Genomic DNA, 61744 nt, shown 5'->3' with positions numbered 1-61744 from the left:
TGCTTGCTTTGCTAGTGCCTAGAGCCACCCCTGGGTGGTACTGCATGTAAGGCACCTGCTCTGGCAGTGGCTACACACCCTCAAAGTCTAAGTGGCAGAAGCTTTCTCTCCAGCATCTGCCCTCCCATCAGATTCATGCCCCCCCCTTCTGAGTCCAGCCTATAAGGCCCTCTTGTCTGGTGATGTGCTGATCCTTGTGCCCATGGCCCCTCCTTGCTCTCCCCCGGCATCCACTATCCTGGCTCTGACCCCCCCAGCTCCCCGCTGTAGCTCAGCCCTGGCTCCCTGCTGGTGCAGCTGGTCTTTGCCGACCCAGCTCCCGGTTCTGGTCTGCTCCAGCTGCAGGTCCCCAGCTCTGCCTCAGCACCGCTGCTCTGCCTCCAGCCCAGCCCTGGGTCCTCTGGCTCAGTGCTGCTTCTCTGGCTCCGGCCCAGCTCTGCCTCCTGGGCTGCTTCTCTGGCCCTTGTGTTTCTGGCTGCTGCCGCGCTGACTCCAGCTCAGCTTGAGGTGCTGCTCAGGTTTGCCAGATTTCTACTGCATTAAGAGACCCAAATCACTTAAAAACTAACCTAAGAGTAGCCCCATCTATTTCCTGAAACAAAGGTTTTTTTTTGTTAACACATTGGTCTATACATCAAGTAACAAATGAAAGCTTTTGTTAGACACCTCATACAGATTTGGGTTTTTTTTAAAGCTACAAGCCCAGGTAGGAGTTTGTCCACATTAGCAGCAAAGCAGTGAGATGACAATCAAATTCAAAATCAAAACCCCAGTACTGGTACTTGTATCTCGATGGAGGGTTGGCAGGTCTTTCAAACAAAAACCAGTGAATGATGGTGTTAAAAGGAGCCCAAAACGTACGTAGTGTAAAAACCATAATAACATGACAATATTATTTATTTCTAATTGCATTCAATGATGGTAGACAACATTCACATTTTATTACTGTTAATCTCTAAAAGGCAACATTTCATCCTCGCTGTCTTCCTTAGAAGTAGAATGCCTCTGCTGCTGGTCATGCATATCAGCACTGACCAGTACAATCATTTCTCTCATTGGTGCAAACTCTTCACAAAAGATTTGGTATCATTGTATATATGCCTTTACATCTTATTGCACAGTTTTGTTTTTATCAAGTTCATCTGAAAAAAAAACAGTCTTTAAGAACATAAGAACGGCCGTACTGGGTCAGACCAAAGGTCCATCTAGCCCAGTATCCTGTCTACCGACAGTGGCCAATGCCAGGTGCCCCAGAGGGAGTGAACTTAACAGGCAATGATCAAGTGATCTCTCTCCTGCCATCCATCTCCATCCTCTGACGAAAGGTAAAAGGTAGCAACAGCAGTGAAAGAGCAAACAAGCCAAGTTCACTAAAATCTTTGTCCCCAGTGGCATCCATGTGTTCGATTCCTTCAACCCAAAATTGCTCTGCTTGGTTGTTCTGAGTACGAGGCTGGTGAACCAAAGGCAAACCTCTCTACTGCTGCTCCAATTCTCCAAGGTCTCCACAAAACAATGGCAAAAATGAGATGACAGCCAGTCTAGATCGTTGAGGGATTTGTACATTTGGTGGCAATCTCTGTTTCATCTGTTTCACAAACTCTTAAGATTAAATCTCCACACCTACTTTTGACATCTTGGACAATTGGAACAGTTAGTGTGTATTTTGAAAGTTCCAACTGAAAGCAACTCTAAAATCAACTGTGAAAAGTGGTAAGTTATTTGATTCCAACTCGATGTCGTAGTTTAACACAGCAGTCTGTTACCCGGGTTTTTTCAGAACCCCCAGGAGGGGCAACCTAACTATTTCACTCCAGGCGGTATCAGGAAGAAATAAATGGGAACACAGAAATTCTGTCTGATGAAAGATTAGATGCAAGTAAGCATGCTTTTTTCTAACCCTGCAGTTTATTAGATTTAAGCATACACAGACATAAGCAATAGGTTTAGAACATCCCAGATATTTACCTAACATCTGGAATGGCATTGAGTAATTAACAGCAGGTTGTCAGTTTCTCACCTGTCAGGGAGTCAGAGTGTCAGGAAAAACTTTTCACAAGATGGCTTCAGAGAACTGCTCCAAAGTACAATGTCTTAGGTAATCTTTTATAACTTCTACAAAACACATAGGTAATAATGAACCCTACTGGATCATCACTTCTTGTAACTTTGAATAAATTTCTACTGTCACAGGCATCTACACTCAAGGTTTTCATCCACTTATCTTCTTTCATTCTCCATTATTTACTTGTCTGTCCACTCCTCCCATTCTGATTAGCAGAAACTGCCAGCGAGATTTTGACCTTGCATCTAAAAGCCTGCTTTCCAGTTAACCCTAAACTATGTGATATTGGACTAGAGGGTTGGACTATATGACCTCCTCTTCCAACCCTAATCTTCTATGATTCTATGATTCTATGTTCTCTTTTATTAATTCATAGTGGCTGAGTGCACTTCATATGTTTGCAATTGGCTTGATCACATTCTGGGGTACACAGCCTTCAATACCAGGGTAACACAGTCCAGTTCTTAAAAACACAAAGTTTCACAACTCTCACCAATAAGCTCTAGTAGAATGGCCTCAATTCCTGCAGCAGCTTTCCTGTATTAGCACTTTCCAATGGAAACATTTGGTTTATACTCCAGACTTCCTGAAGGAAAAAAAATCAGGTAAATTTTATTCACTGGATCACTGTACATATGATAAATAAGTTCAGCATTGTAGTTGCTTTCTTTGTCTTTGTCTTTCAGAAAGTGTAGCTTTAGTTCATCGAACTGATCAAGAACCCCGTTCATACAGGGACTAATGGAAAGCCACTTTACATCTGAAAGCTGCCGTATATTCTAGTAGTCTAGGAGTTATGGAAAAGCTGAGTGAGAGGCTGTGTGGCGTTGGGGGCTGATGGGTGACAATGAAAGGAGATGGTGAGAGAGGGGGAACTCAGCAATGAAGAGAGCAGTGCTTGGAGATGGAGTGATAACTGTTTAGGTGTGAGGAACTTCTCAGACGGTGAACTTCCACAATGCTGAGCTCAGCCAAACTGGGACAGAGCACCCTTGATTAATGAGGAGATGTACTTTCTCCCTCTTGTCACACAGGTTTAAAATCAGTGGCCCCAGGTGATCACATTCTGCACATGTATTTGCCCACTTTGTCACGAAGTTCTTTGGTATAAACCCCATAAACGATTGGGTTGAGCATGGGGGGAGTGACGAAATAGAGGTTGGCCATGATGATGTGAATGTGGGGAGCGATGCCCTGACTGAACCGGTGTGTCAGAATGGAGAAGAGGCCGGGAGGATAAGACATCAGTATCACAAAGATGTGGGCTGTGCAGGTGCTGAAGGCTTTCTGGTGGGCTCTCTTGGAGGAGATTCTGAGGAGGGCCCTGATGATCAAACCATAGGACAGGGCAATGAGCGTCAAGTCTGACCCAATGACTACGAATGCCAACACCAAGCCGTACATCCTGTTTACTGTGATGTCCCCACATGACATCTTTGCCACAGCCATGTGGTCGCAGTACGTATGGGGAATAACGCGGTTGGAACAGAATGGCTGCCTGCTCAGGAGCAGGGGTGGGGGCAGCATGAAAATAATAGCTCTTATCAAACCCACTAGCCCTAGCTTAGCTATCCGTGCATTGGTGAGGATGGTGGCATATCTCAGAGGGTTACATATTGCAACATAGCGATCGAAGGCCATTGTGACAAGGATACCTGAGTGCATAATAGAAATTGCTTGAAAAAAGAACATTTGGGTGAGGCAGCCATCCACTATAATATCTTTCATATTGAACCAAAATATCAACAGTGTCTTCGGCATGACACAAGTAGACATGCCAATGTCTGTGAGTGCCAGCATGCAGAGCATCAGGTACATTGGCTTGTGCAGGGTCTTCTCATTCCCTACAACATACAGAACCATGAAATTTCCCAACAGGCCGATAATGTAGAACATAGCGAAAGGGATGGAAATCCAGACGTGAGCAGCTTCTAGGTCGGGAATGCCCATTAGGATAAATGTTGAAGGGCCAGAGGCGGTGAGGTTCAAAGCTGCCATGAGGTGGTCGATGTGTCCATCAGGCTCAGAAATTCTCAAGGTGCCTGTGAAGGGCGAGAAGCACAGCAGGGGCGGGTGGGGTTTACACACTTTATAACAAATAGTATGATAAGTATTTTATACTTATTAATAATCAAGAAAGGGGTTGAGCAGTGAGGTGGCAACATTTACACATGGCACCAGATTATGTAGGTCATAGTCAAGTCCAGAGAAGTCCTCAGATGGAGCTAACCAAGCCAGGTGAATGGGCAGCATGATGGCAGATGAACTTAGATGTCAATAACTTCAGTGTGTATGCCCATTGGAGGGAAAAGCTTGAACTCCTGAAACACATAACAAGGTTCAAATTAACTTATGAACTCAGGACAGGGACCTCGGCATCATGGTACACAGCTCTGGGAAACCCTGCACACAGTGCAAGCACGGACAGGAACTAAGCAAAACATTGGTTTCCAGGAGGAATGGGATGAGGGAATCATATAAAAATACAATGCCATGAGATCAGTCAGTCAATGTTTCACCCTCCTCTGGACTCCTCCATGTAGTACTGGGCACCCTTCCCACACAGGATATTGCAGAACTACAGTGGTTCAGGCAAGTGCAACGAGAATGATCCAGGGACCGGTGAAACTCTCACACAGAGAGAGGTTTAAAAGACTGGGATTCTTACCTTTCAAAAGAAATGAATTAGAGGGGACATGAGAAAAAGTCTATAAAATACTGAGTGGTAGAGAGTAGATGGAGAATGTGTTCTCTCATAACACAAAATGAAGAAGACATTGAATTAAACTGAAATACGGCAAATTCAAAACAGATAAAAAATAATGCTTTCTTCAGTCAATACCTAATTAGACTGAGGAACTCATTGTCACAAGAGGTTGTTGAGGCCATGACCTAAGCAAAGATCAGGAATGTTTTGGGCATTTACATGGAAGGTAAGACTATCCATTTACAATAGTTACAGCTAAATAAAGATTATGGTTTGCCTATACACCCACGTGTTTCAGGGCACAAGCCAATTTCTAGGTGTTAGGCATTAGGGTGAAACCCTCAGGATGGTTAGGTCATTCCACCTTTTCACCTACTGGTGAGTTTCTTACACCTTCTTCTGCAGCACCTGGGCTGTCACTGTCACAGAGAGTGGACTAGATGGACCGTAGGTTTGATCCACGATGCAATAGCTATGTTGGAAAGGAGCCAAGTTTTCCCAATGGAAACAGACATTATCAAGCTGAGTTATGACTTTGTGCTCAACAGAATGGGCATGAAGGGCACAATGGTCTTGGTATTTAGGGCTACAGCCTTACCCCTCTTTTACTTCCCTTGTTTTTTTGGTGAGACACTTTCTTTCAGGCAGCCAGTTTTGCCTGAGACATAAATTACAGGTGTTAACTGACAAATGTAAGCAGAAATATGTGTCAGCAACTCAGCTGCTAACCCATTTCATGCCTGAATATCGATGAAGTTTGCAACTGACACGAAAATTGGGGGATCGTAAATAATGAAGAGGACAGGTCACTGATTTAGAGCAATCTGGATTGGTTGATAAACTGGGTTGAAGCAAACAATGTGTGTTCTACTATAGCCATGTAGATATCTACATCTAGGAACAAAGAATGCAGGCAATGCTTACAGGATGGAGGACTCTTGTGGGAAGTGCAATGACTCTGGACATGATTTTGGGGGTGTGAAGGGGAATTTCAGGAGAGGTAGATAAGTTATTTTACCTCTGTCTTTGGCACTGGTATGACTGCTCTGTGTCCAGTTCTGGTGTCCGTAATTAAAGTTGGATGTTGATACGTTCAAGAGGGCTCAGAGAAGAGTCACAAGAATTAGTAAAAGATTAGAAAACTTGCCTTATAGTGATAGACTCAAAAAGCTTATTCTCTTTATTTTAACAAAGCTGGTTAAGGGGTGACTTGATAACAGTCTGTAAGTAACTACATGGGGAACCAATATTTAATAACAGGCTTTTCGGCCTATCATACAGAGGTGTAACACAATCCAATAACTGGAAGATGAAGTTAAAGAAATTCTGACTGTAAATAAAGCGTACATTTTTTTTAATGGTGAGAGTATCCATTGGGACAATTTACCAAGGGTCTTGGTGGATTCTCCATCTCTGAGAAAGGTGGGATGTTTCTCTAAACGATCTGCTCTAGGACTAATTTTTGGGGAAATCTCTATCCCTTGCTCTACAAGAAGTCAGACCAGAGGATCACAATGGTCCCTTCTGGCCTGGGAATCTACAAACATGTCCCCAGGACTCAGCTGGAGCCATTTTGCCTGCAAGCTCATGCCTGAGATTACTAAAGGCATTTTTTTTCTATTCATGACTATGCTGAATTTAACCTTAAGGGTAGAAATTCTTATGTAACTGTGGAACCTTGAAAGCATTATTCTAGGTGTGTATTTCACAAGGCTGAGGGATCCCATGAGGTACTGCATGGATGAACATTTTAAGTGAGAAAAATAATGGTTTTACCCCTCGAAATCTCCACAATGAGGAATGAGTGTACAACCCTCACTATTAATGACTAAAAGAGCCGGGTAACAAATGGTCCCAGAACATCCTCGATTTAATGTCTGTGTCCTAGTGGCCCACTGTTCCAGGCAGTTGCCAGTGGATCCTGCACATGGTAGCTGTTTTTATCTAGGCCCTCACATGTCCCAGAGTTGCCTGCTGTCATTATATAATGTGGATATTTCTCAGCTTGCAAGTTGTTCCTGTGTAGCAATCTTTAAAGTACCACGTGGTTTGTATGGGAAGAACAAGAGACACCGCACAAGTGCCTACCTTGGCATTTGTCACTTGTGTGTGAGATTTCTCACTGGTGAGTCACAGTCATTGATTACCCCCAGCCAAGGGAGGAGGTGTGATGGGAGGCACTTCACCCCATGCAGAGGAAGAGTTGTCAGCTCGGAGGTTGTAGGAGTCAGGGATGCCCGGGAAGCATGGAGAAGACACTGGTGCCCAGCGTGCTGTTGGAATTGGGACAGCCTGGGATGGGGAAGGACAGTACGGACAGGGGGTCAGACTGTTTTGGTCAATTTAAGCAGCTGAAGAGCAAATTGTGATGGGTTCCCCCCTCAGTGATACCTGAAATTGCGGTTCCACTGAGTCCTATGACTCACTAGTCTGGGCTCCCTCTCTCAATGTGCTGCTGTGACATGCTGCAGACCAGCTCCGGGTCCTACACCTCCACCATCATTCACACAGGGACGGACACTCCCACCTGCAGTTACATGCAGGCTCTCTGACCAGCCACTGCATGATCCAACAATAGAGAGTCTAGAGCCAAAATAACCACCATCTCCCTAGTGCAAGACCCCAGGTCTGTACCGTTCTGCCCTGGTCCAAACTCCAACCAATATAAATTTGTTACCCGGTTCTCCCCTCCTTCAATGAGTGGAGCACAATTCACACTTGCGGTAGCCAACCTGAGATTTCCCCCCCAGACACTTCAGTTAAAGGCATACTGGATTTGGGTGAAAACATAAAACAAGTTTATTGACTAAAAAAGATGGATTTATCTAGGGCTGTCAATTAATCACAGTTAACTCATGCGATTAGCTCAAAAAAGTAATCATGATTAAAAAGATAATCGTGGTTAATCGCAGTTTTAAACACACTACTAAACAGTAGAATACCAATTGAAATGTATTAAATATTTTGGATGTTTTTCTACACGTTCATATATATTGTATTTGGTGTTGTAATTGAAATCAAAGTGTATATTTTTTATTACAAATATTTGCACTGTAAAAATGATAAACAAACGTAATAGTATAACTGCATTCAGAAACAAAACAATGTAAAATTTCAGAGCCTGCAAGTCCTACTTCTTGTTCGGCCAATTGCTAAGACAAACAGATTTGTTTACATTTACAGGAGAGAATGCTGCCATCTTCTTCTTTACAATATCACCTGAAAGTGAGAACAAGCATTTGCATGGCACTTTTGTAGCCAGCATCACAAGGTATTTACGTGCCAGATAGGCTAAATATTTGTATGTCCCATCATGCTTCAGCCACCATTTCAGAGGATATCTTCCATGCTGATGTCGCTCATTAGAAAAAATGTTGTCATAACTATAAAGGGAAGGGTAACAGCCCTCCTGTGTACAATACTATAAAATCCCTCCTGGCCAGAGACTCCAAAATCCTTTTACCTGTAAAGGGTTAAGAAGCTCAGGTAACCTGGCTGACACCTGACCCAAAGGACCAATAAAGGGACAAGATACTTTCAAATCTTGGTGGGGGGAAGGCTTTTGTTTGTGCTGTTTGTTTTGGGGGAGTTCGCTCTTGGGACTAAGAGGGACCAAACATCAATCCAGGCTCTCCAAATCTTTCTGAACAAGTCTCTCATATTTCAAACTTGTAAGTAAACAGCCAGGCAAGGCGTGTTAGTTTTATCTTTGTTTTCTCAACTTGTAAATGTACCTTTTACTAGGGTGTTTACCTCTGTTTGCTGTAACTTTGAACCTAAGGCTAGAGGGGGGTCCTCTGGGCTCTTTAAGTTTGATTACCCTGTAAAGTTATTTCTCATCCTGATTTTACAGAGATGATTTTTACCTTTTTCTTTAATTAAAAGCCTTCTTTTTAAGAACCTGATTGATTTTTCCTTGTTTTTAGATACAAGGGGGTTGGATCTTGATCCACCAGGAGTTGGTGGGAGAAAGGAGGGGGGACGGTTAATTTCTCCTTGTTTTAAGATCCAAGGGGTTTGGGTCTGTATTCACCAGGGAATTGGTGAAGAGTCTCTCAAGGCTACCCAAGGAAGGGCATTAGCACATTGGGAGTGGTGGCAGCGGACCAGATCTAAGCTGGTAGTTAAGCTTAGACGTTTTCATGCAGGCCCCCACATTTGTACCCTAAAGTTCAGAGTGGGGAAGCAGCCTTGACAAATGTGTTAATTAAATTTGTGACTGAACTCTTTGGGGGAGAATTGTATGTCCCCTTCTCTGTTTTACCAGCATTCTGGCACATATTACATGTTATAGCAGTCTCGGATGATGACCTAGCACATATTGTTCATTTTAAGAATGCTTTCACTGCAGATTTGAGAAAACGCAAAGAAGGCACCAATGTGAGATTTCTTAAGATAGCTACAGCACTCAACCCAAAGTTCAAGAATATGAAGTGCCTTCCAAAATCTGAGAGGGACGAGGTGTGGAGCATATTTTCAAAACTCTGAAAAGATCAACACTCTGATGCGGAAGCATGAAGGGACAAATGAATCTTTAGCGCATCTGGCACTTAAATATCTTGCGATGCCGGCTACAACAGTGCCATGAGAACACCTGTTCTCACTTTCAGGTAACATTGTAAACAAGAAGTGGGCAGCACTATGTCCTGCAAATATAAACAAACTTCTTTGTCTGAGCGATTGGCTGAACAAGAAATAGGACTGAATGGACTTGTAGGTGCTAAAGTTTTACATTGTTTTATTTTTTGAAGGCTGTTTTTTGTACATAATTCTACATTTGTAAATTCCAATTTCATGATAAAGAGATTGCAGTACAGTACCTCTACTAGGTGAATTGAAAAATACTATTTCTTTGGGTTTCTTTACAGTGCAAATAAGTGTAATCAAAAATAAATACAAAGTAAGCACTGTACACTTCATATTCTGTGTTATAATAGAAATCAATATATTTTAAAATCTAGAAAACATCCAAAATATTTAAATAAATGGCATTCTATTATTGTTTAACAGTGCAATTAATCTCAATAATTTTTTTAAATCGTGCGATTAATTACTATTTTTTTAATCACTTGACAGCCCTGTTTTTAAGTAATTATAAGAGATAGCAAACAGGTCAAAGTAGATTACCTAGCAAATAAAAAACAATGCAAACTAAGCTTAACACACTAGTTAGATTGACTATGAATTAGCAAAAGCAGCAAGGAGTCTAGTGGCACCTTAAAGACTTACAGATTTATTTGGGCATAAGCTTTCGTTAGTAAGGGTACGTCCAGACTACCTACCGTATTGGCGGGTAGCAATCGATTTATCGGGGATCGATATATCGCGTCTCGTTAAGACGCGATATATCAATCCCCGAATGCACTCCCCATCGACTCCGGAACTCCACCGGAGCGAGCGGCGGTAGCGGAGTCGACGGGGGAGCTGCGGCTGTCAATCCCGCACCGTGAGGACCCAAGGTAAATCGATCTAAGACACTTCGACTTCAGCTATGCTATTCACGTAGCTGAAGTTGCGTATCTTAGATCGATCCCCCCCCAGTGTAGACCAGCCCTAAAAAACCTACTTCCTCAGATGCCGCTGGACTCCTCGCTGTTTTTGTGGATACAGACTAACATGGCTACCCCTCTGATACTATGAATTAGCAGTTTCTCACCCTGATTGATGATATATGCAGTGTGGAAGAATCCCAAGGCACAAGCTCCATGTGCTTTGCAGCTTGGGTTTCTCAGGTTTCCATACACAGGCTAGCTTTAGCATATGGCGGGAACCCTTTGTTTCAAAACTTGGTTCCAAGACCAGTTTGTTAGAAAAGTACACACTCCCCAAGATGGAGTCCAGAGTTATGTGGCCTGGTCACTTGCCCTTGTAGAGTCACAACATCCATTACTTATAAGCAATGCTGCCAGTCTGTCACAGATTTCACAGAATTCGCAGATTCCGTGATTTTCCGGGATGTCCGTGAATTCTGATGCCAACAGGTGTGACTGACCCCAGGGCCACCCGAGCAGCTCAGGTGGCACCGGGGCCAACTGCATCGTCCTGTCCCCCTGGCAAGAGTGGCCATCCTGGGCCAGCACCCACCAGCAGCAGTGAGGAGGTCCCAGACTGCCCCCTGCCAGGAGTGGCTGCTGTGGTCCGGGCCACACCACCCTCCGAGCACCAGCGGGTGCCCCAGCGGGCCCCCCCCAGCACCGGCTTGTGCCTCGGAGGCCCCCCTCCAGAGCAGCAGCTATGCCCCTGGAGCCCCCCAGAATACCAAAGATTTAGTCAGGGATATCTAGTACAAGCCATGGACAGGTCACGGGGCTGTGGATTTTGGATTATTGCTCGTGACCTGTCCATGACTTTTACTAAAAAAGCCCATGACTATATCTTAGCCTTACGTATAGGCTGTCTGGAGCGTTCTCAGGAAGCCTCACCAGGTGGGAGATTAGTTTCTCCCACAGCCTTCTGTTATCCCTAATGGCTCATTGCCTTGAATAGGCCCTTCACAACCAGCTATCTGGACTGACAGCAACTTGCCTATTGGGTGTTACCCAGGTGTAACTACAGATACGTAGTTGTAGTGGTCCAGCGGTGGGGTTCCTCCCCCTCCGAGTCCATGGAAGGCCAAGCCGCCTCACTATGTCTCTGGGCATCACCCGTTGTGGGGAATTAGCAGCACAGCAAGAGTTTCTAGCTCAGGCCTGCAGTCAGGGGGCCATCAGCAAACACTGTTAAATAGCCCAGGCCCTCAGGCAGGGCGAGGCCACCGGAGTCAAGGGGTCGGGCCTGAGGTCAGGGCTGAGCTGCAAAGGCAGTTAGGTAACCCAGGCCCTCAGGCAGGATGGGGCAATGAGTCTACAGCTCGGGCCTGTGTGTCCAGGGCAGTGGGGATTTGCCACTGGGTCAGCGGGGATCCTGACTGCAACACACTGATGTAAAGTCACTAGGGTCAGCTGCCCCTGCACCACTTCATAACTCCCCCCCCCCCGGGGTGTGCCTGGTGCTGTAGGGGGTTGTCCAGCTCATCAGGGTACAAGGCCTGTGGTAGCCCTGGCAACTCCTCTGTGGTCGGGTCAGAGTACGGCTCCGGTGGCTCTGGCGAGTCCTCAGCTCCTCAGTGTCCCAGCTCGGGAGCTTCCAGCCCCGCCTTTTATACTTTCTGTTCCACCCTCTGACTTCCGGCAGGAGGGGTGAGCATGGCCTGTCTCTGCCCGCCTTGGCTCAGTGAGGGGCTGCTCCCCTCCGGGTCCATGGGAGGCCAGGTGTAGAAATGGGATAATCATGTTCAGAAAATCATAACTTTTCCAATGACGTCTTACATGATCCATCTTGCATAAAATGTATCATAATTATGCTATAATCATATCATAATAATATTATTGTGAAGAATACGGGTGCAGTGTCACACAAAGATCAATGGTTCTTTCCACTGGTGAAATGCCTGAAGTTACATGACAACAACAACAACAACAAAACAATTGGAAACTAAACTGAGTAAAGGTTGTGACACCCAGGCTGCAGCTCTGTGCCTTGCCAGGGCAAAGGGACCATGAGACCAGCCCAAACACACTTGGGGCCAGGAAAGATCCCAGCGCTGGCCTTGGACCAATAATCACAAAGAAAAATTTAATTTTAGCAGCACTGCCTGCCTGACCATGTCCATTCTGCTCCCTGCCCCACAGCCCCCAGTGCTGGCCACTTGTCCATGTAGGTCCCCCACCCCCAGAACTTCTAACCCTGCCACACAATTATACCCCTCACCCAGGAGCAAAACCATGCGCCAGACCCCACAGCGACAGCTCACAGAAATATTTCCTCAGACTAGGCTAAACTCAGTGTCTCCCTGCACTGGGGAAAAGGGGGAGATCAGACTGAACAGGCTTTCTGGGGAGGAAGGGAACTCCGGCAGCAACAGCTCAGCCTGTGCAGGGAAGGAGTAACTCTTCCTCAAAATGAGCACAAAATCATAACCCAGCATGATAATGTCTGTTTCCATGAGTAACTCTTCCTCAAAATGATACAAAGCTTTAACATATTGCAGCCCATTAGAAACCCAGACACCCCTTCCTGAGGCTGCTTTTCCGTGTTGGCGATTGCTGACATTGCCATGAGGTTGTGGTGGGGTTGCTCACCAGAGAAGGGATGGTCCGGGTGGGGGAAGGTGTCAGAGACAGTCTGCTACAGTATGATCCACCTCCCACCCCAGGAGGCCTTGTTACACCTCTTTGGTCTGTGCATTAGGCAGGATGTCCATTCCCCATTTTGCCCAGTTTCAGAACTCTATGCCACTGTGATCTGGATACTGCATGTCCCGTCCCCCCGCACACACACACACTGTGCATTCCTGGTTCTCCTTTTATTTTTTCTGCCTTTTGGTAGGTCTCGTCCTCTCCAGAATCAGAATCCAGAATCCCTCCCTGAAAAAAAATGTTATCCTAACTGTTTTAAAGCTATAAGCCTGTGAGTTTCAGATTTCAGCAACTCTACGGTGTGACGTTCCCCTCTGAACATGATGAACATGGGGGTGTAGGGTGTCCCCCCGAGGTACAGAGCGTCACATACGGTCAGTTCTTTTTGGTCCAAATTAGCTCACCTGTCCTCACTAGAGGCTCATGGCCAGTGTGAATCAAGCCATTTATTTAAGTCCCCACATGTGGATTTAAGGTGAACTCCTGGTCATGTTCAGAGTTTTGCCATTGATCTCAGTGGGACAAAGATTGAATTCACCTTTAGTGTTTAACTTTTGGCTCCGAGCTGTGAAAATCAGGGCTTCGGGTCCTGCTACAGAGAGCGCTATTCTGTTAGGGTGCTGAAAGAGTCTGAAGGAAACCCCCATTTGTGTGTTGTTCTGAGACTGGTCATGAAAGATGGGGATTTCAAAACACAGGGGCCCTGATTTTGCTCTCAGGGAGACCAGTGTCAATCTGGAGTGACCCACTGAAGCAGAATGTGAGAGGAAAATCTGGCCAATGTGTTTCCCATTCTTGTTGTGAACCCTCTGGTAACACAGACACCAGCAGCAGAGGCTTTGGCTGAACTTTGTAAAAGGGCAATGAAGTTGCTGAATTGGAAAAATTGAGTGAACCAGAGGAAAAATCACACAGCCCCCCCCAAAAGGAAGCTACTGAGACAGATAGAAGGACACAGTAAGAGACAAAGAACTGACCTTAAAAACATTTTTTTTGTCTAAATTATTTCCAATACATTTGTAGTTCCAATTTTATCAGGTAAATATCTTAGTGTTACTGACAACACTAAACAGTTCAAGTCTCTGTCCTGGTGAATTCCTGCCCAGATGGTTCTTGACTTGAATCCTGGAACCCTTTCTAAGCCCTTACCACTAACTTTAATGCAGAAAGAGGCAACTCACCGAAATCTCACTCAGCCCAGAGAAGAAATCTCCTTGCTGCGACAGGAAGGCAGAGCCCAGAGAATCAGCATATGAACCTCAGATGTCTGACACTCAGCATGCCGGACAGCAACGTTTATGATTCCCCTGAACAGTCCCTGTGGACTCTCAGGTTGGTCAGGACTCCCGGACAATTCCCTTGGCTTTGTGAGCAGCAGGAAGAGCAGAAAATAGATCCTGCAGAACTACAGCTTGAGAGCCTCCCATGGGAATCAAATGATTTGCCAAATTATTTGCTCAAATTCTCAGGGGAAACTTAGTCTTGCAGACTGTTCAGCCTAACACCAGGGGATCAGATTGTCAGGGCAAACTGAGTCTTACAATCTGTTCAGACTAGCAATTCATGATGACTTTTTTTTTCTGTGCGTAATGTACTGCCATCTGCTCTATGTTTGGGAATGCTGCCACAAGATACGGGGCCAAAAACTATTTTCAATTGATCATAGCAGCGTATCACTGCATACCCAGTAAAGTGCTCTTCAATTGTCACTTTGCCCTCCAAAGTGTCAAGGAAACTAACAGTGAAAGACATCTTTTCAGAAAGGCTCACATCTGAAGTGCAGTCCAATATCACAGAGTAGTACTTTGCACTCCTTAAGCTTTTAATAATATCTTGCAGGACTTTCTTCACCAATAATTCAATTATCTCATTCTTGATTCTTTTTTCACAGTACTGATCCGAGAACTCCCCGGAGGAAAGTATGCATTGCAAATGTCCCTTCGTTACTCCGTTGTACTTTCCTAGAAACTCCACCAAACCCAAGAAGTTCCCGTTGTTCACCGAGAAGAGCCTGTCAGAAGAGCCTCGGAAAGCCATGTTACTTTTAGAAAGATCAAGTGTTATTGTACTGAGCCTCTTTATAACGTTCTCCCACTGTTTTGTCTCTTGTTTCATCACACGTTGAAGCTCCACATCGATGGAATTATCCTGTTTTATCCTTTGCTCTGCTTCAACCCATGTTTGGAAGGATTTGAAATGACTATGCGACTTTTCATGACACACGAGAATCTGAGACATGTGCTCCCAATCATTTGACCATTCAAATGCTAGTGATGACTTTGGATTGAAGCAGAAGAGCTTGCAGCAGAAACAGAAAACCTTGTCAGTGGAATCTGAGTAAAGCAGCCAGCGCCACGTAAGAACTTCATCATTTTCAAGCTTTCTGTATAAAAACATCATAGACAAATGGTGATTCTGCTTATCCAGAGGAAAACCCATGTCCTTTACTTTTGGTGGCCTGTCACTAGCAGATCTTGAATTTTGGGCATTAGATTAGGCCATAATGCAGGATCAGAAATAGCATCACCAAGGCCTATAATGCGAATAATTTCATCTCTATCACTACTGGAATCTGAATTATTCTGGTCTAAATAAAGAATTTCTGTTTTGTTTGGATCTCTCTGATTCACTTGCAATGATTTTTGAATTTTCAGTTGAGGATCACCTATGCATTTCTCCTCTGATGTATCCATTGTGACTACTGCATAGGTGGCCATTGACAGATTTCAAGAATTTTTTCATTGCGTCTGCACCTTTCTTCACTGCACTCATTACCTCAGCTTTTTGTTTCCTGCTCTGCACACTAGGCATCTTCTGGCGACATTTTGTTTCCTTCCAAGTTTCCTGAAATACCAAAAAAACCCAAAGAACCACTAAGTTGCAAGATATTTGTCACACTATGCCACATATTTGTGTTTTAACAGCATTAAAGCCTGAACTCCTTGAATCTCAACTTCTACTGTAATTAAAAAATTATCTTATCTCCCTTGATAATTTCCTACAACTGTGAAAATTAAAAATTATAAAGATACAAAAAAGGCTTAAAAATAAATTGTTGATATTACCCATCAGTTGAAAGTCAGTGGCCTCTGGCGATCACCTTCTGCAGGTGTATTTGCCCACTTTATCACGCAGCTCTTGGGTTTTGACCACATAAATGATGGGGTTGAGCATAGGAGGAATGAGGAGATAGAGGTCGGCCAAGATGATGTGAACATGGGGACCAATGCCCTCACTGAACCGGCGTGTCAGGCTAATGAAGAAGATGGGAGTATAAGAAATCAGCATCACACAGATGTGGGCTGTGCAGGTGTTGAGGGCTTTCTGGTGGGCTCCCTTCGAGGAGATTCTGAGGACGGCCCTAATGATGAGACCATAGGACAGGGCAATGAGCATCACATCTGACCCCATGAGTACAAATGGTATCACCAAGCTATATGTCCTGTTGAATGTGATATCCCCACACGATATCATTGCCACAAGCAAGTGCTCGCAGTGCATGTAGGGGATAATGTGGTTGTCACAGAATGGCAACCTGCTCAGCGTCAGGGGAAAGGGCAGCATGAAGAGAACAGCTCTTACCAAACCCGCAAGCTCTAACTTAGCTCTTCGTGCATTGCTGAGGATAGTGGCATATCTCAGAGGATTACATATGAAAACGTAGCGATCAAAGGCCATTGTCACAAAGACGGTTGAGTGCATAACAGCAACTGTGAAGGAAGAAAATCTGGGTGAGGCAGCCACGCACAGTAATGCCTTTCACATTGAACCAAAATACCTTTGGCATGACTGTGCTAGACTTGGTGATGTCTGTGAGTGCCAGCATGCAGAGCAGCAGGTACATCGGCTTGTGCAGGGTCTCCTCTTTGCTTACAACAAACAGAACCATGAAATTTCCCAACAGGCTGATAATGTAGGAGGTAGAGAAAGGGATGGAAATCCAGACGTGGGCATCTTCCATGCCAGAGATGCCCAGTAGGATGAAGGTTGACGTGTCAGAGTGGGTAAGGTTCAAAGCTGCTATGAAGTCATCAATGCGTCGATCGGGCTTAGAAATTATCAACGCACCTGTGAAGGGAGAGGAGCACAGTGAGTAGGGTAAATATTTTATAGTTATTACCAATCTCGAAAGGGGGGTTGAGCAGTGAGGTGACAACATTTGCAAATGGCATCAGATTATTTAGGTCATAGTCAAGTACAGAGAAATTCACAGAGGGAGCTAACCAAGTCATGTGAATGTGCAGCATGTTGGCAGATGAACTTTGATGGCAATAATTGCCTCGTGTATGCTCATTGAGATCCAGGAGGAGTGTTATGGGGAATCATACAGAAAATGCAGTGTCATGAGATCAGTCAGCCAATGTTTCACTCTCCTCTGGACTCCTCTGTGTAGTACTGGGCACCCTTCTCACATAGAATATTGCAGAAATAGAGGGTTTCAGGCAAGGGGAACAAGAATGATCAAGGGCCCGAGGAAACACTCATATGGAGAGAGGTTGAAAAGACTGGGATTATTACCTTACAAAGGAGATGAAGAAGAGGGGACATGAGAAAAGTCTATAAAATGCTAATTGATAGAGAGTAGATCGAGAATGTGATCTCCCATGTCATTACATAAGATTAAGAGGACATTGGATTAAACTGAAACGTGGCAAATTCAAAACAGATAAAAATGAATGCTTTCTTCACTCAATGCCTAATTAGGCTGAGGAACTCGTTGCCACAAGAGGTAGTTGAGGCCATCAACTAAGCAAGAGTCAGGAAGGGTTTGGACATTCACATAGACAGAGAGCTATCCAGTTACAATAGTTACAGCTAAATAAATATTTTGGAGAGCTTATATGCCAATGTGATTAAGGGCACAAGTCAGTCTCTAGCTTTTAGACATTTGGGTGACACCCTCCTGATGGTCAAGTCACCTCCCCCATCCATCTACTGATGTGTTTTTTACAGATTCTTCTGCAACACCTGTGGCTGTCACTGTCACAGATAGGACACCGGACTAGATAGACCATAAGTCTGTTCAACGATGCAGTTCCTATATTGAATAGGAGACAAGTTTTCCCCATGGAAACAGACATTATCATAGAATCATAGACTATTAGGGTTGGAAGAGACCTCAGGAGTTCATCTAGTCCAATCCCCTGCTCAAAGCTCGACCCACACCAACTAAATCATCCCAGGCAAAGCTTTGTCAAGCTGGGCCTTAAAAATCTCTAAGGATGGAGATTCCACCACCTCCCTAGGTCACCCATCCCAGTGCTTCACCACCTTCCTAGGGAAATAGCATTTCCTAATATCCAATCTAGATCATCCAATCCATACTGTTTTAACTTGCTGGCAAGTATACTGTGGGAGACCGTATCAAAAGCTTTGCTAAAGTCAAGATATATCACATCCACCGCTTTCCCTATATCCACAGAACCAGCTATCTCATCATAGAAGGCAATCAGGTTGGTCAGGCATGACTTGCCCTTGGTGAATCCATGTTGACTGTTCCCAATCACCTTCCGCTCCTTCAAGTGCTTCAAAATGGATTCCTTGAGTACCTGCTCTATTATTTTGCCAGGGACTGAAGTGAAGCTGACCGGTCTGTAGTTCCCCGGGTTCTGGGCTATGACTTTGTGCTGGGCATGACTTAGTGCCTAACAGAATGGGAACCAAATGCACAAGGGTAAATAATAATAATAATAATAAAAAATAATTAATGGAGATATCCTATCTCCTAGAACTGGAAGGGACCTTGAAAGGTCATCGAGTCCAGCCCCCTGCCTTCACTAACAGGACCCAGGTCTTGGTATTTAGGGCTACAGGCCTGCACCTCTGTTACTTCCCTTGTTTCTTTTAGTGAGACAATTTCTTGCAGGCACCCAGCTTTGTCTGAAACATAAGTTAGTGGAGGTAACTGACAAGTGTAACAAAGACTTGTGTCAGCAACTCAGCCACTTATCCTCCTCACGCCTGAAAATCAATGAAGTTTGCAGATGACACAAAAATTCAGGAATTTTAAATAATGAAGAGGACGGGTCACTGATTCAGAGCAATCTGTATTGATTGGTAAACTGGTTTGAAGCAAACAATATGTGTTCCAATATAGCTATGTAGATCCAATATAGCTCTGAGGTTCAACAAGGACAAGTGCAGAGTCCTGCACTTAGGATGGAAGAATCCCATTCACTTTTACAGACTAGGGATGGAATGGCTAGGAAGCAGTTCTGCAGAAAAGGACCTAGGGGTTACAGTGGACGAGAAGCTGGATATGAGTCAACAGTGTGCCCTTGTTGCCAAGAAGGCTAACGGCATTTTGGGCTGTATAAGTAGGGGCATTGCCAGCAGATCGAGGGACGTGATCATTCCCCTCTATTTGACATTGGTGAGGCCTCATCTGGAGTACTGTGTCCAGTGTTGGGCCCCACACTACAAGAAGGATGTGGAAATTTGGAAAGAGTCCAGCGGAGGGCAAAAAAATGATTAGGGGGCTGGAGGACATGACTTATGAGGAGATGCTGAGGGAACTGGGATTGTTTAGTCTGCAGAAGGGAAGAATGAGGGGAGATTTGATAGCTGCTTTCAACTACCTGAAAGGGGCTTCCAGAGAGGCTGGATCTAGACTGTTCTCAGTGGTACCAGATGAGAGAAGAAGGAGTAATGGTCTCAAGTTGCAGTGGGGGAGGTTTAGGTTGGATATTAGGAAAAGCTTTTTCACTAGGAGGGTGGTGAAGCACTGGAATGGGTTACATAGGGAGGTTGTGGAATCTCCTTCCTTCGAGGTTTTTAAGGTCAGGCTTGACAAAGCCCTGGCTAGGATGATTTAGTTGCGGATTGGTCCTGCTTTGAGCAGGGGGTTGGACTAGATGACCTCCTGAGGTCCCTTCCAACCCTGATATTCTATGATTCATAAACTTCAACCGCAATTTTGCTCAGGACAATTATTTCTGTGGGTGCCTTCCTTGTGTCTAAATACTGAATCTGAGATGAAGGAGTGATTTATACTGATTGATGATCAGTTGTGTAGTCAATTCTTTGACCAAGCTTTCATTTGTTATGAAATATGTTCAAGAGGCCAAATGATCAATGTCAGGTTTACTGCTCTAACCCCATAATAAAATAGCACAGGGAAAAGATTTTATGCGATACTAGTCTGTGAGAAGCCAACTCGTCCAGTGATCTTACGCTCCTCTTACACAGAGAGCGTTCTCTCAAAAGTTACACATTTCAGCTTTCATCACTTATATGATGACTTCATAAGTTACACGTCTCTTTACGTGTCACTGAAATCCAACCCAATTAATTTGTCCAATTTCCATAATGTAAGTGGGGGAATCGTCCCTCTATTGTGGGGAATTTTCCTGGCTGCATCATTACCCCAGGAGAATTTGCTAGCGAAAGGATCTGAGTCCTCACTTCAACTCCAGCTCTCTTTACATGGAGGCCTGCCTGACCTCGAGGACGCCCCTTCCATTCTCCTGTCCCGATAACCCTGGCAAGGCGGAGCCCAGGATTCCTGGTGGGTTGACTAGGGCCAGTCTTAGGGAAAATGGTGTTTTGAGCAAACTTGTATTTTGGTGCCCTTTGAGTTACATATGTAATAGTAGTACCAAAACATTTCTGAGATAAAGCTTCAATCTCAAATGTTTTTTTTTATTTACTAAAAAGAACATAAAAAAGGAGAAATGACACAAAATTCAATTCAATGAAATTCAATTGTATTCAAATAATAAACTATGTCATAAATATAACATTATAGCTTAGTGACAAATGAACTACACATTAAATTACACACTAAATTAATAAATAACAACAAAAAATAAAAAACATTGTTCTGCAAGAATCTAAGACTCAGAAGGCAACTCTGTGTAATGTTGCTGCCACCAATTCTGATATCGCTTGTGACAGTTTTATACTTTGAGACACACAATGAAAGTCTTTACCGTGCTTCAGTAAAGTTTCTATGCAGTGCTTTGCCCAACAGCATAGCCAAGGCCTTGCCCCAGGAGTTTCAGTGTTCTGTGAAATACAACTGGTGGAAACAGCAACAGTTACAATCAGAAAGCCTGAGGGTGGGGATAGGCGATCAGGGATTGAAAGAAAGGGAGACGGGTTTCTGGGAGGTCACAGCAGGCAGGCAGCACCTACTTAATGGTTAATCTGCCATTGTTGGGAACATCCCTAGGACAGAGCACTGCACAGGGGCAGGGAGTCAGCTTTCTACTTCCCTACCCACTGTGACCCCCATTCCCACTCCTGTTCAGATTGGGGAGGGAGGCCAATGCGGGAGCTGACCCCACATCCATTGATCTCCTGTGCACCTGCCTGCCTGACTTTGGGTACGTCTACACTTACCTCCGGGTCCGACGGCAGGCAATCGATGTTCTGGGATCGATTTATTGCGTCTTGTCTAGACGCGATAAATCGATCCCGGATCGATCCCGGAAGTGCTCGCCGTCGACGCCGATACTCCTGCTCCGCGAGAGGAGTACGCGGCATCGACGGGGGAGCCTGCCTGCCGCGTCTGGACCCGCGGTAAGTTCGGACTAAGGTACTTCGAATTCAGCTACGTTATTAACGTAGCTGAATTTGCGTACCTTAGTCCGAAGTGGGGGGGATAGTGTGGACCAGGCCTTTGGGGAGGCAGCCCTTGGGCCCAAGCGAGTGAAGCTTCTGAGCCAGGGGAGCAGAGAGGACCCTTATCTGCTGACAGTGGGAGGGCACAATTTGAAGGTCCCCCAACAGCTCAAATCATTCCCCCACTCGCCAGACAGCCTCCTCCTTATCCTCAGTTCCCCTATGGGAAAGCAGCTGTTCCTCCCCTACCTCTCCCTGCGGAGCTAAAGCAGCAGCCCCTCCCTGCGGCTCCCAGCTATTTGGTGCCTGTGCTGTTTGTTTACCTCTAGGTCCCTGGCTCCAGCAAGTGCTGAGCCGGGGTGGGTAGGACTCAACAGGCAAAGCCTGGTAGAAAACTGGGGGGTGGGTTATATGACCCCGCGTGCCCCCCCCCATGGGTCACCTCTCTGCAGGGGAGGGATGGGAACATGCTGCAGCATCTGTGGTTAGCGTGGTGCTCAACTGTGCAGAACAAAGTGTGTGCTCCCCTACCTGCCGGGAGTGCGGGGAAAGAGCAAGCCCTTCCCTGGGCAAGTGGGGCTCTTAGGGGACGATAGTGCAGGCCCACCCCACCCCTCACCAGCTAGAGAGAAGGGAGGCACCAAGCCCCCAGCCAGGACACAGAGCTGCTTGCACACTCACCCCTCCTCCTCTTCCCCCCCCCCCACCCCACCTCAGCCACCCATCACAGAGATCAGATTGGGAGCCACTTCCAGCCCAACCCCACTCCAGGCACGGCTTCTAACACCGGGGGCCCTCTGTCCTGGGAGAGTGGGGAGCCCTGAGCACCCCGGCTCCCACTAGAGGATTTAGCTGGCTGAGTGCCTGCCTGGTCAAGCTGAAGGCTGGGTCCACTGTTTCCAGCACTGCAAGTCTCTTGCCTGCCTGGCTGGTTGCCGGCCTCCACAAGCCGAACTGCCTCTTGGTCGGCAGTTCAGGTCACGTGGGAGATACCAAACCATGCCCCCTACAGGACCTCGCACTGGGACATCACCTGGACCGCCCACGTCAAAGGCCGGTGCTTGGTTTGACCCCCAGTCTCATTGTGATCACTTAAGACAGGTGCCAGCGTGGCCTCAGTCTGGGTGCTGTCTTCGCACCAGCCACTTCCCTAACCCACTGATCACTGCATGACGTTCAAACCACATACAATTTATTAAACAGCAAGGGTAAGAAAAGTAAAGAAAAAATGGAAAAGATTAAGGGAAAGAAGGAGCCCCACTCTGTGGCATGGGGACACCACAAACGTCTGCCTCTGGGATGTAAGAAAAGTTCACAGTCTGCTCCTCACACATCCCAGGCCTCCCTCCTAGGCCCTGGCTGCACTGCGCTGATACATGGGATGAGAAACCTGGTCTGGTGGTGGCCACACACCATCAGGCTCTTGGTGGAAAGACACGTCTCCCCAGCATCTGTTCTCCCATTGTTTTCACGTCCTGCCCTCTGAGTCCAGCCTTCAAGGGCCTCCCGTATGGTAATGTCTCCCTGCTCTGGGAACTCTGCCCATGGCCCCACCTTGCTCTCCCCAGCTGCTCATCACGTTCCCCTGCCATATAACTTGTGGCACAGCCGGAGTCCACTATCCTAGCTCTGGCCCCGCAGCGCCTCACTGTAGCTCAGCTCTGGCTTCCCATTGGGGCAGATGGTTTGTGCTGCCCCATCTCCCGACTGATCCACTCCAGCTGCAACTCCCCAGCTCTGCCTCGTCACTGCTGCTCTGCCTTCAGCCCAGCTCTGCATTCTGGGCTTCTTCTCTGGCCCCTCTGGTTCTGTCTGGGGTTGCCAGATTTCCACTGCATTATAGCCCAGAGTCACTGAAAAACTAACCTAAAAGTAGCCCAATCAATTTGTTGAAACAATATTTTTTTATTCACAGTTTGGTCTATACATCAAATAACAAAAGGAAGGTTTTGTTAGATATGTAGTACATATTTGATTTAAAAAAAAAACCACTACAAGCCCCAGCAGAAATTTGTCCACATTAGCAACAAAACAATCAAAGGATAACAAAATTCAAATTCAAAACCCCAGTACTGGTACTTGTTTCCTGACTGAGGGTTGGCAGGCGTTTCAAACAACCTATGGCAACTGACTGTGTTAAAATAGACCCAAAATAGCCCAAAACATATGTAGCACAAAAACAACAAAAACATTATTATAGTATTTATTTTTAATTGTGTTCAATGATGGTAGTCAATGTCCACATTGTTGAATTAGTTTGTTACTGTCAGTCTTTACATGGTTTATCCGACGGTTTCCTGAAGGATTGGACGTGAAAAAAAATTGCTCACTGGATCACTGTACATATGATAAAGAAATTCAGCATTGTAGTTTCTTTCTTTTCTGTTTGGCTGTCTGAAAGTATAGCTTCTGGTTATCAAACTGATCAGGAATCCTGTTCACACAGGGACTAAGGGAAAGCCATCTTGCATCAGAAATCTGCAGTATCTTCTGGTAGTCTAGGAGTTACAGAAAGGCCGAGTGACCTGGTGTGTGTGGTTGAGGGCTGATGGGTGACAATGAAAGAGGACGGATGATGGTCAAAGAGAGGGAACATAGCAACAGAGAGTTCAGTGCTTGGTGATGGAGTGCTAAGACATTAGATGAGAGGAATTTCTGAGACTGTGAACTTCCAAAGTGCTGAGCTCAGCCAAACTGTGACAGCACCCTTGATTAGTGAGGAGGCATCCTTTCACCCTCTTGTCACACAGTTTGAAAGTCAGTGGCCTCCGGCCTTCACCTTCTGCAAGTGTATTTGCCCAATTTCTCACGAAGCTCTTGAGTTTTGACCCCATAAATGATAGGGTTGAGCATAGGAGGAATGAGGAAATAGAGGTCGGACAAGATCATGTGAACATGGGGACCAATGCCCTCACTGAACCGGCGTGTCAGGCTAATGAAGAAGACAGGAGTATAAAACATCAGCATCACACAGATATGGGCTGTGCAGGTGTTGAGGGCTTTCTGGTGGACTCTCTTGGAGGAGATTCTGAGGACGGCCCTAATGATGAGACCATAGGACGGAGCAATGAGCATCACATCTGACCCCATGAGTACAAATGGTATCACCAAGCTGTACAGCTTGTTGAATGTGATATCCCCACACGATATCATTGCCACAAGCATGTGCTCGCAGTGCATGTAGGGGATAATGTGGTTGTCACAGAATGGCAGCCTGCTCAGCGTCAGGGGCAGGGGCAGCATGAAGAGAACAGCTCTTACCAAACCCGCAAGCCCTAGCTTAGCCATTCGTGCATTGCTGAGGATGGTGGCATATCTCAGAGGATTGCATATGGCAACGTAGCGATCAAAGGCCATTATCATGAGAACAGCAGACTGCACAAAAGAAACTGTGTGAAGGAAGAAAATCTGGGTGAGGCAGCCACCCATAGTAATGCCTTTCAAATTGAACCAAAATATACACAGTGCCTTTGGCAAGACTGTGCTAGACTTGGTGATGTCTGTGAGCGCCAGCATGCAGATCAGCAGGTACATTGGCTTGTGCAGGGTCTCCTCTTTCCATACAACAAACAGAACCATGAAATTTCCCAACAGGCTGATAATGTAGGAGGTAGAGAAAGGGATGGAAATCCAGACGTGGACATCTTCCATGCCAGGGATGCCCATTAGGATGAAGGTTGACAGGTCAGAATGGGTGAGGTTCAAAGCTGCCATGAAGTCATCAATGCGTTGATTAGGCTTAGAAATGCTCAATGTACCTGTGAAGGGAGAGGAGCACAGTGAGAGGGGTTCCACGATTTATACAGCAATTAGTAGGGTAAATATTTTATAGTTATTACCAATCTCAAAAGGGGGTTTGAGCAGTGAGGTGACAACATTTGCAGATGGCATCAGATTATTTAGGTCATAGTCAAATACAGAGAATTTCCCAGAGGGAGCTAATCAAGCCACGTGAATGTGCAGCATGTTGGCAGATGAACTTTGATGGCAATAATTGCCTCGTGTATGCCCATGGAGATCCAGGAGGAGTGGAATGGGGAATCATACAGAAAATACAGTGTCATGAGATCAGTGAGTCATAGAATCATAGAATCATAGAATATCAGGGTTGGAAGGGACCTCAGGAGGTCATCTAGTCCAACCCCCTGCTCAAAGCAGGACCAATTCCCAAATAAATCATCCCAGCCAGGGCTTTGTCAAGCCGGGCCTTAAAAACCTCCAAGGAAGGAGACTCAACCACCTCCCTAGGTAACGCATTCCAGTGCTTCACCACCCTCCTAGTGAAATAGTGTTTCCTAATATCCAACCTAGACCTCCCCCACAGCAACTTGAGACCATTGAGACCTAATTAATCCTCATTAATCCTCGATCTGCTGGCAATGCCCCTACTTATACAGCCCAAAATGCCGTTAGCCTTCTTGGCAACAAGAGCACACTGTTGACTCATATCCAGCTTCTCGTCCACTGTGACCCCTAGGTCCTTTTCTGCAGAACTGCTACCTAGCCATTCGGTCCCTAGTCTGTAGCAGTGCATGGGATTCTTCCGTCCTAAGTGCAGGACTCTGCACTTGTCCTTGTTGAACCTCATCAGGTTTTTTTTGGCCCAATCCTCTAATTTGTCTAGGTCCCTCTGTATCCGATCCCTACCCTCTAGTGTATCTACCATGCCTCCCAGTTTAGTGTCATCTGCAAACTTGCTGAGAGTGCAGTCCACACCATCCTCCAGATCATTAATAAAGATATTAAACAAAACCGGCCCCAGGACCGACCCTTGGGGCACTCCGCTTGAAACCGGCTGCCAACTAGACATGGAGCCATTGATCACTACCCGTTGAGCCCGACGATCTAGCCAGCTTCCTATCCACCTTACAGTCCATTCATCCAGCCCATACTTCTTTAACTTGGCGGCAAGAATTCTGTGGGAGACCGTATCAAAAGCTTTGCTAAAGTCAAGGAATAACACATCCACTGCTTTCCCCTCATCCACAGAGCCAGTTATCTCATCATAGAAGGCAATTAGGTTAGTCAGGCACGACTTCCCCTTGGTGAATCCATGCTGATTGTTCCTGATCACTTTCCTCTCCTCTAAGTGTTTCATAATTGATTCCTTGAGGACCTGCTCCATGATTTTTCCAGGGACTGAGGTGAGGCTGACTGGCCTGTAGTTCCCCGGATCCTCCTTCTTCCCTTTTTTAAAGATGGGCACTACATTAGCCTTTTTCTAGTCATCCGGGGCCTCCCCTGATCGCCATGAGTTTTCAAAAATAATGGCTAATGGCTCTGCAATCTCATCCGCCAACTCCTTTAGCACGCGCGGATGCATTGCATCCGGCCCCATGGAGTTGTGCACGTCCAGTTTTTCTAAATAGTCAACATTTCACCCTCCTCTGGACTCCTCCGTGTAGTACTGGGCACCCTTCTCACATAGAATATTGCAGAAATAGAGGGTTTCAGGCAAGGCGAACAAGAATGATCAAGGGGCCCGAGGAAACACTCATATGGAGAGAGGTTGAAAAGACTGCGATTATTACCTTACAATGGAGATAAAGAAGAGGGGACATGAGAAAAGTCTACAAAATACTGATTGGTAGAGAGTAGATCGAGAATGTGATCTCCCGTCTCATTACACAAGATTAAGAGGACATTAGATTAAACTGAAACGTGGCAAATTCAAAACAGATAAAAATGAATGCTTTCCTCATTCAATGCCTAATTAGGCTGAGGAACTCGTTGCCACAAGAGGTAGTTGAGGCCATCAGCTAAGCGAGAATCAGGAAGGGTTTGGAATTTCAGATGGACAGAGAGATATCCAGTTACAATAGTTACAGCTAAATAAATATTTTTGAAAGCCTATATGCCAATGTAATTCAGGGCACAAGCCAGTTACTAGCTTTTAGACATTTGGGTGACACCCTCCTGATGGTCAAGTCACCTCCCCCATCCATCTACTGATGTGTTTTTTACACATTCATCTGCAACACCTGTGGCTGTCACTGTCACAGAGAGGACACTGGACAAGATAGACTATAGGTCTGATCCACGATGCAGTTCCTATATTGGAAAGGAGCCAAGTTTTCCCCATGGAAACAGACATTATCATAGAATCATAGATTATTAGGGTTGGAAGAGACCTCAGAAGTTCATCTAGTCCAATCCCCTGCTCAAAGCTGGACCCACACCAACTAAATCATCCCAGGCAAAGCTTTGTCAAGCTGGGCCTTAAAAATCTCTAAGGATGGAGATTCTACCACCTCCCTAGGTCACCCATTCCAGTGCTTCACCACCTTCCTAGGGAAATAGCATTTCCTAATATCCAATCTAGATCATCCAATCCATACTGTTTTAACTTGCTGGCAAGTATACTGTGGGAGACCGTATCAAAAGCTTTGCTAAAGTCAAGATATATCACATCCACCGCTTTCCCTATATCCACAGAACCAGCTATCTCATCATAGAAGGCAATCAGGTTGGTCAGGCATGACTTGCCCTTGGTGAATCCATGTTGACTGTTCCCAATTACCTTCCGCTCCTTCAAGTGCTTCAAAATAGATTCCTTGAGTACCTGCTCCATTATTTTGCTAGGGACTGAAATGAAGCTGACCCGGTCTGTAGTTCCCCGGGTTCTGGGCTATGACTTTGTGCTGGGCTATGGCTTTAGGCTCAACAGAATGGGCACGAAATGCACAAGGCTCTTGGTATTTAGGGCTACAGCCCTGCACCTCTGTAACTTCCCTTGTTTCTTTTAGTGAGACAATTTCTTGCAGGCACCCAGTTTTTTCTGAGACATAAGTTAGTGGAGGTAACTGGCAAGTGTAAGACTTGTGTCAGCAACTCAGCCACTTATCCTCCTCATGCCTGAAAATCGATGAAGTTTGAAGTTTGCAGATGACACAAAAATTCAGGGATTTTAAATAATGAAGAGGACGGGTCACTGATTCAGAGCAATCTGTATTGGTTGGTAAACTGGTCTGAAGCAAACAATATGTGTTCCAATATAGCTATGTAGATATCTACATCTAGGAACAAAGAATGTAGGTGATACTAACAAGATGGGGGACTCTTGTGGGAAGCACAATGACTCTGAACGAGATTAGGGGGCATGAAGGGGTAATTAGTTAACATGAGCTCCCAGTGTGACCCTGCAGCCAAAAGAACCAATGTTATCCTTGGATGATAACCAGGGAAATCTTAAGGAGAAGTAGGGAAGTTATTTTAATTCTGTATTTCACATCGGTGTGATGCTGCTGGAATCCTGTGTCCAGTTCTGATGTCCACCATCAAAGACGGATGTAGATTCACTGAAGAGTGTTAAGAGAAGAGTCACAAGTATTATTAAATGATTATAATTCCCACCTTATGATAGACTCAAAGATTTCAATCTATTTATTTTATCAACGATGTCTAGGCGTTAACTTCTTAACAGTGTGTAAGTACCTACACAGGGAACCAATATGTAATATTAGGCTTTTCAGCATAACATGATCCACTGGCTGGAAGTTGAACTTAAAGAAATTCTGACTGGAGATAAGGGATTCATTTTTTAAATGGTGAAAGTAATTAACCATTTGAACAATTTACAAAGGGTCTTCACGCATTCTTCATCACTGAGAATGTTTAAATAAAGGTTTCTTTAAAAGATCTGCTCTAGGAATAATTTTGGGGAAATTCTCAGCCCTGTGTTATAAAGACTAGATGATCACAATGGTTCCTTCCGGCCTTTGAATCTATGAGCATGTCCCCAGGAGTCAGCTAGAGGCATTTTGGTTCCAAGATCGTACCTGAAATTACTGAAGGCATTTTTTCTATTCATGACCCTGCTGAATGTAGCCCGGTGGGGCGAAATTCTCATGTGATTGTGGTGCCTTGGAAATGCTACACGAGGTGTCTAATTCACGAGGCTGAGAGATCCCATGACACACTGCATAGATGAATGTTTAAGGCGAGAAAAATAATGACTTGAGCCCATATAGTCTTCGCACTGAGGGATGAATGTATAATAACACTTGCCATGAATGACTAAGAGCTGGCTAGCAAATGGTCCCAGAGCACCCTGAGTTTAATGTCTGTGTGGCGGTGGCTCACTGTTACAGTCAGCAGCCAGTGGCTCCTGCACGTGGTGTCTGTATTTATTGAGGCCCTAACCTGTCCCAGGGTTGCCCCCTCTCATTATATAATGTGCAAACTTCTCAGCTTGCGAGTTGTTACTGTGTAGCAATCTTTGAAGCACCATGGTGTGTATGGGTGTAACAGGAGAAGCCACACTGGTGCCTGCCTTGGCATTTGACACTAGTGAGATTTCTCACTGGTGAGACACAGTCAATGATTACCCCCTAGCCAAGGGAGCAGGTATGATGGGAGGCACCTCACCCCCACAGAGCTCTGGGTAGCGTGGGGCAGCTTGGGGGTTGTGGGAGCAAGGGATGACTATGGAGCATGGAGAAGACACTGGCGATCAGCGTGCTGTTGGAATTTGGGCAGCCTGGGATGTGGAAATAGAGTACGGACGGGGTTCAGAGTATGATGGGAGATTGAAGCAACTGAGGAGGAAAGGTCAATGGTTCTTTTCACTAATGAAATGCCTGAAGTTATGTAAATAACATTCATCAACAACAACAACAACAACAATTGTTGGAAACAAAACTCAGTAAAGTTTGTGACACCCAATCTGCAGTTCTATGGCTTGACAGGGCAAAGAGAACCTGAAACCCCCCAAAACACACTTGGCCAGGAAATGTCCCAGTGCTGGCTTTGAACCAACAGTCACAAAGAAAAAATTAATTTCAACAGCTGCCCACCTGTCTCTGTACATGCCACTCCATGCCTCCACAACACCCAGTGCTGCTCGCCTGTCTCTGTATACCACCTGCCTGTCCCACAACACCCAGGGCTGCCTGTCTGTCCCTTTAGGCTCCATTCCCAGCCTCTAGAACCCACCACCTCTGCCCATGTGTCTGTGTACACTCCAATCCCAGTCCCCACAACCTCCAACACTGCCCCCTCTCCTTATTAACACCCGTGCCTGCCCCACAACCCCCAGCATTGCCCAACTTTCCGGGTACACTCCACTCGCTGTCCCCACAACCCACAGCACTTCCCGCCTGACTTGTGCACCCCCTGCTTCCCCACAACCTCCAGAGCTTCCTGCCTGTCCCTGTACATCCCCTGACTGACCCACAATGCCCAGCGCTGCCTGCCTATCCTTGTACACCCTGCTCCCTGCCTGCACAATCCCCAGCGCTGCCTGCCTGTCCGTGAACACACTGCTTCCCGCCCCCACAACTCCAATGCTGCCCTCCTGTTCCTGTATACCCGCTGCCTATTCCCACAACCCCCATCACTGCCCGCCTCTCCATGTACACCCCTCTCCCCACCTCGATAACCCTCAGTGTACATCACACTCCTTGCCCCAGAACACCCAGTGCCCTGAATAGGCCCCTAAAACCATCTGTCTAGCCTGGAAGCACTTTGCCTAGATATGTTACCCAGGTGTAACTACAATGAAATACAGATATGTAGTCAATATTTATAACTTCAGATACAAAAATGATACATGCCTACAAATAGGATACGGGACATGTCTTGCATAAAATGTATCATAATTATGCCATAATCATATCATAGTAACATCACTATGAAGAATATGGAGTGCAGTGTCACACAAAGATCAATGTTTTTTTCTACCAGTGAAATGCCTGAAGTTACGTAAATAACATTTAACAACAACAATTGGAAACAAACAGGCTGCAGTTCTGTGGCCTGCCAGGGACCCCAAGACCCTCAAAAACGCTCTTGGGGCCAGGAGAGGTCCCAGCACTGGCCTGGGAACAACAATCACGATGAAAAATTTAATTTCAACAGTGCTGCCTTCCAGTCCGTGTGCATGCTGTTCCGCGCCCCCACAGTCCCCAGCGCTGCCTGCCTGTCCCTGTACACCACTTGCCTGTCCCCACAACCCTCAGCACCACCAGTCTGTCTGTATGCACCCTGCTCCCCGTCCTAATAACCCTCAGTGCTGCCCGCCTGCCTGCATACATCCGACTCCCTGCCCCACCCCCCCCAGTGCCACTTGTGCATGTAGGTCCCCCACCCGCACAATTTCCAGCCCTGCCACACAGTGATAACTGTCACCCAGGACCAAAACTAGATGCCAGACCCCACAGCAAGAGCCAACAAAAATACCTCCTCAGAATAGGTTAAACTCAGTTTCTGTCTGCACTGGGGGAAAGGGAAGGATCAGTCTGACCTGCCTTTCTGGGAGCAAAGGGAAACCCTGAAGCAGATTAGCCTGGGCAGGGAAGGAGAGAGGGACAGACCCGGTGGGAGGGAGAGAGGACGTGGAGACTAAAAGGAGCCAGCGTGAGTAACTCTTTCTAAAAAGTATCAGACGGGTGGCCGTGTTAGTCTGGATCAGTAAAAATTAACAAAGAGTCCTGTGGCACCTTATAGGCTAACAGATGTATTGGAGCATAAGCTTTCGTGGGTGAAGATGCGTTTGATGAAGTGGGTATTCACCCATGAAAGCTTATGCTCCAATACATCTGTTAGTCTATAAGGTGCCACAGGACTCTTTGTTACTTACTTCCTAAAAAAACAACACAAAGGTTTAGTGTACTGCAGCCAGTTAGAAACTTGGACACACCTTCCTGATGCTGCTTTTCTTTCTCAGCAATTGCTGACATTACCAGAAGGCTGTAGTGGGATGGTCCGAATGAGGGAAGGTGTCAGAGACAATCTGCTACAGTGTTATCTACATTCTGTTACAGTCTGAGACACCCCCTATCACAGAAGGCCTCATGATGCCTCTTTGGTCTGTGCATTAGGCAGGGTGTCCATTCCTTATTTCATCCAGTTTCAGGATTCGGAGCCACTGTGATCTGGATACTGCATGTGGCCCCCAAACACACTCATTTTGCTTTCCTGGACATCCCTGGGTGAGATTTCCAACACCGTCTGGTTTCCTCTAAGCCAGAAACATTATTTTATTTTTACTGCCTTTTGTTGGTTCCTGTCCTCTCCAGACCCAGGGATGTAGGGGCACAGAGAGAGCAGACCCATCTCCCTCTTTGAATTTTTTTTTTTTAATCCCAATTGTTCTGAATCTATAAGCCTGTGAGTTTGAGATTTCAGCAACTCTCCTGTCAGTTCTTCCTTGGTTTAAATGACATCACCCACCCTGAGAGGCCCAGGATGATTCCAGTTGAGGTCATTGGAGGCTCATGGCGGTGTAAATCAGGCCATTTATTTAAGTCCCTACATGTGGATTTAGAGCGAACTCCTGGCCATGTTGGGAGTTTTGTCGTTGATCTCAAGGGGACCAGATTCACCCTCAGTGTTTAACTTTTGGTTTCAAGCTGCATAAATCACAGCTTCGGGTCCTGCTACAGAGAGCGCTATTCTGTTAGGGTGCTGAAAGAGTCTGAAGGAAACCGCCAGTGCATGTGGAGTTCTGAGACCTGGCATAAAAGATGGGAATTTCCAAACACAAGGGCCCCGATTTTGCTCTCAGGGAAGCCTTTCTCAATCTTCAGTGACCCACTGAAGGCAAAGGATGGGAGAAGAATCTGGCCAGCGTGCCACCCATTCTTGTTGTGAACCCTCTGGTAACACAGATACCCACTGCAGAGGCCTTGGCTGTACTACCTAACGGGGCAATAAAGTTCCTGAATTGGAAAACTTGAACAAATCAGAGGAAAAACCACACAGCCCCCCCAGAAAAGGAAGCTACTGAGACAGATAGAAGGACAACTCACCAAAATCCTGCTCAGCAGAGAGAGGAAATCTCCTTACTGCGACAGAACGGCAGAGCCCTGAGAATCACTATATGAATCTCACATGTCTGACACTCGGCGTGCTGGACAGTTACCTTTATTATTCCCCTGTACAGTCCCTGCGGACTCTCTGATTGGCCAAGAATACCAGACAATTCCCTTGGCTCCTTGAGCAGCTGGAAGAGCAGAAAATGGACCCTGGAGAACTTTGACTTGAGAGCCTTTCCTGGGAGTGAAGAAATGATTCGCTGATACCAGGGGCTCATATTGTCAGGGCAAACTGAGTCTTGCAGACTGTTCAATCTAGGAATTGATGATGGCTTTCTTTTTTGTGTTTAATGCCATCTGCACTCTGTGTGGGAATGCTACCATAAGAGACAGGACCAGCGTACTGCTGCATACCAACCATGCAGTTGTAATATCCAGTCCATTAACCTCCGAAAAGTCATTACCACCGTGTGGAGGCCAAATGATGTGATCCTGAATTAATGCAGGCCAAAGGACCTGGGAAAGGCTTTCTTCTCCCGCGATACTGTCCTCAAAGTTTTTTACCAGTATCCTGCTACTGGGGTGGCTTTCTCTGATCTTTTACTTCCTCTTTTGTGGTCAACGTCTTTGGTTCCTCTACCTGTAAAGAAATATTTCTTTTCCGGTACAACTTTAGTTCTATTAACATGATAGAATTTATCTACCTTTCTTTCTGTTTCTGATTCTGTATATAGAGGAACCGAATCTATTCACAATATAATGTGGCCCAGTTTATTGGTTACATAAATTGTATTCTGATACAAAATATCATCACCTGATTTTCAATTTCTCAAGCATTCTCTCTTTGGCTTTTATCAAAATAAACTTTTGCTTTCTGTTTGGATTTTCCCAATTTTATAGCTACCTGCAAGAGAACCTGATTCAAATGTTTCTGTAATGCTCGCAGATAGGTGTTCAGTTTGACTTCCTCTCGCTGTGTGCCACTGGTATGCCACAAAAGATGCTCTGGCATTCACCTTGTTCACCCAATCATCACCTCAAAGAGTGTATGATCTGTGGAGACAGTGGGAGTTGTCCTGAGCGTCATTAAAATGAGTGGAATTAGAGTATTTCACTTGAATCCATTGGGATCTAACAGCATTCATTTGCAAAAAATTTTCTCTAGTTTTCCTGATGATTGAGGTCTATAAAAAATGTGCAATTTTGTTGCAATTCCAACAACTGTAAACATTTTTGGAACACTTGCCCAGAAAAATGTATTCCTCTTCCACCCATTTGGAGAATGGATCAAGAACAAGATGATATTAGTTTCTCCTGATCATAGCGGTTGGATTCATTTATGAAAGAGCAATATGCTTCTAAGATTTTTATTTTGGGAGGTATTAATGTGAAAAACTGGGTTAAGGGTTTTCCTTCATCAATATCTGGGCACACATGGGTGTTCCCAGAATACAATAGGGTGTCCAGGAACGCAGTTCGGGTCCATATTAGGGTCATTGTTGTATCTTTATCATGCACTAACAAAGTCCAATGTGCTAGTTGAGCGTTAAACACCTGTTCATCCTTCGTTCGACTAGAAAGCAACAATTAGAGAGGGGTGTGTGTGTGGAATATAGAGCTATTGGGTTTAAATGAATTAAAATGCAAACTGCTTGGTTGTTCAGCTGGTGACCAATAAATATTTTTCACACATGGAATATTTAAGTTCCACTAGGCTCATTTTTTTAGAGCATTGGTTATTGGTCTGTATTTTTTCATGTCTCTCTTTAGCAGCTATTGTTACAAGTGCAATTGCACTCAAAGACCTTCTTAGTCAGTGGTGCTCAACCATGGGTCAGGGGCCTCCTGGGGGGCCACGAGCAGGTTTCATGGGGTCCTCCAAGCACGGCCAGTGTTAGGCTTGCTGGGCAGAAATATGAAGTCCATCACATGGGGGTGGAGCCCTGGGGCCATGAGCACTTCCACCTGTGACTGAAGCCGAAGCCTGAGTAACTTAGCTTCCTGGGGGCCCCTGTGGCATGGGGCCCCAGAAAATTGCACTGCTTGCTACCCCCTAATGCCGGTCCTGGCTTTTATGTGTAGAAAATTAGTTGTTGTGGCACAGGTGGGCAGTGGAGTTTTTATAGCATGTAGCTGGAAGGGAGGGGGGGGGCTCTGAAAGAAAAAAGTTGAGAACCCCTGTTCTAAGTGATTTGGTTTGCTGGGATCTGGAGCAATCAGCACAGATGTTTGCATTACTGCTTGCTTCAATTTTTGCAAATGCATTCAGATGCTGGTCCGTGCTGGCCCAATCAATCCCTTTCATTAGAAGTTTATAAAGTGGACCTGCAATGGAAGCAAAGACAGGATTGAAGTTTTGATGGTGTTCTGGCAGTGCTAGAAAAGGTTATAAAGAAGTTATGTCAGTGGGCACAGATATTTCTTAAATTACATTTGCCTTCTGTTGGGCTGGTGTTTGACCTTCTTAAGACAAGGTAATACCTAAAAAAATAAACTTCTGTGGAGGAAAATTCTATTCTATAATTACAATAGTTACTGCCATCGTTTTACACTCATGCTTGGGTTTAGCAATAGCATTGATATATTTAGTTACTAAAGGGTGTACATTTGCCCTTTTTTGCAATGTTTTCCTTTGGGGAAAAAAACGTATACAGGGCCAGATGGCTTTATGCTATTTGTTATTATGGGTTCCTGCATTAAAACTGCTCCTACACCATGCTCGGTTGCATCTGTGGTTACGACGAAAGGTTTGGTTGAAGTCAGGGGCTCTTAGTACAGGGTCAGACGTAAGGGCCGCCTTAAGCTGGTTAAAGGCTTCCTAACACTTCTCAGTCCACTGAACTGTATTTGGCTGCTTTTTCCTGGTTAGGTCGGTCAGTGGGGTGGCAATTTGGCTGTAATGTGGTACAAATCATCGGTAATACCCGGCCAAGCCTAAGAAGGATTGGACCCGCTTCTTTCATTTAGGGACAAGCCAATTTTGAATGGCATTTACTTAAGCCTGTAGGGGAGTAATAGGTCCTTGACCCACCTGGTGTCAAAGGTACGTTATCCTGTTTAGGCCTTTTTAACATTTTTGGCTTTAATGGTTAATCCTGCCTCTCTTATGCACTGGAGAATAGCTTGGAGGTGTTCCAGTTGTTCTGCCCATGAATCTGAGAATATGGCCACATTGTCAATGTAGGTGACTACAAATTCCCCAAATCCAGACAGAGGGTTATCTACCAGTCTCTGGAAGGTGACGGGTGCATTTCGTAGTCCAAAAGGGAGAACTTTCAGTTCATACAGCCCTACATGGGTGATGAAGACTGATCTTTCCTTATCTGGGTCATCTAGCAGCACTTGCCAGTACCCCTTAGTTAAGTCTAAGGTGGAGATGAATTGGGCACATCCCAGTTTCTCCAATAGCTCATCTGTTCCTGGCATTGGATAGTTTTCTGGGTAAGTTACAGCATTTAGCTTACAGTAGTCCACACAAAAGCAGAATTCCCCATATGGTTTGGGAACCAGAACCAGTGGAGAGGCCCATGCACTCTCAGAGGGGCGGATTACACCCATCTGTAACATGTCCTTGATCTCCCGTTCTATTGTGGTTTTGTCTTGAGGAGCCATCCAGTAGGGTTGGGCTCTAATTGGGTGAGCATCACCTGTGTCAATGGCATGGTATGCCTGTTCTGTCAATCCTGGGGAGGCTGACAACATTGGTTCGAAGCTGGTACACAGCTCCTGGATTTGCTGTCACTGCTTATGCCCAAGGGTTATGGAAAGGCTCACCTCTTCTACGCCACCGTGGCTTTTTCTTTCATAATCGACTCTTTCAGGCCACTCAGCATCGTCTCTCTCCTGGGCTGTAAACTGGAGGACAGGAGATACTGCAGTGGAGCAATAAGGGAGATCTTGGCTGACCTGTAGCAGAGCAATAGGGGAGCTCCTGTAGCGGAGCAATAGGGGAACGCTTGGCTGACCATGGCCAGACTGAGGGCCTGAAGCAAGGGCAGGGAAGGTGCTAGGGCTATGGGGGAAGTAGCAATGGGCACATAGATAGCAGGAATAGTAGGAGGGATAGCAAGTGGCTGCCAGATATAGGGTCCCTGGGCCAGGACCCAGGGTAGTGGGTGGGCCTGGGTCCCTCCCCCGCTTTACCGCTACTTGCCAATGAGCTACACACTGACCTGTCAACCACACACCTCATTTGGAACTGGAAGGATGCAACCAGGCAGCAGCAGAGACAAACAAATGTACAGTACAGTCCTGTGTTAAACATAAACTGCTAAAAAATAAAGGGAAAGGATCATTTTTCTTCTGCATAGTAAAGTAGCTGTATTAAGGCAATGTTCAGTTGTAAACTTTTGAAAGAACAGCCATTACGTTTTTTTCAGAGTTATGAACATTTCAGAGTTACGAATAACCTCCATTCCCAAGCTGTTCATAACTCTGAAGTTCTACTGTATATCAAATTCTGCACAGCTGCTGCAGTATGTTCATTTTGCTTCAGCCGTAGAATTAAAAGAGGAATTTCTGTTTTACCATCCACTATCAACACGAGCAACTGCTGAAGAGCTTTCTCAATTATTGACTAATTTGAATGAGGTGTGGAATGTGGTCTCAGAAGCCTTAAAAGAGCAAGAAACTGAAGAACCTGAACCACCAAAAAAGAAAATCTACCTTCTATCGGTGGCATCTGACTTAGATGATGAAAATTTACATGAGTCAGTCCGCACTTCTCTGGATCATTATCAAGCAGAAACCGTCATCAGTGTGGAAGCAACCAGCAGGGTGCAGGCAGGAACAGCTGATGCCTGACGAGCCAAACAGAAGGCCCTCATGAGCCAGATATGGTCCATGGGCCGCCAATTGAAGAATTATGCTGTATGTAGTTCTTTAAAAGTTTCAGTTTTGAAAATGAGATGATGAGAAACAATGGAAATATAGTACAAACTTCTGTAAAACTGGTTGCTAATGCACTATTGTCAACATTTAACATGTTTACCAAATCTTTCACTAACTTCTTTGAAATCTGAAACTTCTAAAGTGGGGATTCTCAAACTTTGTCATAGTGAGCCTCCCAGAGCTATGAAGAAAATGACTGCGCCTCCCCATAGTTTTACATCAGTGGCCATCTCCACAATACAGAATTTAACGGTGTCATTAGAAACGGGGATCACATCTAGCTGTGATGCTGCTTTCTCTCCTGTCATCACCAGCACATGTATCCTTTGCAGCTGGAACTAGAAGCTTCTCACCTATGTTGTGCGGCTTACCAGCTTTGGCAACGCACAAGAACACAGTAAGAAGCGTCAGTAGCCTTCATGTTAACAGTGCTATACACATCAAGAACTATTTTTGTCCTGTTAACTCATTGAGCTTCCTCTGAAAAAACTCAACGGGTTTAGATAATAAGGTAGGGTGTCTTATTTCAAGTTGCTGGTTTAGCTTGCAGGGCCTCATACTGCCGTTTATGAGTACTTCACTGCATACAACACATTGAGACCTCAATGCATCGCTGGACCTGCTCCAAGGAAAGCCAGGTTTGATATATTTTCGGCTTCTATGTTTGACTGGAACCTCCACTGGTGCCCTCACTGGAGGTTGTGTTGTTCGCTTTTCTCCCTTTATCACAAAATGATCCATTTCTTATGTAAGCTGTTTCTCACTATAAGCGCTGCTGGTAATTTTTTAAAGTTTCTTTTAAGAACTTTGGGAGGAACCACACAATGGACGTCTGACCTGTCACAGTTGCTAAGAGAGCCCTTCATGGGACTAGTGTAGAGCCTGTACTGCCCTGTGTGTCAGCTCCGGCTGTCCCCTTTATCTCCTCCCCTGGTTGTGAACAGCCCTTCTTCACAAGCTCCACCCACCCGCAGATGACACCTGGGACTCTTAAAAAACCCCACATGGCTTGAGAATCACTGCTCTGAAAACATCCGAATGAAAGCAAGTGTCCAGGAAAAGCACGAAAAATGTCTATTGGAATGATTGCCTGCCATGACAGCAGCCCCATCATAACACTGTGGTACTAGCGGCAAGTTTGCAATCCCCGATGTTTTGTTAGAACTGCTTAATGTCATGATAGATGGTACCAGCTTCCCCTTGCTCAGAGCAATCAATGAATCCTAGAAATCCTTTCCTTCCAGATTTCCTGTGTCTCTCACACAGACTGTCAGTTCTTCCTGTTTAAAAGTGCGTGCTTCATCAACAAGAACAGTACAAAACCCATTCTCCTGAACTTTCTGAATGATTGTGCTTTTCACAATATCAACAGCAATTTGTAAAAGCTCATTTTGAGCTGAGTGCCTTGTGAGATTAAAGGAAACACTAGTTTGATTTTTTTTTGCGAGTGCTTCATTATATTGTGAAAAAAATTACATTATTTCAAAAAGTTTCCCCAGTTTGATGATTTTTCTCTCTCATCTTGCCCTGCAGTGCAATTCCTTGGTTAGTCAGGTAAAAAGTACATCAGTGATCCTTACAGCATAATCTCTGTTTTCATGTAACGCCATTTTGTGAGAATTTCACAACTGTGCCACTACAGAGCCTATTTCTTTTGACTGTTTGAAAAAATTCCACTGTTCAGAACACTGCTTCTGTATGGCAGATTGTATATGTTTCTGAAACCTTTTTTGTGTATTTTTCCAGTCCCTTACTCTGGCCTATTATTTTCGCCCACTAAGTAACATAGTTCAAATAGCAAATAAAGTGGATCAATCAACTCCAGCATTCATATGAGAGATGAATGCTTCCCTCTCAGGCTGTCTCTGCAGCAGGCCCTCCCTTCCCTCATGGAGGGAACTTTGGGCAGTTGTTCAGGGGGAGATTCTGCCTTTCTTCAGCTCACCTCCCCTGGAGCTGCAGTTAGCAGGTCTGCTCTCCTCCCTGGTCTGCTACAAAATGAGCTGCTTCTCTGACTCAGGGCCGGCTCTAGGTTTTTTGCCACCCCAAGCAAAAGAAATGTTGGCTGCCCCCCGTCCCAGCCATGGGCTCCTCGCCGCACCCCCCTGCCACCCCAACCCTGGGCTCTCCCCCACCACCTGCACCCCCCTGCCGCCCCAGCCCTGGGCTCTCACCCCCCCCACCCGCACCCCCCTGCCGCCCCAACCCTGGGCTCTCCCCCCCCCCACACACACACCCTGCCGCCCCAGCTCTGGGCTCCCCCCTATCCCCCCACTATTGCCCCCCACACACACCTCCTGCCGCCCCAGCCGTAGGCTCTCCCCCCCCCACCTGCACCCTCCTTCCACCGCAGCCCTGGGTCACTGGTAACTCGCTCCCAGGGCGGGTCATTCAGCAGGAATTTTAGATGTGCACAGAACACAGACAGGACTGGTTCCCGCATGGTTACAGAACTGCAATAAGGTGGAACAATTTTCAGCTTGTGTGATTGGAGGATATCTGGATGCATATTATAAGACTGTCCTACATAAATGAGGAAAAGTTGAGGTGCCTTTATTATTCTTTTGTTCCACTCTTTCTTTCTATGGGGAATTTGCCAAGGTAATATCACTGTCTTCTTTTTAAACAAACAACCAACCAAAAGGCAATGGCTGTTGAAAATAGCAATTCCAGTCCTAATAACCACTGGGAAGCACTGCTTGCTCAATTTTATCCTACTTTTTCTACAGCAAGTTACAGTGGATCAGTATATTTGATTTGGGAGAAATGAAGTAACAGCTGCCCAAACTGAGCTTGAGCACTCCTGAATTTTGAGGTGTTCAAATCTGGAAGGCAGGTGCTGGGGGCGGGAGGGGGCTGTGGCTCCACAGGGGAGCATGGCAGCATGTATGCAGCAGCGTGTCTGGCACTGCGCGAATCCAGGCACGCTGGTCTGAGTGGCACGGTAAGGGGGCTGGGGGGTTGGAGAAGGGGTAGGGAGTTCCGGGGGACAGTCAAGGGACAGGGAGCAGGGGGGGTTGGATGGGGTGGAGGTTTGAGGGGGCAGTCAGGGGCAGGGAGAAGGGGGGGTTAGATGGGTCAGCGGTTCGGGGGGGCAGTCGGGGGACAGGCAGCAGCTGGATAGGCATGGGAGTCCCAGGGGTTTGTCAAGGGACAGGTAGGGGGTGGGGTCCTAGGGGAGCAGTTGGGGGGTGGGGTCTCAGGAGGGGGCAGTTGGGGACAAGGACCAGTGGGGCTTAGATAGGGGGTGGGGTTCTGGGGGGCAGTTGGGGCAGGGGTCCCGGGAAGGGGTGATCAGGGGACAGGGAGCAGGGGGGTTGGATGGGTTGGGGTTTGTGTGGGGGGCAGTCGGAGGGGGTGGATGGGGGCAGGGTGGGGCTACCCTCCCTCCCCGTGGAGTGTCCTATTTTTTGAATGTTAAAACATGGAATCCCTACTCACAGTGCAGCTCTCCATTCACAGCAGGCTGCAGCATGAGGTCTCAGCTTCCTCACTCCCTCCCCCTCTTTCCTGTTGGTAGTGGCCAAGGGAATGCTGGGAAAGGTAGTTCTTTCCCTGCTCCAGGGCTGGCTCTATCGGCAGGGAGCTAACCAAGGAACTACAGCTCCCAGGGCCCCCTGTTGGTTCTCAGCTCCCATGCTGGATCCCTGCCGCCCCTGCAAATGGGCTGCCCCAAGCACCTGCTTGCTTTGCTGGTGCCTAGAGCCGCCCCTGCTCTGACTTTTTGTCTTTCTCAAGCGATTCTCTTCAGTCTTGATTTGTTTGCCCCATTTTCCTGACAGTTTCTTGCTGAATATTTGGCTTATTGAACTCAATTTGAAATGTAGCTACAAGTTCAGTGGCTTTGGGAAGTAATACCGCTGCTCTGTACAGGTCTCTCTTTGGATTGTAGCAGTTGTGAAAAAGCATTTATCATTTCCAGAATCTTTCTTTGGAGCACAGTGAGAAAAATAAAATTAAAATTTTCCATTAATTTCTTTAATGCTGAAGGCTCATAAATTTCAACGGCATTTTTGCTCAGGAGAATTATTTCTGTGGGTGCCTCCATTGTGTCTAAATACTGAATCTGGGAGGAAGGAGTGATTCATACTGGTTGATGCTTAATTGTGAAGTCAATGCCTTGACCAAGCTTTCATTTGTTATGAAATATGTTCAAGAGGCCAAATGATCAATGTCAGGTTTACTGCTCTAACCCCATAATAAAATAGTACAGGGAAAAGATGTTATGCAATACCAGTCTGTGGGAAGCCAGCTCGTCCAATGATCTTACATTCCTCTTACGCAGAAAGCATGCTCTCAAAAGTTACACATTTCAGCTTTTATCGCTTATATGACGATTTCACAAGTTACACGTCTCTTTACACGTCACTGAAATCCAACCCGATTAGTTTGTCCCATTTCCATAATGTAAGCGGGGGAATGGTCCCTCTCGTGTGGGGAACTTTCCTGGCAGCATCATTACCCCAGGAGAATTTGCTAGTGAAAGGATCTGAGTCCTCACTCCAACTCCAGCTCCCTTTACATGGAGGCCTGCCTGATCTCGAGGACTCTCCTTCCATTCTCCCTTCACGATAACCCTCACAAGGCAGAGCCCAGGATTCCTGGTGGGTTGACTAGGGCCAGCCTTAGGGAAAATGGTGTCTTGAGCAAACTTGTATTTTGGTGCCCTTTGAGTTACATATGTAATAGAATTACCAAAACATTTCTGAGATAAAGCTTCAATCTCAAATGTTTTTTTTTATTTACTAAAAAGAACATAAAAAAGGAGAAATGACACAAAATTCAATTCAATGAAATTCAATTGTATTCAAATAATAAACTATGTCATAAATATAACATTATAGCTTAGTGACAAATGAACTAAACATTAAAATAAACACTAAATTAATAAATAACAACAAAAAATTTAAAAAAAACCATTGTTCTGCAAGATTCTAAGACTCAGAAGGCAACTCTGTGTAATGTTGCTGCCACCAATTCTGATATTGCTTGTGACAGTTTTATATTTTGAGACACATGCCAGGGTAAGTGATTCATGATGGACACCAGTGTCTGCCTGCTCCGATTCAGCCAATGTGATGAGGGCATCCTGGACTTCAGCTGTTTGTTATCGGTAGTGATCCATCTCCTCCCTGCAAAGTATGTATTGCAAATGTCCCTTCATTACTTCCTCATACATTCCTAGTAAACCCACCAAACCCAGGAAGTTCCCATTGTTCACAAAAACCCCGTTAGATGAGGCTTGGAAAGCTGTATTATTTTTAGAAAGATCAAGTGTTGTGGTCATGAACCTGTTTATAATGTTCTCCCCCTGTTTTGTCTCTTTGTTAGTCACATGTTGAAGCTCCACATGGATGCAATTATCCTGTTTTATCCTTTGTTCTGCTTTGACCCGCGTTTGGAAGGAATTGAAATGACTATGCAACTTTTCATGACACACAAGATCTGAGACATGTGCTCCCAATCATTTGACCTCTCACATGCTAAGGCTGATTTTGGATTCAAGCAGAAGAGCTTGCAGCAGAAACAGAAAACCTTGTCAGTGGAATCTGAGTAAAGCAGCCAGCGACGTTTCAGATCTTCACCATTTTCAAGCTTTCTGTATAAAAACATCATAGAAAAATGGTGATTTTGCTTATCCAGAGGAAAATCCATGTCCTTTACTTTTGATAGCCTGTTGGTCACCAGCAGAACTTTTGGGCATTAGATTGGGCCATCAAGCAGGATCACAAATGTCATCACCAAGGATCTTTTTGTTTCTCTTGCAATGATTCTTGAGCGTTAAATTGTGGATCACTTATGCATTTCTCCTCTGATGTCTGCTCTGTGACCTTCTCGCTACTATTGCACAGGTTGACGTTAACACATTTCAAATATTTTTTCATTGCATCTGCACCTTTCTTCATTGCGGTCATTTCCTCAGTTGTGTCCTCTTCTACACACCTGACAACTTCTTTTTAGGTACTGGTGACATTTTGTTTCCTTACAAGGTTCCTGAAATACCAGAAAAAACCCCAAAGATCCCCTAAGTTACAAGATATTTGTCACACTATAACACAGTGGGTTGAGCGTTAGCCTGCTAAAACCAGGGTTGTGAGTTCAATTCTTGAGGGGGGTCACTTAGGGATCTGGGGCAAAAATCAGTACTTGGTCCTGCTAGTGAAGGCAGGGGGCTGGATTCAATGACCTTTCAGATTCTCTTCCAGTTTGATGAGATAGGCATATTAACATCTTTAAAGCTTGAACTCTTTGAATCTCAACTTCTACTGCCATGAGGAAAATTATCTGACCTCCCACCATAATTTCCCACAACTGTGAAAAATAAAAATTATAAAACTACAAAAAAGCTTAAAAATAAACAGTTGATATTATCCATCAGTTAAAAAAATATAAAAACTGAATTCTGAGAAGCCTGTTTATAAGCCACTTGAGCAACAGGGTTGGATCATGGGGAGAGTGCCCTTCCATGGGTCACCTCTCTGCAGGGGAGGGACAGGAACAGGCTGCAGCATCCGTGGTTAGTGTGGTGCTCAACTGTGCAGAACAAAGTGTGTGCTCCCCTACCTGCCGGGAGTGCAGGGTAAAGAGCAAGCCCTTCCCTGGGCAAGTGTGGGGCTCTTAGGGGACGATAGTGCAGGCCCACCCCACCCCTCGCAACCTAGACAGCAGGGACGCACCAAGCCCCCAGCCAGGACACAGAGCTGCTTGCACACTCACCCCTACTCCTCTTCCCCCACACCCACCTCAGCCACCCATCCCAGAGATCAGATTGGGAGCCAATTCCAGCCCAGCCCCACTCCAGGCACGGCTTCTAACACAGGGGGCCCTCTGTCCTGGGAGAGTGGGGAGCCCTGAGCACCCCGACTCCCACTGGAGGATTTAGCTGGCTGAGTGCCTGCCTGGTCAAGCTGAAGGCTGGGTCCACTGTTTCCAGCACTGCAAATCTCTTGCCTGCCTGGCTGGTTGCCGGCCTCCACAAGCCAAGCTGGCTCTGGGTCGGCAGCTCAGGTCACATTGGAGACACCAAACCATGCCCCCTACAGTACCCTGGATTGGGCCATCACCTGGACCGCCCACATCAAAGGCCGGTGCTGGGTTTGACCACCAGTCTCATTGGGATCACTTCAGACAGGTGCCAGCGTGGCCTCAGTCTGGGTGCTGTCTTGGCACCAGCCACTTCCCTAACCCACTGATCACTGCATGACATTCAAACCACATACAATTTATTAAACAGCAAGGGTAAGAAAAGTAAAGAAAAAATGGAAAAGATTAAGGGAAACAAGGAGCCCCACTCTGTGGGCATGGGGACACCACAAACAGCTGTCTCTGGGATGTAAGAAAAGTTCACAGTCTGCTCCTCACACGTCCCAGGCCTCCCTCCCGGATCCTGGCTGCACTGCGCTGATACATGGTGTGAGAAACCTGGTCTGGTGGTGGCCACACACCCTCAGGTTCTTGGTGGCAGGACACGTCTCCCCAGCATCTGTCCTCCCATTCGGTTCACGTTCTGCCCTCTGAGTCCATCCTTCAATGGCCTTCCATATGGTAATGTCTCCCTGCACTGGGAACTCTGCCCATGGCTCCACCTTGCTCTCCCCAGCTGCTCATCACGTTCGCCTGCCATATAACTTGTGGCACAGCCGGAGTCCACTATCCTAGCTCTGGCCCCGCAGCTCCTCACTGTAGCTCAGCCCTGGCTCCCCGTTAGGGCAGATGGTTTGTGCTGCCCCATCTCCCGACTGATCCGCTCCAGCTGCAACTCCCCAGCTCTGCCTCGTCACTGCTGCTCTGCCTTCAGCCCAGCTCTGCATTCTGGGCTTCTTCTCTGGCCCCTCTTGTCGGGCTGGGGTGGCCAGATTTCCACTGCATTATAGCCCAAAGTTACTGAAAAACTAACCTAAAAGTAGCCCAATCAATTTCTTGAAACAATATTTTTTTTAATTCACACTTTGGTCTATACATCAAATAACAAAACAAAGATTTTGTTACATACCTAGTACAGAATTGATTAAAAAAAAAAAATAATTACAAGCCCCAGGAGAAGTTTTTCCACATTAGCAAAAAAGATATCATAAGATAATAAAATTCAAATTCAAACTCCCAATACTGGTATTTGTCTCTTGACTGAGGGATGGCAGGAGTTTTGAACATACTATGGCAACTGACGCTGTTAAAATAGCCCAAAACATATGTAGTATAAAAAAACAAAAACATTATTATCGTATTTATTTCTAATTGCATTCAATGATGGTAGTCAATGTCCACATTTTGTGTTGAATTAGTTTGTTACTGTTAGTCTTTACACTTTTTATCCTACAGGTTTCGTGAAGGATTGGACGTGAAAAAAAAATTGCTCACTGGATCATTGTACACATGAAAAAGAAATTCAGCACTGTAGTTTCTTTCTTTTCTGTTTGGCTATCTGAAAGTATAGCTTCTGTTCATCAAACTGATCAGAAATCCTGTTCAAACAGGGACAAAGGGAAACCCATCTTGCATCAAAAATCTGCAGTATGTTCTGGTAGTCTAGGAGTTAGAGAAAAGCCGAGTCACCTGTTGTCTGGGGTTAAGGGCTGATGGGTGACAATGAAAGAGGACGGGTGATGGTCAGAGAGAGGGAACTTAGCAACAGAGAGCACAGTGCTTGGTGATGGAGTGCTAAGACATTAGATGAGAGGAATTTCTCAGACTGTGAACTTCCAAAGTGCTGAGCTCAGCCAAACTGCGACAGAGCACCCTTGATTAATGAGGAGGCATCCTTTCACCCTCTTGTCACACAGGTTGAAATTCAGTGGCCTCCGGCCATCACCTTCTGCAAGTGTATCTGCCCAATTTCTCACGAAGCTCTTGGGTTTTGACCCCATAAATGACAGGGTTGAGCATAGGAGGAACAAGTTGATAGAGGACGGACAAGATGATGCGACCATGGGGAGTGATGTCTCCATTCAACCGGATTGTCAGGATGCTGAAGAGGACGGGAGTATAAAACATCAGCATGACAAAGATGTGGGCTGTGCAGGTGTTGAGGGCTTTCTGGTGGGCTCTTTTGGAGGATATTCTGAGGACGGCCCTAATGATGAGACCATAGGACAGCACAATGAGCATCAGATCTGACCCCATGAGTAAAAATGGCATCACGAAGCTGTATGTCATGTTGAATGTGATATCCCCACACGATATCATTGCCAAAAGCATGTGCTCACATTGTGTCTGGGGAATAAAGTGGTTGTCACAGAATGGCAGCCTGCTCAGTGTCAGGGGTAGGGGCACCATGAAGAGCACAGATCTTACCAAACCCGCAAGCCCTAGCATAGCTATTCGTTCATTGGTGAGGATGGTGGCATATCTCAAAGGATTACATATGGCAACATAGCGATCAAAGGCCATTATCATGAGAACAGCAGACTGCACAAAACCAACTGTGTGAAGGAAGAAAATTTGGGTGAGGCAGCCACCCATAGTAATGCCTTTCAAATTGAACCAAAATATACAGAGTGCCTTTGGCATGACTGTGCTAGACTTGGTGATGTCTGTGAGTGCCAGCATGCAGAGCAGCAGGTACATCGGCTTGTGCAGGGTCTCCTCTTTGCTTACAACAAACAGAACCATGAAATTTCCCAACAGGCTGATAATGTAGGAGGTAGAGTAAGGGATGGAAATCCAAACGTGGGCATCTTCCATGCCAGGGGTGCCCATTAGGATGAATGTTGATGGGTCAGAGGGGGTGAGGTTCAAAGCTGCCATGAAGTCATCAATGTGTCGATCAGGCTTAGAAATGCTCAAAATACCTGTGTAGGGAGAGAAGCAAAGTGACAGGGGTTACTCGGTGTATACAATTATCAGGGTAAGTATTTTATAGTTATTATCAATCTAGAAAGGGGCGTGAGCAGTGAGGTGACAACATTTGTAGATGGCACCAGATTATTTAGGTCATAGTCAAGTACAGAGACATTCTCAGAAGGAGCTAACCAAGCCACGTGAATGTGCAGCACGTTGGCAGATGAACTTTGATGGCAATAATTGCCCCATGTATGCCTACTGGAGGGAAAAACTTGAATTCATCAAACAGCTTACAAGCTTCTAATTTAAATGTTTGCACTCAGGACAGATATCTGGGTGTCATGGTACACAGCTCTGTGAAACCCTGCTCACAGTGCAAGCACAGACAGAAACTAAGCAAAATATTGGGATCCAGGAGGAGTGGGATGATGGAATTATACAGAAAACACAGTGTCATGAGATCAATCAGACAATGTTTCACCCTCCTCTGGACTCCTCTGTGTAGTACTGGGCACCCTTTTCGCATAGAATATTGCAGAAATAGAGGGTTTCAGGCAAGGGGAACAAGAATGATCAAGGGCCCGGGGAAACACTCATATGGAGAGAGATTGAAAAGACTGGGATTATTACCTTACAAAGGAGATAAAGAAGAGGGGACATGAGAAAAGTCTACAAAATACTGATTGGTAGAGAGTAGATCGAGAATGTGATCTTCAGTCTCATTACACATGTTTAAGAGGACATTGGATTAAACTGAAACATGGCAAATTCAAAACAGATAAAAACAAATGCTTTCTTCACTCAATGCCTAATTAGGCTGAGGAACTCGTTGCCACAAGAGGTTGTTGAGGCCATTAGCTAAGCAAGAATCAGGATGGGTTTGGACATTCACATGGACAGAGAGATATCCAGTTACAATAGATACGGCTAAATAAATATTTTGAAAAGCCTATATGCCAATGTGATTCAGGGCACAACTCAGTCTCTAGCTTTTAGGCATTAGGGTGACACTCCTGATGGTCAAGTCTCCTCCCCCATCCATCTACTGCTGGGTTTTTTACAAATTCTTTTTCAATACCTCTGGCTGTCACTGTCACAGAGAGTACACTGGACTAGATAGACCATAGGTCTGATCCACGATTCAGTTTCTATATTGGAAAGGAGCGAAGTTTTCCCCATGGAAACAGACATTATGATAGAATCATCGACTATTAGGTTTGGAATAGACCTCAGGAGGTCATCTAGTCCAATCCCCTGTTCAAAGAAGGACCAACCCCAACTAAATCATCTCAGCCAATGCTTTGACAAGCCGGGCCTTAGAACCCTCTAAGGATGGAGATTCCACCCCCTCCCTAGGTAACCCATTCCAGTGCTTCACCACCCTCCTAGTGAAATAGTGTATCCTAATATCCAACCTAGACCTCCCCCACTGCAACCTGAGACCATTGCTTCTTGTTCTGTCATCTGCCACCACTGAGAACAGCCGAGCTCCTGCCTCCTTGGAACCCCCCTTTCAGGTAGTTGAAGGCTGCTATCAAATCCCCCCTCATTCTTCTCTTCTGCAGACTAAATAACCCCAGTTCCCTCTGCCTTTCGTCGTAAGTCATGTGCCCCAGTGTCCTAATCATTTTTGCTGCCCTCTGCTGGACTCTCTCCAATTTGTCCACAGCCCTTCTGTAGCGGTGGGAGCAAAACTGACACAATTCTCCAGGTGTGGCCTCACCTGTGTAGAATAGAGGGGAATAATCACTTCCCACACTCTGCTTACAATGATCCTACTAATACAGCCCAATATTCCGTAGGCCTTCTTGGCAACGAGTGCACGCTGCTGAGTTATATCGAGCTTCTCATCCACTGTAATCCCCAGGTGCTTTTCTGCAGAACTGCTGCTTAGCCAGTCGGTCCCTAGCCTGTGATGGTGCATGAGATTCTTCCTTCCTAAGTGCTGGATTCTGCACTTGTCCTTGTTGAACCTCATCAGATTTCTTTTTGCCCAACCCTCAAATTTGTCTACGTGATTCTGGATCCTATCCCAATACTCCAGCGTATCTACCTCTCCCCCCCAGTTTAGTGTCATCTGCAAAATTGCTGAGGGTGCAATTAATCCCACCATCCAGATCATTCATAAAGATGTTGAACAAAACCGGCCCCCAGACCGACCCCTGGGGCACTCCTCTTGATACCAGCTGCTAACTAGACATCGAGCCACTGATCACTACCCATTGAGCCGGACAATCTAGCCAGCTTTCTATCCACCTTATAGTCCATTCATCCAATCCATACTTTTTTAACTTGCTGGCAAGAATACCGTGGGAGAATGTATCAAATCTTTGCTAAAGTCAAGATATATCACATCCACCGCTTTCCCTATATCCACAGAACCAGCTATCTCATCATAGAAGGCAATCAGCTTGGTCAGGCATGACTTGCCCTTGGTGAATCCATGTTGACTGTTCCCGATCACCTTCCTCTCCTTCAAGTGCTTCAAAATGGATTCCTTGAGTAACTGCTCCATGATTTTCCCGGGGACTGAAGTGAAGCTGACAGGTCTGTAGTTTCCCAGGTTCTGGGCTATGATTTTGTGCTGGGCTATGACTTTATGCTCAACAGAATGGGCATGAAATGCACAAGGCTCTTGGTATTTAGTGCTACAGGCCTGCACCTCTGTTACTTCCCTTGCTTCTTTTAGTGAGAAAATTTCTTGCACCCACCCAGCTTTGTCAGAGACATAAATTACTGGAGCTAACTGACAAGTGTAACAAAGATTCGTGTCAGCAACTCAGCCACTTATCCTCCTCATGCCTGAAAATCGATGAAGTTTGCAGATGACACAAAAATTTGGGGATTTTCAATAACGAAGAGGGCAGGTCTCTGATTCAGAGCAATCTGTATTGGTTGGTAAACTGGTTTAAAGCAAACAATATGTGTTCTGTTGGAGAAAAACAGAGTTCTCACTCTTTTGGTTGGGTGCAGCAAATCAGATACTTTTTTATCTCTAGCAATTGCGTGGAGGGAGAGACCTGTTCAGCTCTCTCCCTCCACGATAATAAAGTATCTGATTTGCTGCACCCAACCAAAAGAGTGAGAACTTTGTTTTTCTCTGACAATTCTAATGTAGCTATGTAGATATCTACATCTAGGAACAAAGAATGTAGGTAGTGCTAACATGATGGGGGACACTCGTGGGAAGCACAATGACAAGATTTGGTGGCTTGAAGGGGTAATTAGTTAACATGAGCTCCCAGTGTGACCCTGCAGCCAAAAGAACCAATGTGTTCCTTGGATGATAACCAGGGAAATCTTAAGGAGAAATAGAGAAGTTATTTTACCTCGGTATTTGACATTGGTGTGACTGCTGCTGAAATCCTGTGTCCAGTTCTGATGTCCACCATCAAAGATGGATGTAGATTCACTGAAGAGTGTTAAGAGAAGAGTCACAATTATTATTAAATGATTAGAATTCCTACCTTATGATAGACTCAAAGATTTAAATCTATTTATTTTATCAAAGATGTCTAGGCGTTAACTTCTTAACAGTGTGTAAGTACCTACACAGGGAACCAATATGTAATAACAGGCTTTTCAGCATAACATGATCCATTGGATGGAAGCTGAACTTAAAGAAATTCTGACTGGAGATAAGGCGTACATTTTTTAAATGGTGAGAGTAATTAACCATTGGAACAGTTTACCAAGGGTCTTGGAGGATTCTTCATCATTGAGAAAGTTTAAATCAAGGTTGGATGTTTCTCTAAAAGATCTGCTCTAGGAATAATTTTGGGGAAATTCTCAGGCCTGTGTTATAAAGCCTAGATGATCACAATGGTCCCTTCTGGCCTTTGAATCTATGAACATGTCCCCAGGTGTCGGCTAGAGGCATTTTGGCTCCAACATCGTACCTGAACCTACTGAAGACATTTTTTTCTATTCATGACCCTGCTGAATTTAGCCCTGTGGGGAGAAACTCTCATGTGATTGTGGTGCTAATTCACAGTAGGTTCTAATTCACAAGGCTGAGGGATCCTGTAACTTACTGCATGGATGAATGTTTTAGATAAGAAAAATAATGACTTGATCCCATAAAGTCTCCACACTGAGTAATGAATGTATAATAATACTTGCCATGAATGACTAAGAGCTGGCTAGCAAATATAACAGGAGTACTTGTGGCACCTTAGAGACTAACAAATTTATTAGAGCATAAGCTTTCGTGGGCTACAACCCACTTCTTCGGATGCATATAGAGTGAACCATATATTGAGGAGATATATATACACACACACATACAGAGAGCATGAACAGGTGGGAGTTGTCTTACCAACTCTGAGAGGCCAATTAAGTAAGAGAAAAAAAAAAAAACTTTTGAAGTGATAATCAAGATGGCTCAGTACAGACAGTTTGATAAGAAGCAAGTGTGAAAATACTTACAAGGGGAGATAGATTCAATGTTTGTAATGGCTCAGCCATTCCCAATCCCTATTTAGCCCTGAGTTGATTGTGTCTAGTTTGCATATCAATTCCAGCTCAGCAGTCTCTCGTTGGAGTCTGTTTTTGAAGTTTTTCTGTTGTAAGATAGCCACCCGCAGGTCTGTCAAAGAATGGCCAGACAGGTTAAAGTGTTCTCCCACTGGTTTTTGAGTATTATGATTCCTGATGTCAGATTTGTGCCAATTAATTCTTTTGCGTAGTTAATTCTTAACCTGTCTGGCCATTCTTTGACAGACCTGCGGGTGGCTATCTTAAAACAGAAAAACTTCAAAAACAGACTCCAACGAGAGACTGCTGAGCTGGAATTGATATGCAAACTAGACACAATCAACTCAGGGCTAAATAGGGACTGGGAATGGCTGAGCCATTACAAACATTGAATCTATCTCCCCTTGTAAGTATTTTCACACTTGCTTCTTATCAAACTGTCTGTACTGAGCCATCTTGATTATCACTTCAAAAGTTTTTTTTTTTTTTTTTTTTTTCCTCTTACTTAATTGGCCTCTCAGACTTGGTAAGACAACTCCCACCTGTTCATGCTCTCTGTATGTGTGTGTATATATATCTCCTCAATATATGTTTCACTCTATATGCATTCGAAGAAGTGGGTTGTAGCCCACGAAAGCTTATGCTCTAATAAATTTGTTAGTCTCTAAGGTGCCACAAGTACTCCTGTTATTTTTGCGGATACAGACTAACACGGCTGCTACTCTGAAACCTGGCTAGCAAATGGTGCCAGAGCATCCTGAGTTTAATGTCTTTGTTGCCATGGCCCACTGTTTCAGTCAGCGGCCAGTGGATCTTCTATTTATTGAGGCCCTAACCTGTCCCACAGTTGCCCCCTCTCATTCTATAATGTTCAAACTTCTCCGCTTGCGAGTTGTTCCTGTGTAGCTATCCTTTAAGCACCATGGTGTGTATGGGTGTACCAAGAGAAGCCACACCGTTGCCTGCCTTGGCATTTGCCACTAATGAGATTTCTCACTGGTGAGACACAGTCAATGATTACCCCCCAGCCAGGGGAGCAGGTGTGATGGGAGGCACCTCACCCCCACAGAGCTGTGGGTAGCGTGGGGCAGATCGGAGGTTGTGGGAGCGAGGGGTGACTGGGGAGCATGGAGACGACACTGGCGACCACTGTGCTGTTGGAATTTGGGCAGTCTGGGATGCGGAAGTTGAGTACGGATGGGGTTCAGAGTATGATGGGAGACTGAAGCATCTGAGGGGCATAGGGCAATGCTTACGAACAGGACATGTCTATGCCATAATCATATCATAATAACATCACTATGAAGAATATGGGGTGCAGTGTCACACAAAGATCTTTGCACCAGTGAAATGCCTGAAGTTACGTAAATAACATTCAACAACAACAGTTGGAAACACCCAGGCTGTGGTTCTGTGGCCTGCCAGGGCAAAGAGACCCTGAGACCCTCAAAAACGCTCTCGGGATCAGGAAAGGTCCCAGCACTAGCCTGGGACCAACAATCAGAATGAAAAATTTAACTTCAACAGCGCTGCCTGCCTGCTGTGAATACCCTGCTCCCTGCCTTCACAACACCCAGCGCTGCCTGCCTGTCCATGTACACCCCTGCCTGCCCCCACAACCATCAGTACAGCCCACCTGTCCATGTATCCCCTGCCGCCCCACAACACCCAGCACCACCCGTATACACCCTGCTCCATGCCCCAGTAACCCTCAGTGCTGCCTGCCTGCCCGTGTGCATCCCGCTCCCTGCCACACAACCCTCAATGCTGGCCACTTGTCCATGTAGACCCCCCATTCCCATAATTTCCAGCCCCGCCAAACAGTTTTACCCCTCACACAGGACCAAAACGAGGTGCCAGACACCACAGCGACAGCCAACAGAAATATCTCCTCAGACTAGGTTAAACTCAGTATCTCTCTTCACCGGCGAAAAGGGAAGGATCAGTTTGACCTGCCTTTCTGGGGGCAAAGGGAACCCCTGCAGCAGCACAGCCTGTGCAGGGAAGGAGAGAGGGACAGACCCAGTGGGAGGGAGAGAGGACGTGGAGACTAAAAGGAGCCAGTGTGAGTAACTCTTCCTAGAAAAATTACATTAAGCTTTACTATATTGCAGGCAGTTAGAACCCTGGACACACCTTCCTGAGGCTGCTTTTCTGTGTCGGCAATTGCTGACATCACCACAAGGCTGTAGTGGGGTTGATCACAGTAGGAGGGTTGGTCCGAATGGGGGAAGGTGTCAGAGACAATCTGCTACAGTGTGTTCCACAATCCGTTACATTCTGAGACATCCCCCTACCACAGGAGGCCTCGTTATGCCTCTTTGGTCTGTGCATTAGGCATGATGTCCATTCCCTATTTCACCCAGTTTCAGGACTCGGAGCCATTGTGATCTGGATACTGCATGTGGCCCCCCAAACACATACATTTTGCTTTAGTGGACATCCCTCAGTGAGATTTCCAGCACCGTCTGGTTTCCTCTAAGCCAGAAACATACTTTTATTTTTACTGCCTTTGTTGGTTTCTGTCCTCTCCAGACCCAGAGATGCAGGGGCACAGAGAGAGCAAACCCATCCTCCTCTCTGAATTTGTTTTTTTTTAAATCCGATTTGTTCTGAACCTGTAAGCCTGTGAGTTTGAGATTTCAGCAACTCTCCTGTCAGTTCTTCCTTGGTTCAAATGACATCACCCACCCTGAAAGGCCACAGGTTGACTCCAGTTGATGTCATTGGAGGCTCATGGCGGTGTAAATCAGGCGATTTATTTAAGTCCCTACATGTGGATTTAGAGTGAACTCCTGGCCATGTTGGGAGTTTTGTCATTGATCTCAATGGGACCAGATTCACCCTCAGTGTTTAACTTTTGGCTTCAAGCTGCATAAGTCACAGCTTCGGGTCCTGCTACAGAGAGCGCTATTCTGTTAGGGTGCTGAAAGAGTCGGAAGGAAACCGCCAGTGCATGTGGAGTTCTGAGACCTGGCATAAAAGATGGGAATTTCCAAACACAAGGGCCCCGATTTTGCTCTCAGGGAAGCCTTTCTCAATCTTCAGTGACCCACTGAAGGCAAAGGAGGGGAGAAGAATCTGGCCAGCGTGCCACCCATTCTTTTTGTGAACCCTCTGGTAACATAGATACACACTGCAGAGGCTTTGGCTGTAGTACCTAACAGGGCAATAAAGTTCCTGAATTGGAAAACTTGAACAAATCAGAGGAAAAACCACACAGCCCCCCCCGAAAAGGAAGCTACTGAGACAGATAGAAGGACAACTCACCAAAATCCTGGTCAACAGAGAGAGGAAATCTCCTTACTGCGACAGAAAGGCAGAGCCCTGAGAATCACTATATGAATCTCACATGTCTGACACTCGGCTTGCTGGACAGTGACCTTTATTATTCCCCTGTACAGTCCCTGCGGACTCTCAGATTGGCCAGGAATACCAGATAATTCCCTCGGCTCCGTGAGCAGCAGGAAGAGCAGAAAATAGACCCTGGAGAAGTTTGACTTGAGAGCCTCCCCTGGGAGTGAAGAAATGATTTGCCGATACCAGGGGCTCATATTGTCAGGGCAAACTGAGCCTTGCAGACTGTTCAGTCTAGCAATTGATGATGGCTTTCTTTTTTGTGTTTAATGCCATCTGCACTCTGTGTGGGAATGCGACCATAATGGACAGGACCAGTGTACCGCTGCATGCCACCCATGCAGTTGTAATATCCAGTCCATTAACCTCCGAAAAGTCACTGCCACCGTGTGGAGGCCAAATGATGTGATCCTGAATTAATGCAGGCCAAAGGGCCTGGGAAAGGCTTTCTTCTCCCCCGATACTGTCATCAAAGGTTTTTACCCGTATCCTGCTACTGGGGTGGCTTTCTCTGATCTTTTACTTCCTCTTTTGTGGTCAACGTCTTTGGTTCCTCTACCTGTAAAGAAATATTTCTTTTCTGGAACAACTTTAATTCTATTAACATGACAGAATGTATCTACCTTCCAGTGGGAGTTGTCCTGAGTGTCATTAAAATGAGTGGAATTAGAGTATTCCACTTGCATCCATTGGCATCTGCCAGTTTCTGCAGCATAAATTTGCAATTTGTTTTCTCTAGTATTCCTGATGATTGAGGTCTATATGAATCCTAGAATATCAGGGTTGCAAGGGACCTCAGGAGGTCATCTAGTCCAAGCCCCTGCTCAAAGCAGACCAATCCCCATCTAGATCAATTTTGTTGCACTTCCAACAACTGTAAACATTTTTGGAACACTTGCCCAGGAAAATGTGTTCCTCTAGCTGACTCTACCCTAGTGAGGAGTTTCCAATCAGAGAAGATTTGTTTCACCAAGTGTTTTGTTGGGGCTAAAGCAGCATTTGCCTTAAGGAGAAATGCTTCCACCCATTTGGAGAATGGATCAAGAACAAGACGATATTACTTTCTCCTGATCATAGTGGTTGGGTTCATTTATGAAAGAGCAATATGCTTCTCAGATTTTTATTTGGGGAGGTATTAATGTGGAAAAACTGGGTTAAGGGTTTTCCTTAATCAACATCTGGGCACACATTGGTGTTCCCAGAATACCATAGGGCATCCAGAAATGGAGATAGGGTCCACACTGGGGTCATTGTTGTATCTTTATCATACACTAACAAAGTCCAATGTGCTAGTTGAACATTAGACACTTGTTCATCCTTCATTGGACTAGAAAGCAAGAACTAGAGAGGGATGTGTGTGTGTGTGTGGAATGTAGAGCTATTGGGTTTAAACCATTAAAATGCAAAATGCTTGGTTGTTCAGCTGGTGACCAATAAATATTTTTCACACATGGAATATTAATTTCCACTAGGCTCATTTTTTTTCGAGCATTGGCTATTGGTCTGTATTTTTTCATGCCTCTCTTTAGAAGTTACTGTAACAAGTGCAATTGCACTTAAAGACCTTCTTAGTCAGTGGTTCTCAACCAGGGGTCGGGGGCCTCCTGGGGGGCCGCAAGCAGGTTTCATGGGGTCCGACAAGCATGTCCAGTGTTAGGCTCGCTGGGGACCAGGGCAGAAATATGAAGTCCATCACATGGGGGTGGAGCCCCGGGGCCCTGAGCCCTTCCACCTGGGACTGAAGTCGAAGCCTGAGCAACTTAGCTTCCTGGGGGCCCCTGTGGCATGGGGCCCCAGGATATTGCAATGCTTGCTTTTTCCTGGTTAGGTCGGTCAGTGGGGTGGCAATTTGGCTGTAGTGTGGTACAAATCGTCGGTAATACCCGGCCAAGCCTAAGAAGGATTGGACCTGCTTCTTTGATTTAGGGACAAGCCAATTTTGGAGAGCATTTACTTAAGCCTGTAGCAGATTAATAGTTCCTTGACCCACCTGGTGTCAAAGGTACGTTATCCTGTTTAGGCCTATTTAACATTTTTGGCCTTAATGGTTAATCCTGACTCTCTTATGCGGTGGAGGACAGCTTGGAGGTGTCCCAGGTGTTCTGCCCATGAATCTGATAATATGGCCACATCGTCAAGGTAGGTGACTGCAGATTCCCCAAATCCAGCCAGAAGGTTATCTTCCAGTCACTGGAAGGTGACGGGTGCATTTCACAGTCCAAAAGGGGGCACATTAAATTAATACAGCCCTACATGGGTGATGAAGGCTGACCTTTCCTTGGCTGGGTGCTCTAGCAGCACTCGCCAGTACTCCTTAGTTAGGTCTATGATGGAGATGAATTGGGCACATCCCCGTTTCTCCAATAGCTCATCTGTGCATGGCATTGGATAGTTTTCTGGGTGAGTTACAGCATTTAGCTTACGGAAGTTCACACAAAAGCGGAATTCCCCATCTGGTTTGGGAACCAGAACCACTGGAGAGGCCCATGCACTCTCAGAGGGGTGGATTACACCCATCTATAACATGTCCTTGATCTCCCTTTCTATTGCGGTTTTGTCTTGAGGAGCCATCCAGTAGGGTTGGGCTCTAATTGGGTGAGCATCACCTGTGTCAATGGCATGGTACGCCTGTTCTGTCCATACTGGGGAAGCTGAAAATATTGGCATGAAGCTGGTACACAGCTCCTGGATTTACTGTCACTGCTTATGTCCAAGGGTCATGGAAAGGCTCACCTCTTCTACACCACCGTGGCTTTTTCCTTCATAATCGACTCCTTCGGGCCACTCAGCATCATCTCTCTCCTGAGCTGTAAACTGGAGCACTGGAGATATGCAACGGAGCAATAGGGAATTTCTTCTCTGACCTGTAGTGGAGGAAGAGGGGAGCTCCTGTAGTGGAGTAATAGGGGAACTCTTGGCTGACCATGACCAGACTGAGGCCCCGAAGCAAGGGCAGGGAAGGTGCTAGGGCTACGGGGGAAGTGGCCCAGGGAACATAGGCAGCAGGAATAGGAGGAGGGGTAGTAAGTCACTGCCAGCTATAGGGTCCCTGGGCCGGGATCCAGAGTAGAGGGTGGGCCTGGGTCCTCCCTCTCCCCCGCCCCCGAGCCTTTACCGCTACTTGCCAATGAGGAGAGTGACCTAAAACCAGACTGCAGTTTGACCCTGAAGCCAGGGGCCAAAATAGAGCTTGCAGTTGGCTGCTGAAGCAAGTGGAGGGACTGAAGAGCACCTGCCCCCAGAAAGGGGGGAGACATCAGGGTGGGGAATAGCCAGAGGGCCATGTCCCGAAGAGGACACTGTGCTCCGTGAGCGACACGGGTCCAGATGGTGGAGACGGCTGAGGCAAGTAGAGACACTGCTAGTAAAAGACACCCTGGTGGTCCCAGCAGGACCAGAAGACGGAACCGCGGCTGTGAGTCAGCACCATTACAAGGACTCTGCACTTGTCTTTGTTGGCCCAATCCTCCAATTTTCTAGGTCACTCTGGAACCTCTCCCTACTCTACAACGTATCTACCTCTCCCCCCAGCTTAATGTCATCTGCCAACTTGCTGAGGGTGCAATCCATCCCATCATCCAGATCACTAATGAAGATGTGGAACAAAACCAGCCCCAAGACCAACCCCAAGTGCTGCTAGATACTGGCTGCCAACTAGACATCGAGCCATTGATCACTGCCTGTTGAGCCCAACAATCTAGCCAGCTTTCTATCCACCTTATAGTCCATTCATCCAATCCATACTTTTTTAACTTGCTAGCAAGAATACTGTGGGAGACCGTATCAAAAGCTTTGCTAAAGTCAAGGTATATCACATCAACCGCTTTCCACATATCCACAGAGCCAGTTATCTCATCATAGAAGGCACTCAGGTTGGTCAGGCATGACTTGTCCTTGGTGAATCCAAGTTGACTGTTCCTGATCACCTTCCTCTCCTCCAAGTGCTTCAAAATGGATTCCTTGAGAACCTGCTCCATGAATTTTCTGGGGACAGAGGTGAGGCTGACCGGTCTGTGGTTCCCCAGATTATTCTTCTTCTCTTTTTTAAAGATGGGCACTAGATTTCCATTTTCCAATCATCAGGGACTCCCCCTAATCACCATGAATTTTCAAAGATAATTGCCAATGGCTCTGAAATCACATCAGCCAACTCCCTCACCATCCTCGGATGCATTGCATCTGACACCATGGACTTGTGTATGTCCAGCTTTTCTAAGTAAGTCCTTACTCTGTTTTTTCACCACTGACGGCTGCTCACCTCCTCCCCATACTGTGCTGCCCAGTGCAGCAGTCTTGGAGCTGACCTTGTCTGTGACGACCAAGGCAAAATAGATATTGGGTTCTCCATCTTTTTCCACATCATCTGTCACTAGGTTGCCTCCCCCATTCAGTAAGGGTCCCACACTTTCTCTGACCTTCTTCTTGTTGCTAACTTACCTGTAGAAACCCTTCTTGTTGCCCTTCACATCGCTTGCTAGCTGCCACTCCAGTTGTGCTTTTGACTTCCTGATTACACCCCTGTATGCTCAAGCAATATGTTTATACTCCTCCCTAGTCATCTGTCCAAGTTTCCAATTCTTGTAAATTTCCTTTTTGTGTTTAAGCTCACTGAAGATTTCACTGTTAAGCCAAGCTGGTCACCTGCTATTATTTCTGCACATCAGGATGCTTTTTTCCTGTGCCCTCAATAAGGCTTCTTTAAAATACAGCCAGTTCTCCTTGCCTCCTTTCCCCCACATATTCAGAGATTCATAGATTCTAGGACTGGAAAGAACCTCGAGAGGTCATTGAGTCCAGTCCCCTGCCCTCATGGCAGACCAAATACTGTCTAGACCATCCCTGATAGACTTTTCTCTAACCTACTCTTAAATATCTCCAGAGATGGAGATTCCACAACCTCCCTAGGCAATTTATTCCAGTGTTTAACCACCCTGACAGTTAGGAACTTTTTCCTAATGTCCAACCTAGACCTCCCTTGCTGCAGTTTAAGCCCATTGCTTCTTGTTCTATCCTTAGAGGCTAAGGTGAATAAGTTTTCTCCCTCCACCTTATGACACCCTTTTAGATACCTTAAAACTGCTATCTTTTTTTTTTTACCTCTCAGTCTTCTCTTTTCCAAACTAAATATACCCAATTCTTTCAGCCTTCCTTCATAGGTCATGGTCTCAAGACCTTTAATCATTCTTGTTGCTCTTCTCTGGACCCTCTCCAATTCCTCCACATCTTTCTTGAAATGTGGTGCCCAGAACTGGACACAATACTCCAGTTGAGGCCTAACCAGCGCAGAGTAGAGCGGAACAATGACTTCTCCTGTCTGGCTCACAACACACCTGTTAATACATACCAGAATCATGTTTGCTTTTTTTGCAACAGCATCACACAGTTGACTCATATTTAGCTTGTGGTCCACTATAACCCCTAGATCCCTTTCTGCCGTACTCCTTCCTAGACAACCTCTTCCCATTCTGTATGTGTGAAACTGATTTTTCCTTCCTAAGTGGAGCACTTTGCATTTGTCTTTGATAAACTTCATCCTGTTTACCTCAGAACATTTCTCCAATTTGTCCAGATCATTTTGAATTATGATCCTGTCCTCCAAAGCAGTTGCAATCCCTCCCAGTTTGGTATCATCTGCAAACTTAATAAGCGTACTTTCTATGCCAATATCTAAGTCGTTAATGAAGATATTGAACAGAGCCGGTCCCAAAACAGACCCCTGCGGAACGCCACTTGTTATGCCTTTCCAGCAGGATTGGGAACCATGAATAACAACTCTCTGAGTACGGTTATCCAGCCAGTTATGCACCCACCTTATAGTAGCCCCATCTAAATTGTATTTGCCTAGTTTATAGATAAGAATATCATGCGAGACCATATCAAATGCCTTACTAAAGTCTAGGTATACCACATCCACTGCTTCTCCCTTATCCACAAGACTCATTATCCTATCAAAGAAAGCTATCAGATTGGT

General features: G+C 45.8%; 3 protein-coding genes and 1 pseudogene across 3 annotated transcripts; all 4 read right to left on the bottom strand.

The window, feature by feature from the left end:
- Positions 1-3124: 3124 nt before the first annotated feature.
- Positions 3125-4099, bottom strand: LOC135873537 (olfactory receptor 52N1-like). The gene has a single exon (XM_065398453.1). The coding sequence runs from the start codon at positions 4061-4063 to the stop codon at positions 3125-3127; it is 939 nt and encodes a 312-aa protein (XP_065254525.1). The 5' UTR covers positions 4064-4099.
- Positions 4100-16045: 11946 nt separating this feature from the next.
- LOC135873574 (olfactory receptor 52P1-like) lies at positions 16046-17196 on the bottom strand (annotated as a pseudogene).
- Positions 17197-24289: 7093 nt separating this feature from the next.
- On the bottom strand, positions 24290-25228 carry LOC135881129 (olfactory receptor 52N4-like). The gene has a single exon (XM_065407650.1). The coding sequence runs from the start codon at positions 25226-25228 to the stop codon at positions 24290-24292; it is 939 nt and encodes a 312-aa protein (XP_065263722.1).
- A 21737-nt stretch (positions 25229-46965) lies between these two features.
- On the bottom strand, positions 46966-47904 carry LOC135881154 (olfactory receptor 52N4-like). The gene has a single exon (XM_065407702.1). It carries the CDS (start codon positions 47902-47904, stop codon positions 46966-46968), a length of 939 nt encoding a protein of 312 aa, XP_065263774.1.
- Between the last annotated feature and the right edge of the window lie 13840 nt (positions 47905-61744).

Source organism: Emys orbicularis, chromosome 1 (genome assembly GCF_028017835.1).
Source record: "Emys orbicularis isolate rEmyOrb1 chromosome 1, rEmyOrb1.hap1, whole genome shotgun sequence".
Taxonomy (NCBI): domain Eukaryota; kingdom Metazoa; phylum Chordata; order Testudines; family Emydidae; genus Emys; species Emys orbicularis.
Note: the sequence above shows the minus strand (reverse complement) of the source record. Positions and strands in the feature narration are given on the sequence as shown.

Excerpts from the sequence above, each read along its gene's own strand:
- LOC135881129 (XM_065407650.1), bottom strand. The coding sequence starts at position 25,228 with ATGGCAGCTTTGAACCTCACCCATTCTGACCTGTCAACCTTCATCCTA.
- LOC135873537 (XM_065398453.1), bottom strand. The coding sequence starts at position 4,063 with ATGGCAGCTTTGAACCTCACCGCCTCTGGCCCTTCAACATTTATCCTA.
- LOC135881154 (XM_065407702.1), bottom strand. The coding sequence starts at position 47,904 with ATGGCAGCTTTGAACCTCACCCCCTCTGACCCATCAACATTCATCCTA.